Source organism: Protopterus annectens, chromosome 1.part0 (genome assembly GCF_019279795.1).
Source record: "Protopterus annectens isolate FY-2018-M chromosome 1.part0, PAN1.0, whole genome shotgun sequence".
Taxonomy (NCBI): Eukaryota; Metazoa; Chordata; order Ceratodontiformes; family Protopteridae; genus Protopterus; species Protopterus annectens.
In genome coordinates, this window is record NC_056725.1 from 421,329,194 (window position 1) to 421,401,282 (window position 72,089).

Genomic DNA, 72,089 nt, shown 5'->3' on the forward strand with positions numbered 1-72,089 from the left:
TGTAGCAAGTTTTGAGAGGGCAAGAAATGGGTAAACATGTAGTGTTACATACATAAAATAAAAGTAGTACCTTATTTACTCCAGTTACATAATAAGGATTTCTAAACAAGAAAAATCTGTCTGTCATAGAAGGAGGCAGTGATTAGTGTTATTCCTAAAGAGGGAAAGTATATAAGTTTGGCTTCCTCACAGAGGCCCAATTCAATGTAAAATCATGGTTATAGGTTCATAGGTTTATATAAAAGTACTAGATAATCAGTCTGCAGACCATTACAAGGCTATCCAACACCTATTTCAGATTCCCTCTAGGCTCAATGGAGAACAAGACAAGACAGACCGGGGGGGGGGGGTGGATCTAAGTTTACCTTGAAGGTGGCAAGAGTGTTACTCTGCTTGACATGTAGTAGTAGTTTGTTCTAGAACTGAGGGATGTGTTGGGGTATGAATCTATCATGTCAACATGTCTTATTTATCTGTTGATGAATGTTTAGTTCCTTTAACCTTCTATTTGAGGTATCATTTAATTTATTCTGTGAATGAATATGAGATCAAAGAGGTTTGGATCTTTCCTGTCCCTAAAAGCTAGACTCAGACCTTCATGGAGGAGTTTAAAAAATATTGAGCAGCGTGAGATGGCTGCCAGCTTGTCCTGATAGCTAAGGTTTTTGAGGACACCAATCTTTTTAGTTATGAATCATGTTTAGACAGGTACATGCCAAAAGTTACATTATAGTCAATAATGGATCTGATGAGATATGAGTAAAGGGAAAATAGGACTCTTTTGGATGTAATGGAGATAGCTTTAGAACTTTGATGAGCCAGAACTACTGTGGAGACATAATGGTCAAATGATAAGGAATTATAAACAAGAATGCTTAGATCCCTTATGACAGTGTCTAATTGGAAGGGTGTGTCATCTATATTATTTATTTATTGCCTTTTGTTTACCAGGATGATCTGACTGGGTACTCAGGTACATTTTCAGCACAGGCCCCGGTAGAAAAGCTCCATTAGAGTTTCAAAAAATTACAAAAATTATAATGAATTTAAGGAGAAAAAAATAATCAATTTCCTAACTGTAGAAATGGGGTTTTAGAATCATCCAATGAGTAATACAGTCAAGACAGAGGTTAATACAATTTTGATTTCTGTTTGGGTGTTATACAGTAATAAACATGTTGCATTTACAGTACATATACAGCAACATATAAATTTAATTTATAAAGGAGCGATGAAAAGCAGTGTACAATTATAAATATAGATAGGATTTATTTACATTTGCAAAACAAAGTAGAAAAGCTTGAACGTTAGTTATTGGTGATAGTCTAGAGATCGAGAGAGAGAGTTAGTCAGGGTGTGAATGAGAACAGAGCCAGGAGGAGTCTAGGTGCTATTTTAGATCATGCTTACAACTAGATGTACAGCTGTTCTGTTCTAATGGGGTAGGCAGGTACAGTAGTTCCACTGTCTGGTGACATAGGATGAGTATAGTGAGTCTCCAGCTGTATTATGGGATTTGGAAGTTATTAGTAGGCTCTGATACCTGAGCAAAGGCAACGCAGTAGGGAGTAGTGCTTGAGAATGTTTTGTACTGAAGGGCGTGTGAGTGGTTTGTGTATTATTTTGTGGGCAATTAGAAGATGAGCGAATGTAAAGTGATTAGGTAGTTCTAGCCAGTTGACTTTCTTTAGTGTTAAACAGTGGTGCATACAGTAGGATGCATTAGCTGTAACTTTGTCTGTTTTGTTAAAGTATACCTCTAGTTTATTCAGTAGGGTGGCCTGAATATTGATTAATATGGGTGATGCATAGAGAACAGAGTGGAGAAGGTAGGATTATGCTAAGGGCTTTTTTGATGAGTTTGTAAGGTAGGGTTTGTTTTAATAGAGGTAGCCCAGTTTTTGATGAGGTTTCTTGTTGGCCTGAGTAATATGCATGTCAAAAGTTAAATCACTGTCCATTATAACTCCTAGTAGTTTAGTATTTATTACAGTTTTTTATGGTGGTGTTGTTTGTTGAAGTAATATTAAAGGGTGTACAGGTTGTTGAAAGACATCTGGGTGTGAAAATCATTATTTTTTGTTGTTTTGCATTTAGGATTAGCTGATGAACCTTTAGCTAAAATTCTTTAAAAATGAAAGTGTCTTGAGCCATTTCTTGAAGTAGTGGAAGAGTTTAGGCTCAGTAGATGATGGTGACATTAACGACATATTGTACCAAGGTGTCAGGTTTGCTGGCTTTGTGCAGGTTGTTTGTGAAAATATTGAAAAATACTTGGTCTAGAAGTGACCCTTGGGGTACACCAACAGAAACAGGGAAGAAGGGGGATATGCCCTGATTCCATTTTATGTCCTATTGCCTGTTGGAGAGAGAGCTGCAGAACCAAGTAAGAGCAGAATGAGACAGTGATAAGGAAGATAGTTCATTGAATAGGAGCTGGTAGGATACTATGTCAAATGCTTCTGACAGTTCCTAGAAGAGGGAGGATATTAGGTTACCATTGTTTCTGTTAGTATTTATAGTTTCTGAGAAGCTAAGCAGAGCTGTAGCTGTACTGTGGTATGGTTGAAAGCCATGTTGTGTGGGGGAAAGTAGTTTGTTGTTTATGAGATGTGTTAGGAGTTGGGAGTGTATGCATCTAACATTTTGGACAGGGGGAGAGAATTGCAGTTGGGCAATAGTTGGAGAGGTCTGTGGCTGATCCACCATTTGTGAAGTGGTATAATATGTGATTTTTGCCAGATAGTGGGTACATAGTTTTCTGTTGATGAGTATTGAGATGGGGTATGCCAGGACATCAGCAGCTAACTTAGGGTACTTGGGTGGGATTTTGTAAGCTGCTGGTGCAATGATTTTCAGTTTGTGAGGGCAATTTTTGATGGCTGAGGTAGGTATTTGGTAGAAAGAAAAGAGAGGTATATTGTGAATATTGCTGGTGGGAATAGAGAGATGGGATGGTGGATATGATTCTAGTAGAGAGAAGACAGATTGAATGAAATGTGTTGAACTGGGTGGCTATGGGGTCTGTGTCATTGTTTGTGGTTGGAGATGGAGTGGTGGCTTGACCTGAGTATAGTATGGTTTTTATGTTTGTCCAGAATTACTTCAGATTGTGGTGATGTTTGCCATAAAGTGAGTGAAAGAATGCAATGTTGTTCTAGTTTGACCTGCTGTTTATATCAAGTTCTAAGTTGTCTAAAAATGTCCCACTTTTGTTGTGTTCTGTCTTTGTACCATGCAATAAATAAATATATAAATAACTGAAGATAAAAAACGTAAAACAACTCATGGATGTGGGAGAGAAAAGTACACATATATTGACCAAATGCAGATACATCAGCAGAATGTAATTACTTTACCTGCACTATAATACAAATATCCAGAAACAACCGGGTTCATATCATTATAATGAAAGTTTAATAGTTCGAATGCATAAACATTGAACTTTATGCATCGAACTATTAAAACATCAAATTACATTTAAAATAATTTTAAAACCAAAAACAAAAAAACTTGAAGAGTGTAAGCAGAGTGGCAAGCCACCCTGCACCCTCCACACCCCCCACTACTTAAATATACCAACTCCAAGATCGGACTTTAATGGAGTACGGTGCGGAAAGGGAAAATTTCCCTTTCCTACACTGTAGCGTGATCTCGGAATTGGTATATTTAAGTAGCAGGAGGTCTGGGGGTGCAGGGGGGCTTGCCCCCCTGCTTTAACCAGTCAGGGTAAGTTTTTGTTATTCAATTTTTTTTTTCGAAGTTTCGGAACTTCGATCATATGGTGTCTACCATATGGTATTCAGTGTTCCGTAACTTTGACATTGTAATATGAACCCGAACCAACCACAATACTTTAACAATGATGAGCCTGTATGCAATCCCTAAGGGACTTAAACCCACAACTTTTGGCATGTGTATTGTGCAAAGCACTTCATTTACAGGCAGAGCTCCAGAGACAGTGAGCCAAACAGGCTTCAGGGAAACACACAGTAGTTTGACATTCTTGAGGAATGAAAAAGACAAAAAGAACACAATCCAGATGGGACTTGACCTACAACTTTCATCACTTGTATTGTACAAAATATTTAATTTACAGGCAGAGCTACAGTAGCAGTGAGACAAAAAGATTTCAGGGAAAGACAGTATGTGGGTGTCATAGTCTTTCAGAACAATGACTCCTCAATACACTACCTTTGTAAATTAACCCATTATCTGCATGTCAACAGTGTAATAGTTTGTAAGGGAAAGTTGTATGTGCTAAGTGGTATGTAGTAACGCTCAACGGATGTGTATGGCCAGTATGCATACTGTATGACAGTGGCTGTTCTTAATAAATGGAGGTATGAAACACAACAGCCTGGCATCTTGCTGTACGAAGAGCAGTGCTAGAGATCAACAACTGCTGTACAAAAGTACCAGTATCAAAGATAACTGATTTAATAGCTATAGATGGGCATGTGTGACATGTATATTTTGACCAAATTAAAGCAGATTTTAGAACATAAGGTAAGCAGCCAAGAAATGAGCAGGATGGAAATAGGGAAGGTGGAGAATTTTTTTTTTTTTTTTTTCTGAGGACAGGTGCCCATTTTAAATGCAAGGAGAGAAAGTAAATTGGGGAGGAAAAAGGGATGTAAGAGGAAGGCAAGAGATTTAGATTAGTTATCAGGGTATGACAAATGAGACTGACAGGGTGTCTTGTAATATACTAAAGGAGGGGGAACACAATGGTGAAGGCGACAACAAACACTGGGAAGACACTACTGATGGGAGGACTTAACCAACAGTGATGGGCACATGATGGACACAAAAGAGAGGGAGACTGCCAGGATGGGGGATAGGATGGGGTGTCCAAAGCTGCAGTCTCTGCCATCTGTGTCACAGTGAAAGATTACTTACCACTGTGAGTGCCATCTCTGCTTGGCCCTGTTTCAGATAGTGGAGATAGTCTGGACACAGACACAACCCAGTGAGTCACATGGGGAGGTTCTCAGTCTGGCTTATTCAGACATCTAACCTCCTGTTGATAATCTCCTTCACAATGTCTGCCAGCTGCCAGTGGATGACAAAGGTGTCACCTTTACTGGCAGGTAAACAGTCCCAGCATCTGTTGCAGGGCATCCTGTGGCAGGGGGTGCAGGTAAGGTAGGAGATGATCAGGTGACTGGGGCAGGCTGAGACCCAGATGTACTGGCTGCTTCTGCTGATGATTGTGGCGGTGGCACTCCTGCCGCTGCCACCTGTGGGCTGCTGACAAGCCTTGACTGACAGATGTGTTCAGGTCTCAATGCTGCTGCCTTAATAATAAAATAAATGGAGTGAAAAAAATAATAAACAAAATAAATCCATTTAATTAGAAGGGATAGCGACAGAGAGTGTGGGAAGAGAGAAATTCAATGAAAGCATAGAGCTGATTATGAACTTGTATGATTAAGTCACACCTATGTGAACAAAAAACATACCTCCCACACTAACAACTTTATTAACATAGACAGATGGGAGGTGGACCTGAAACCATAGCCATCAACCTATATTCCAAAAGGTAAAGGATTAACTTTTTGACTCTTGCCCTGGGCATATCTCCTGTTTATATATTTGTTACTTTCTGTTTTACAAAGTTATCTATATTTTCTGCATTCTGTTTACTATTGTTTGAAACTTCATACTATATTATGTTTTCAAGTTAATGACCATTTTCTAGCATGTTGTTTCAACATACATCTCATACATATTATAATTACTGTAATTTTAGTTATAACTCTGTCATGTGATTACTTTTGTTACTTGTGCTTTTGGAGCTTTTCTCCTCGGGCCTCTGCTGAAAAAGGGCTGCTGCCAAGTTGGACTAACCTGGTCAACAAATGTCAAATAAATAAATAGACTACCTGGATTAAGTAATGGAGTAATGGGAGCTGTAATCTAAGATGCAGAAATGGGATGTCTGAAACAAATATACATATACAAAGAAAAACTGCTGCTCAGTCTTACCTCTCACTCACAGGTTATAAGTGAAGGAAAAAAGTATATTGACCAAGATTGTCCATGACACAGATGTCCACCCACACAAGAATGTTGCCCATACATATTTCCCATATCTAATGCTATACTTAGTATAATCAGACAGAAATCTCAGCTGTAGCATTATGAGAAGACAACTGGAGGATTGAACCCACAAGCATTTTTACAGGGGATTGAATCTACAAGCATTTTTACAATGTGAGAGCACAGCCATAACATCCTGACCCACATGTTCAGGAATATGGTGGGACGCATGTACAAATATGAGCTAATGTCATTCAAAAGTCATATTGCTACATTTGACTTATGGTAATTATCACAGAAGTGGCAGTGATTTATGAAAGATATACTGTTTGAGTATGAATTTTTTCTACTGTTAATATTAAAAGCTATATGGTCTAAAGCAAGTATACCCACCCCATCACTCTCTTAAGTATTCCATTCGCTTCAATGTCTTCAAAGACTATAGAGATAAGAGCACTGTGTAATATCCATGGAGATGTGTAGCTCAGGTAAGTTTTACTTAACAGTACATAGGTGGTGTCTGCTGTTTAACGTCATAGCTAAGTACTAGGCTAACAGCCCTTGTGGACCATTTTAAGCCTAGTTAGTTTCGCTTTCAAGTGTGAGAATCAAACCCTGTACCTTGTGTCTGTCAGGTAAACATCTTAACCATTATCTCAACCCCCAACTTCATCCTCTCATTGGTGTAGGAGGTCAGGATTGCCGAATCTCATGTTGCTGTAATGCTGACAGCACTGCTCCCCTGTGCATGATGCCAGTGGCATGACTGACAGCCTGGCCTAAACTATTTCAGGCTTCACTCTTAAACTGAATCCCTTGATAGCCCACATGCAGGTTGTAATTCTGATGGAGGAGATAGAGAAATATTTTTGTCTCCTTCACACACATCTGTGCTCTAAAAGAAGGACTATCCTCTCCTTTTCCAGCTATGATGTCCCATCTTGAAGAATCTCATAGGTTCATAGGTTCACATAAGATTAGTAGGCTAACGGTTTAAGAGCCCTTATAAGCCTAGCCAATATAACCCAAAAGATAAAACAGCAGCATCTCAGTGAAACAAGGCAGCAATCTAATCCCCAAAGCAGGTCTTGTGTTTGTCCATCTGCCACACAATGACAGGCATTGACGGGCACCTTATTAGTGTGATGGATGGCAGGATAGAGTCATGTAGGCACAGTATCATTATGGTTCACAATAGCACTTTAAGGTGTGAAATATGCAGTCCTGAATCCCTGTGAATACTGTTAAGATATGAGGCACTACAGTCACTTCACCTACATAAGGTTACATGTTAAATTAATTACAGATCCCCCTGGAGTCACCACCTTGATCTCATATGCACAGTACTGTCCACAGTGCTGCAGACATGTGTCCATGATTAGGAAGACTTGAGCACAGCGGTTAGCAGGAGTGCTTGTCATGCAAATTATGAGATTAAGAAATAAGAATGAGTTGAGCTCTAATTAGCATAATCATCATGACAAGCCAGGCAAATAGGTTATGATATAAGCATGATGGCAGGCAGATGTCATCACACTGCAGAATGAACAATAAGGCAGCCATTGTCAGAAAGTACAATACCGGAGATAGAGAAGAACTGGTGAAGGAAACCAGAAGCTCTGTTTGCTCAGGGAAAGTGCTATTTTTTATGTCCATATTTTAAGTACAGCTGCTTTTTACTGGTACTGAACCTGTTTATATAGCAAGAAGTAGGTTTGACAGTACTTCTAAGGCTATTAGGTAGGAGTATTGAAAGTGATTTGCAAGGATAAAGCAACTTGTTGGGCTGCAGGATTGTTGACCAGAATGGGAAACACACCCATTAACACATACTCTGAGCACAGTTTTACACATTGTTGCTGGGCTTCTGATACAACTTTCAGTAAATGAATTTCACTGTAGCATACATTACACATAAGTGATTTGTAAAGCTAGGTTTAATTCTCAGACAGTAATACCACATTTATCAGTTGTAGTGGTATGGGTATTGTTTTGTGGGAGACTCGCTCGGTAAAGTTATGTGCCTGCCATTAGTTAAAGAGTATGGATACAGATATATAACAGTCAGGCACACAAACTGCATGCTATATGGCCATGGGGGAGACTGACAGTGTAAGGATTTTTCAGTAAAGCTCATTAACAAGGCAAGATCAATGCTTAAAAACAGGGAAATCAGAAGAACACTGTGGACTCTGGGACTTCTGCTGAAAAATCTACTTACAAACTAAAGATGTTCTTCATGTTTCACTGTTGCAGTCATCACACTTGGGTTATCTGCCTGCAGGTAGCCCTCAGTCGGCCCGAATACCAGAGTCTTGGGATGCTGTTGCCTCTTCCAAGACATCAGGTCGTCAAGGGTATAAAACATGCAGCCGACACCATTACATCAACTTTTCTTGCTGAGCGGGAGCCCGAAGCAGAAACAGTTAGCAGGTGCCGCTCGGCTGCAACCTTAAATTTTCGTTATTCGAGTTTCAAACCTGAAACCTTCTAAAGCTAAGTACCCCATTGGGGATCCTTTTTTCTTGCTCTAACCAATGTCAGAGAAAGTTAACAATTCTCTTGCCTGTGGAAAGCAAATACTTCACAGATATTTTCATTCTTACTGCATCACCTGTTTAGGCCCAGACCACGATGTTCCTCACTGTCAGTTTTGTGCCTTGTTCAACACCCAAACTATTCGTCTTTGGGCTATCTTTCGCTCTCATTCTCTGTATTCCAAAATGGCTTCAATAAGCCATCCGACTACCAATCTTCCGAAAAAAATGTAAGGATAAAGACAGAGACAGACCACATAGGTCCAAAACTGCTGATGATGCTTCCGTTAAGCTAGTCACCAGTCTGCCGGTACTCAGTGATGCGCTTTCACAGCCCCTAATACCCACTTCTACAGATTCACAGGCCTCTACTGAGACCCATTCGGAGTCCGGTATGTCACGAGATGCTTCTTCGACTATGGAACCTGCGGATGTCTCTACCTTGGATGGGTCCAGAGCCGCTAAACAGGCACCAGCTTCTGAGGGTATTTTCAGATCTTCTGATGTTCATACTAAATTTCTCAGGCCCAGAGTTCGCACTACGCCTAGAAAACCGATGACCAAAGCACATTCTCAAGCTTCCAAGCCCCAGAAACAAATGCTTAGAATGGCTGAAGACCTTATTACTCTAATTAGAAGGCTAAAAGGCAAAGAATTGATTTTCCTTCTGTTTCTACAGACCATGAGTCTGATGACCCTGAGCCCTCTGATTACCAGGACATACTCTTATCTACCTATGAGGATTCAGATGCAGAGGATTCCATTCCATCTGCCCCCCCCTCCCAGAGGATTTTTCTTTCGGTGAAACCTTGCATACCTTAAGGGAGCATTTTTGCTGGGAATGCCAGGATTACTCACAGTCCAAAAAGAGACTTGGAAGTTTTAGACTTGCCTCAGCACAGGCCTCTAGCTATACCCCCTGTTCTGAAGATTGTAGATGATGTCTTCATGGAATCCAGTCTTACCCCTGATACTTTACCACCAGCTCCTAGAAAGCCTGACAGGTACTACACAGTACCTGACTCTCACAAATTTCTATTTAAAAATCCCACTGTGGATCCAGAGACCATTTCCCAGGGACCTAAAGGTATTAAGGCTACTACAGCCAAAAACCCTACCCCTTCGGACAGGGATTCTAGGGCTTTAGACAGATGGGGAAAGAAGGTATATACCTCCGCAACTCTTGCCATCAGGGCTTTAAATTGCCAGTTTCACATGTTGAAGTACCAGCACTATATTATGGAACTAATTAAACAAAAAATGTTGTTGATTCCTGATTGTGCAGAAAATAAAGATTTACAAGAATTAATGTATTCTGCAAACCAAGTTGGTAAACATACTTTGCAGTGTGGTTTTGATGCCTTAGAAGCACTTTGCAGGGCCGCTGTCACTGGGTCTGTTCTGAGAAGGTGTGCTTGATTGAAGGAACAAATCTTGCCAGACCATGTCAAAGCAAAATTACTAGATGCTCCATTAAACCAATTAGAATTATTGCTTGGCACAAAAGCAGAAGTTCTTAAAAAGATGGAGGAAAAAGCTAAATCTATGCAAACTGTTAAAGATTTCCTACAGGTGCAGCCACCTAGCTTCAGTAGGCATTGGCCTTCAAATAATTGGTCCTTTCCAGTCCCTCCCAGACCTTCTCAGCCCAAACCCAGGGGCAACAGACCACCAAGACTACAGTCTCAGGGTATGCACAGATCTAAACAATGGAGTGCTCTCTCCTCAAAAACAGGGACTGGTAAGTCACCCCCTTTATGGAAAACGTTCACAATGACTTGTTCTTCATCCTGCCCAGCCATGCCCAAATGTTGCACGCCTAGGAGGAAAACTCACCCTGCATGCAAAAAACTAGGAGCAGAGTACCCAGGACTGATGGGTCTTAAAAATTGTATCCCAGGGATACAGATTCTACTTCCACTCAATGCCAACCCCAAATGGGTTGCCAGACCTTCCTCCAATCCAGTGAGCAGAGGCCCAAAAGCAAGTACTTTATCTTCTCAGTATCAGGGCTATTCAACCTGTTCCAGCAGAGCAAAACGGACAGGGTTTCTACTCCAGACTGCTCCTGGTGCCCAGAAAAGAGAACTCTTGGTGCCCTATCCTGGATCTGTCAATTCTCAATACCTTCCTGGTGGTACCAAAATACAAAATGCTTGCACTCCAGCAGGTGCTTCCTATGCTAGCCAGGGACTCCTGGCTGGTCACCCTAGACTTAAAAGAAGCTTATCTGCACAACCCCATAAGGGGATCTTGCAGGAAATATCTATGTTTTAGGGCAGGCTCTATGCACTATCAGTTCTCTGCACTTCCCTTTGGCTTATCTACTTCGCCCAGAGTATTCACAAAGTGCCTGGCCCCAGCCATAACATACTGCAGGCAGAGAAATATTCAAATTTGCCCATACTTGGATGATTGCCTGATTCAGGTGGACAGTCAAGAATTGCTACTTCAGCATCTGATATTTGTAAAGAGACTCCTAACTTCTCTGGGGTATACCATCAAGGACAATAAATCACATCTGGTACCCAGCCAAAAGATTGTATTCCTGGGAGCAAGCTTGAACACATCTTCACAGATGGCATTCCTCACTCCAGAAAAGCAGGTTTACTTGACAAATTACTTCAAACTACTGGCCACCCAAACCCAGCTATCTGCAAGAAAAATACTGCAAGCACTAGGGTTCATGGCCTCATGCATCCTCCTAATTCCATATGCAAGACCGCATATGAGGAAACTTCAATGGTACTTAAAAAGTCTATGGTTTCAACATTCCCAGGACCAGGAAACAGTGATCCCTATCATTCCTTGCCTAAGGACAGAGTTCCTTTGGTGGCCAGAGGCTTGCAACCACAACAAGGGACTCTCTTTCACTCAACCCCCTGCTGCCCAAACCCTGACAACAGACGCATCAGACTATGCAGGGGGGGGGGGGCTCACATGGCAGGCAAATGCATTCAAGGCAAATGGAGCCCAAGACAAGTGCACCTGCATATCAATCAAAAAGAAATATTAGCTGTACAGAATGCACTGACAGCCTTCAAATACCTTATCCTTCCAGGAAAAATCTTGATAAAGACAGACAACACCACAGTTATGTGGTACATAAACAAGCAGGGGGGAACTCATTCCTACCCACTCTGCAGGTTAGCCATGGCTCTGTGGAACACAGCCTTGACCAAGCACCTGCAAGCTCAATTCTTGCCAGGCAAACAAAATTCACTGGCAGATGACTTAAGCAGAAAGCTAATGGACCCACATGAGTGGAAACTGAATCCCACCTCATTCAAGCTTCTAATCCACAGCTGGGGGACTCCAGAGGTGGACCTTTTTGCTTCCCCCCAAAACCATCAATTGAGCAAATTTTGCACCAGAACTCCCCACAACCAAGCATGGAAAGTGGATGCCCTATCCTTTACATGGGAAACCTCTCAATCTATGCCTTTCCCCCTCCTCTCGAAAGTACTACTCAAGATCAAACAGGACAGGCCAAGAACAATCCTTTTTGCACCAGAATGGCCACACCAGCACTGGTACCCACTTTTATGCAGACTGACAGCAGTGCCACCCTGGCACCTGCATCAGACCCCCTCTCTACTGTCCCAGCAGGGGGGCAGATTTTGCATCCTCACTGCAAACCCTGAACCTAGCAGCCTAGCTTATTCCCTGAATACATCACCAGCAGCCCTCAGCAAACAGGTGCTGGATGTCATCCTTGAGGCCAGGAGGCCTAGTACTAGGAAATCCTACACAGAAAAGTGGAAAAGATACTGTTCTTGGAGCCAGTCTCAGGGAAAGGACACCGCCGTGCCCACCTTACCTCAAATCATAGATTATCTAGCAGAGCTGCTCCACAAAGGCCTATCATTGTCATCAATTAAGAATCATGCCTCTGCCATCTCAGCTCATTACAATACTGAGCCACCCCTCTTCTCTCACCCTCTGGTCAAACAGTTCCTGAGAGGAGCTAACAATTTAAGACCCCCCCGAGGAGAGCTCCTACTCCTGCCTGGGACCTTAACTTTGTACTAAAGAAGCTCACGCTTCCCCCTTTTGAGTCTGCTGCTACAGCAGAATTAAAATTCCTCTCTTGGAAAACAGCCTTACTTCTAGCCATCACTTCAGCAAGAAGAGTGTCTGAGTTACAGGCCCTTATGGCTGTGGAACCCTTCATTATCTTCCATGCTGACAGGGTTTCCCTCAGGACTAAACCATCATTTATGCCCAAGGTGGTATCCAGTGTGGCTTTAAACCAATCCATCCATTTACCAACCTTTTTTCCTAATCCTCAGAATACAGGGGAAAGGATCCTGCACTCCTAAGATATGCACAGATAGCTCAGGTTCTACCTTGACAGGACTAAACCTTTCAGAAAATCTGATCAGCTGCTAGTTAGCTTTGCTACAGGAGCAGAGGGCAAGGCCATTTCAATGCAAACCATTTCCAAATGGATAGCACACTGCATCCATTTCTGCTACAAACACCATGGAAAATCTACCCCACAGGGAATTAGAACTCATTCCACTAGGGCTATCTCAACCTCTACAGCATTTCTCAGGGGGGTCCCTACCAGAGACATCCTGGAAGCTGTAACCTGGAGTTCTGTACACACCTTCACCAAGCATTACCACTTACCTTTTTTTTTTCTAAATCCAGAGTTGGATTTGCCACAGCAGTCTTGCAAGGCCTGCTAGCAAGTCCTAATACTTCTAGACTGCCTCCACCCTTTAACAGCTTTGGGAATCAACCCAACTGTGATGACTGCAACAGTGAAACACGAAGAACATAGTACAATTGTGTACACCTACCATAAATGTAGATGTTCGAGTGTACTCACTGTTGCAGTCCTGGTTCCCCTCCCTCCAGCCCCCTGACTTTTCTATACTTTCTGCCTAACTTCTTTTATGCCCATATTTTATGGCAATGGTATTTACTTTTTACTGGAGGTATTCCACACCATGTAATTGCTTCCTATTTTGGGGGCTCCTGACATCTGGGGCAAGAAAAACTGATGTAATGGTGTCGGCTGCACGTTTTATACCCCTGATGACCAGACGTTATGGAAAAGGTGACAGCATCTGAGGCAGAAATCCCAAGACTCTGGTATTCGGGCCGACTGAGGGCTACCTGCAGGCAGGTAACCCAAGTTTGATGACTGCAACAGTGAATACACTCGAACATCTACATTTATGGTACATGTACACAAGTATACTTTCTTAAATGTGTAGAATGAGGTGCTACTCCAGGTTCTCTATCTCCACAGATGACCGCTCTTTGGCCTGCATTCTGTTGACCTGGAAGAACAGGACTATAACAAGGAGGATGTTGTAATATATGTCCGTGTGGTTGGTGGCCAGAAGTGTAGTTACGACATTGTTTGCTACTGGGCCAGTAATTTCATATGTGCTGCCCAACAGAGCACTAATCTTAGCATGAGAGGTTAGGTCAATATTTAGGGGGGGTATTGAGTGTATCATCCCTCATGGAGATGGAGGAGTTCCTGGCTTTTCTTTGAGATAGTGGCATCTCAACAGTATCCCACATTACAGTGCTAGATGTCGGGGCAGAGCTGGATCGGCCTCAGACACTATTAACCGAAGATGCCCCAGGTACATAAACCTCTTTCTGGGTAAAGATACCTGAAAATCACCTGCACCCATTAGTCATTGCCCAGATTATTACAGCTGTCTGATTTATGATATAAAAGTACATCAGGGGTTCACCCTTTACAGCCATCTGCACAAGATATGCTGTTTATTTATTGCTGTCATGTTAATATTTGTAAAACTCCATTGCAGTTTTACTTCTGTTGCTGGGTGATACTTACAAAGGATATTTTGTACGTTGGTATATTCACAGGTGACTCTTTATCTGGTACCAAGACTGTGAAACCTGCCCACTGCCTGATGTTGGAGGATATGCAGCTTCTGATAATGATGGCAAGGATGAGGTAACATAGTCAGGTGGTACAGATTGTGTGTTAGACAGAAGGAATGTGACCACTGCATCCCTAACACAAACTATGACCGCATCTTCTATGCCTTTAGATACCTAGGGTAATCACACCTCACAAGGAAGGCAGTTTAATTGGAACATTATAAATCAGGCTGTGATGATAGGAGGTACTGCCAGCACAGTTAGCTGGAATTTTGTAAATAATTATTTGTCATTTGTGAATATCAAACTGATTTATACAAGATGCTTGTGTTACGAATGTATTAGAATTGTATATCAAACTGATTTGTACATATGTTTGTGTTGAAAGGGTATTTGTAAAGTGCTTGTGTTTGAAATGTATCCATGGTGTGCCCTACTAGAGAAAACATAAATGTGCATGCACTTTTGTAACTGTTTAAATGTATATGTTTTAACAGAGGAAACTAGACTGTTAACCTCAGTCCAGCAAACTTTAAAATATATCTGAAATTAAATCACTTTATGGGCTAGGCCATAAGGATGCTATCTTACAGGTTTCAATGCAGCCAGACACACAAAGACTGTACTAAGAAGCTTTCCATATTGTCTTTCGGGTGAATTAATTACTACTCTGGAAGTGTGGAAATATGAAATTGTTTTATGACTTCCAGCACCTGCCACAGATCTGAACAAAAGCCCTTGTGTGTGTGTGTGTATTTTTACAGGTCAGTGCTAAATCCTGCCAGCTTCAAGCAATGGGGGTTTGCATGGGAGCTGGAAGTCAGATGACCAGAAGTGATGTCATTCTGCAAGCTATCCCAGAAGTAATATTTTAGATATTATTTTGAGAAGTCTTTCAGTGAGACTGAGTATTCTGTATTCTGTCTTAGGCCTGACAACAAGAAGGACCATTCACCACATCATCTGCCTTGCTCTATTAAGTAAGTAAATAATAGTGATTCCCTTAGATTCAGTCAGGAATATAGTGAAGCTTAGTTTAGATGTTGTTTTTCTTTATTTGTCTGAGCATGTCCTTCAATGTTATTTTAAATATTTCCTGTGATTTTTGAACTCTGATGTCACTGTGACTAGATATTTAGTACTGACTTGTTTTTTTATTATTTATTATTAAATATATTTAAACCTTTCATCATGGCTGATCTTTGTAGAGATATTTAAGTGTTGAGAGTGTTGAGAGTATTTGCATATTTATTTGGTGACACTGTGTGAGCCACTCCTAATAACCATGCTCTTGGTCAAACTACCAGGTGTATTAATATTAATTTCACTCAATATATTAGGTACCTTTGGAAGAGCCTTCAAGTAGCTGTCAGGAGGGTCTGGTGGCAGTCCTAGCTACCTTATAGGGTGTGTGTGTGTGTGTGTGTGTGTGTGTGTGTGTGTGTGTGTGTGTGTGTGTGTGTGTGTGTGTGTGTGTGTGTGTGTGTGTGTGTGTGTGTGTGTGTGTGTGTGTGTGTGTGTGTGTGTGTGTGTGTGTGTGTGTGTGTGTGTGTGTGTGTGTGTGTGTGTGTGTGTGTGTGTGTGTGTGTGTGTGTGTGTGTGTGTGTGTGTGTGTGTGTGTGTGTGTGTCATCTACTTGGCCAGGGACACAAAGCACTGGTTGGACAGAGAAGGTGCTGGAGGTTTTGGCTTGGACACTCAGCTGAAATCTGTGCCAGTGGGGAGTCTTATTGGGGATCTGGAGAAAAAGGGAGAAACCAGCTCTGGACTGACTGCATTCCCCATGTGCTGTTAAGGGAAATTGTGCTTGGCTATGCTTGATGCAGAGAGCTGTATCTGGAGATCCTATGTGTGTACCTGTTATCCTCTCAGTGAACTTCCCCACTGGTGCCAGTAGTGAGGATTGAGGCTACTTGATTACTGGCCCAGAGGTGGTGGGGTGTCACACAGGGAAGTATGCTGGACCTTAGGAAACAAATGTCAGAAACTGCCTTTATCACTCATGGACAGAGAGGTACAGACAGAGGTGTGGGTAATGGTGATTGCTGTAGACATGGTTACCAGCCTTCCACTGAGGTTGGCAGGACTGTGGCTGCAATGCTGCATGTGTGCCATCATGGAGACATAAGCTATTACCACCATAGCCATGGCTGAGTTAGTGAGAGCAATGCAGGGTATCAGTTTGCTGGATAGTCTAGTAATCAATGCTATTATTTACTTATTTATTTACTCTTTGTAGACTGGGTAGGTGGGCTGGTCCTTGGACCCTTTTTAGCCATGTTCTATATGCATAAGGTTAAAAAATTACAAGCAAAAGATTCAGTATGCTATTGCAAAGGTTAGATAGGTGCACAAAATTAGATTATACAACTTTTGCATAATCTAATATCTCATATTGTCCAACAATTTAAAACAAAACCATTTAATGCAAACTGATTAATGTAAATGCACTAATACTTGGATAGAATAGGGTACTACAGGACAGAAATTGGAGCCAGAAGAACAAAGATGTGTGGCCTGAGAGCTGACAAGAGAGATGAAAGGTAACCATTTGAAATATCAGGACCAGCTAGAGTAAGTCCTGAAATATGGAGACTGAATGGCCAAAAGATCTGACTTGTATATACTAAGTCTGAGATGCCATTATGGTGATCTTGGAGTTGGTATATATAAGTTTGGGTGGTGCAGGGGGGCTTGACCCCCCCCCCGGCACAAAGAGTTTAAAGCAGAAGAGTGATTTTTAAGATTAGCTCTACTCTGGGTTTTCGGTCTTTCCTTTCAATGTGAGGGCACTTGGCATTTTGAGTGCCAACATTTCAATAGGGAGCCAAGTAGAAAGCTATGAAAGGAACAGATAAAGCAGAGGAAGAGTTATTGATTAGAAGAGTGGGCACAGTCAATTAATTACAACAGAAAGTATTAATGCATTACTACTGTAAGATGAAAAATTATAAGTTACATTTACATATTTACAATAGAATAAAATCCCTCTGTTACATGATAAGAATCTCTAGGAGAAGTAGCGCAGCTAGGGTGGGGTGAGAGGGTAAACTGTCCCAAGTGCACAGTGTTGGGGGTATGACCGGCTGATCCTGATCTTTTGTTAATGCAACACTGGCTTTTAAAAGCTGGTATTGCATTTGCAGTCAAACCTTGGAGCTGTAGCACTCCGTGCACTCAGGGTATAAACTGTAGCAACTGTTTGCTATATTTCTAGCAAGCAGGTTGCTACAATTTAAAAAGATTTTTTTAACTAAAACATGATCACCATAGTGCTCCATGCAGACAGGGTATAACCCCTCTGTTACCTTCTTGTCCTGTCCCACCTAAGGCTGCTGCCTTTGCTCGCTGACCGCTACTGATGCGTCTCTTCTATCCCAGGTGTCTCCCATTGCTCTACTTAATCACCCTGGCTTCCCTTGAAAAAACTGCCTAAGGGAATCCTACAGTGTTTTTGTAACCATTCAGCCCCCAGCCCCCCCCCCCCAAAGAACTTCAATAATGTGTATGTACTTTACCGGGAAACTTATCTTACTCCATTTTGCTGTTGTATAATTAACCCAGCGTGCTCTTGCTAGCAGCCTGCTATGGCCTCAGTCCCCCATTCTACTCCACTGGCCCCTTCCCACTCTCCCGACCTATCCTTGTAGTTACTCAATTTGGCCACTAGAGGGTAGGATTTGTCTACTGTCTACCCCTCTATTCAACATTAATATCTAAACAGATTAAAAAGCTTTTTCAGTCAAGTAACAGCTGCCCGTCTATAGCTCCAAACCCCAATAAATTTTCAGTTTATCTATACTATAGCTACACAGTGACCCAATGCCTTACCTTTGAGTTTGCTCCTTGTTTCACTGATTGTTTTCTACTGACTACTCCTCTTCCTTCTCCTTAGCTCTGTCTACCTCCATCTTATCTCCTGTCTCACAACCCCTCCCCCACCTAGCCTCTTCCCTCACAACCCCTCCCCCTTACTCAGACACTTCCCTAGCCTCTCACCTGCCTCCTTGCCTTGTCCCTCCCCCTTCTTCTTCTACACTACCCCTCCCCAAACTCTATATAGTGACGCCAGCATTTGTGGTGCCATTTTTAAAATCCCTCTGTTCCCTTCTTATCCTGTCCCACCTAAGGCTGCTGGCTTTGCTCACTGGTAAGTGCTTTCACAGGCTTAACTTATTATTTGCAATTCTTGTTTGCCTGTTCTGCTGGAACTTTATCTTTGTATATTTTTGTAGCTATCCTGAGTGTTACTAAACTCAGATCTTAGTCTGTTATGTCGGCTGCTTCTCCATATAACTCACGCTGTGTTGTTACCTGCCAGATATTTTTTGTTAGCCTGGAAGCTCTCTGCTGCCATTCATTTTATGTACTATCTGTAGTTCAGGGCCGCTTTTTAAAATCGTTCAACAGCAATAATGCAGGGCTTGTGTTTACCAGCTAGTTATTTTGTCAGCCTAGAAGCTCTCTGTTGCCATACATTTTATGTATTATCTGGTAGCTAAGGGTCGTTTTAGTAAAATATTTAAACAGTGAAAATCCAGGACTTGTCTGCACATGACAAGGTAATTCAAGGCGCACGTTATCTTGGTCATGAACTGGGCTTATGTTTATGCGTTGTGGTTAGTCTTCTGCTTGTACTGTTAAAAACTCTGCTTCCAATGTTTAAACCCCCTATTTCCTGCTGTACTTGTTGCACTCTATATGCCTTAATTCCCTAATATTCTAATTGCTAGTTGTTACAATCTGTCCCAAACAATTGAACTACAGTTGCTACCCTGAACTATATGTAAAGTTACAAAGTATCCCACATAAGCGAACTGTAACTATAGCCCTACTCTACATTTTAAAAGTTACAAAGCGTCCCATCAAACAAATTGTAACTGCTGCCCTACTCCAAATTTAAAGCTATAAAGGGTACTTTTAAAGTGAATTGTAATTGCTGCCCTACGCATTGTTTTTAGCAGTAACCACTGGTATCTCTGTAGGCTCTAACCGTTAAAAGCTCATTGTCGAGCGTTACTTAATTGAACAGTATCTTTTTGTTATCTCTGAAAGACTCCAACTATTAAAAGCTCGTTGCCAAGCATTACTTATCAGAACAGTAACTACAGCCATATCCTAGCCTTAAAATAGTAACTGCCGGTACATGTTGCAATATTCTACTGCTGTTTTTGCTGTTTGCTGATATATGCTTTTAATATTCTTTGTATCTGATTTTGCTGATATGTTTCTAATATTCTTTGTAATATTTGTAATATTCTACTGCTACATTAAGTATTCTGCATTTTATATTACTGAATTGTGATCACTACCTGTGTTCAGAGTATAATCTGGTGTTGTACTGTTCCATTTAGCTGTGTTCAATGTACCTAATTGATTTTAGTGCCTATCCTCTCTTAGTCTCCCCCTGACTTTTTTATTCTTGAATGTACATACCCCCACTGCAAACCCACCTCTAGGCTTTTCACTACCACTCATATTGAACTACCTAACCATGTCTTTCTCCTCCTAATAGCATAGGTTTATAGGTAAGTACTAGGCTATTGGCCCAATGGCCTAAGTAAGTGTAGCCAACAAGATTTGCTGGGTTACTCCACCCAAGAAAGTTATTTTCCTGTGCCCCTGTCAAGCAGAGACACAGAAGTGATCCCCGGGGTGAATTTCCTATTTCCTATGCACTCATCAAGACTTTTCTTGAAGAGTGCTAATGAGGAACTTTGATATAGATGGGTAGCTTATTCTAGAGTATGGGAAGCCTCTGGGACAGCAATCTATCCCTCCAGCATGTTCTTTTTATTGTGGAGACAAGGTTCAGATCCCTAGAGCATGTAGCTCGGAGGGACTGGGATTTCTTTAGTTGGAGCATATCCAACAGCTCTGGGTTTGACATAGCTTTGTATGTTAGGCAGAGATCACCTCGGAGTAGGCGATATGCTACGGAGTAAAGTTGGAATTTTTTTGAGCTGGTCAGCATAGGGCATCTGTTTTAGGCCAGTAGTCCTCTTTGTGAGGTACATCTGTGGCCTTTCCAGCTGTTGTAGATGTCTTGTGAGGTACATTCCAAAAGGTGGTGTTGTACTCTATAATGGGTCTAATGAGTGACGTGTAGAGAACAATGACCTCTTTTTTCCTGGATGAGAACCCTTTTGTGATGAGGTGTGCCATTTAGAAGGATTTCCTGACCACTGTGGTGATGTGATTATCAAAGGAGAGACTACTGTCCACTTGGGTCCCAAGGTCTCTTATCACACATTCGGTGTTAAGTAGACTGCCGCCTATGTGGTAGTTCATAGGTACAGAGTTTTTACCAAAGGGGATAACAATGCACTTTTTGGCAATGAGCTTGAGGCCATGGCTCTGACACCAGGAATCTCTCAGTGAGGCCCTTCTGTAGGATGTCCACATCATTTGGGGACTTGACTATGGCTCCTAGTTTGCAGCCATCTGCAAACTTCATTAGCCAGAGACCTTCTGTGTTAGCCTGTACTTCAGAGAAGTAGATACTAAACAGGAGAGGACCCAGAACTGAACCCGTAGTACTCCACTTGTCACTGGTTTGAAGTCTCATTTGGAGTCTGCAACTTTTACAGTGTGGATTCTGTTAGTGAGCCAGTTGGCAACCCATCTTGTGATGTAGGGATTTATACCTAGTTTAGAAAGTTTATATATAATTCCAGAATGGGGGATGGTGTCAAAAGCCTCGGCTAGGTCAAGATAGGCTGTGTGAACCACCTTGTCCTCATTTATGGCATTGGTGACTGCTTCAAAGAAGTCAATCAGATTTAGGAGACATGATCTGCCTTTCACAAACCCGAACTGGGTGGGGTCCAGAGTTTGGAGGTTACCAGTGTCTTTATTTATAAGTTCCAGGATGATACATTCCATGGCCTTGCAGACCAGGCTCGTTAGGCTAATGGGGCAGTAGTTCCCGGGGTCCGTGGTGGCTCTCCCTTTGTGGAGTGGAATAACTGTTGCTGTGCACCATTCAGTGGGCACAGAGCCTGATGTGAGGCTATGCTTGAACATGGTACTTAGGTTGGGAGCCAGTTCGTTCTGAAGTTCATGTAAGACACAGCCTGGGATGTTAAAACAAACAAAGAAATGGCTGCGGGTAAGACCAAGGTGCAAAAAATGGGAATAAATACAAAAAAACAGTGCACCAGGGTGACACAATAGCGTTTAATAGTACAAAAATAAAAAAACTGAACAGAGGTAAGCACTTTCACAACAGTAGTTGCTTCATCAGACAAAGTTAAAATGCACTTCAGCTCTTAAATAACAGCTTAGTCATCAATTAAGCAGAATCAGTGATGTCACAATTAGCTACTATTTAAAGAGACAGCAAAAAATATATATTAAGAGACAGCAAAAAAATATATATACATCTCTATTTTAAAACATATTATCTTAAAACAGTGACTATAAAATATATAAATGTAGATATTTCTAGTAGACCACTAAAAACCTTTTATAAACATAAGAAGTATATGTATACTGTCTAACAGATTTACTTGTGCCTTTATATGTATCTCTATTGCACAAGTGCTGCTTCAGTGACTTGTTGTTTCTAAACCTAAAATGAGGGGTACTTCCAATTATACCAACCAGATTAGGAACATCTTGTAGTAAATGCCAGTGTCTCCTAATAATGTCGGTATATTGATTAATGTTACTAGCAAATTGAAAAACAATTCTAAAAACATTAATCAAATCCAAAAAGAAACGATGGCAGAATAGCACAAAAACTAAGTTTAATTCACGAAGTAAAATCCACAAGATAAAATCCAATAAAACACACGAAAACACGCTGTAATTACGCTGTTATAGAACCACAAGTGAGCGCTTTCATCTCCAAAGGGAGATTTCTTCAGACTAATGGTTACAACACACGGCTTCATTTAAATACTCTTAGCAATTAATAAGCTGCTTCAATTAAGCAATCCAATTAAAAGTTATCAGTATAAAATGTGTTTGAACTACAATATTCTTAAACTATTCTGTATACCTGAAAACTAACCTAATGTTTAAAACCTTTCCTTTTTAAATACATAATGAATTCCTCTCTATTATTTAACCCTGGCGGAAAACACGCATTTAATCTCACTTGCCAGCAGTATTCAAGCCACCCCAATTCTTCTTCAGTATTTATCTTTGTAGCATTGGGATGGATAAAATCTATAACTAAACATTTGAAATTAGTCTTACATTTACTTTCTAAATAATTCTAAAAACATTATTGCCAGAAGATTCAGTGTCTATATTACCACTATTAGTACTAGAATGAAAGTAGAATGAAAGTACGGTCTACATCTAGTGTGTCTCTGTTGCCAAGCATCAGAAATAGTTTGATCAATATCCCCTGCTTGATATCCCCTTTCCAAAAATTCTGTTTTTAGTTTTTTGAGAGCAGTAACTGCATCTTTGTCATTGTCATGTAATCTTAAAGTTCTAAAAACTTGGCCCTTAAGTACATTCCTGGGTATATGCCTAGGATGCATACTGGATTTATGTAATACTGTATTTTTTCTGGTGGGTTTAAAATAGATATTGCTGCTTAAATGATTAGAGCAGAACTTAGTGATATGTACGTCAAGAAAATTAATCTACTTTTCCCTGTAGAACTTGTAGCGCCTGTCCCCATATTTTTAACAAAATTACATATACACATCCAACTAGGCATTTTACTTTACATTCTAAACAGTATTCAGACTGCAAAACCACAGATGTTGTTTATTTTAGTTTGTCAACAATGCCCAGCATTTTATGTGGGCAAAACTAACAGGCCATTAAAAGACAGAATTCTAGAACACATTCATGATATTAGAAATAATAAACAATCTAATGCCCTTGCTAATCATGTTATGCGTACAGATGCTTCCCATTCTTTTAAATTCTTTGTTTTACAACATTTTCATAGAAATTTGAGAGGAGGAGACATTGAAAATGTTACAGAAAGCCATGAGCAAAGATGGATTTTAAAACTTGATGCTGAACGCTATCCAGGGCTTAATGGGACTTCTTCTTTAATCCTTTTTTAAAAGCAAGACGTCTTAAGCATTGATTTATTTTAACATGTTTTATTTTATTCTTAACATTTTTTATGGTGATATATATAAATAATATATATATATATATATATATATATATATATATATATATATATATATATATATATATATACTTATGTTTATAAAAGGTTTTTAGTGGTCTACTAGAAATATCTACATTTATATATTTTATATTCACTGTTTTAAGATATGTTTTAAAATAGAGATTATATATATTTTTTTGCTGTCTCTTAATATATATTTTTTGCTGTCTCTTTAAATAGTAGCTAATTGTGACATCACTGATTCTGCTTAATTGATGACTAAGCTGTTATTTAAGAGCTGAAGTGCATTTTAACTTTGTCTGATGAAGCAACTACTGTTGTGAAAGCGCTTACCTCTGTTCAGTTTTTTATTTTTGTACTATTAAACGCTATTGTGTGTCACCCTGGTGCACTGTTTTTTTGTATTTACAGCCTGGGATGTTGTCTGGACCCATGGATACTGTGTTCTTGGCTTTAGAAAGTGCAGTTTTTACCTGCATAGTTGTGATTACAGGGACTCTGCATTCTCCCGGTCTGGATATGGGTCCTTTAGGGGGTGAGAGATCACTGAATCTATTTGCCAGGATGTTGGCAATATCAGTTGGTTCTGTAATTTTCATGCCATTGTGCTGTAACTCAGAGCAGATCTGGGTGTTGCCATTGAGATTCGTGACATAGCTATAGAATGCTTTGTGGTTGTCCTTAGAATCAGTGGTGATTTTGTTTTCATAACTAACTTTGGAGGATTTTATGAGGGATCTCAGCTTCTTACTGAGGCTGACCAGGGAGCTCCTCCACTCATGGGATTTTACTCTTTTGCAACAGTTTCTTTCTTTTGTTGTAGAGTTTGTTTATGGCAGGGAACCACCAGATTGGCTTCCTTTTTTTTGGAGGATAGCATCTTGGTTCTGTTAGGGATAGCATGATCCATGCACTCATGTAAGTGCTTATAGAGTGCATTTGTGTAGGATTCAGCAGTCGTAACTGTATTGTCTATCTGTATGGGTGTCATGAAGTTCACCACTTCTGTCTGAAGAAGCATGAAGTTGGCTTTGGAGAAATTTTTTACCATGGTTTCCTTAATGGGGGGTGGGGGAGGGATGTGGATATCTAGGGTGATTAGCATATGGTCGGATCTGACCAACGAGGAGTTGACCTCAGGTGTGGAACACTGGTCACTCATGTTGGTAATGACTTAGTCTTGGATATTGTTGCCCCTGGTGGGGGTGTGGATGTTGATCCAGGGCATTGGAATTTATGAATTCTAGAAAGAGTTGAATGAAGGAGTTGGTGCTCGAGTAGTTTTCCCAGTTAATGGTGGGGTAGTTGAAATTGCCCATTATTAGGGTGTTTGGTTGAACCCTAATATTTTCCAGGATATCAAGAAAAGAAGAGTGGAAATCCTGGGGCATGGTGGGGGATCTGTAGCAAGCTACAATTTGGATTGCAGTTTTGCCCAGAGTTAGTTGCACTTGGATAATCTCTGATGCATTATGCTGAGCAACTAGCCTGGAGGTGTGGATATTCTTAATGAATATGGACACACCTCTACCTTTAGTGTTCTGGTTCAGGTTAGATGGCCAAAGGTGTGGTATGACTTTTAGCCTGATAATGCAGGGGTGCTCTCTGGAGCCTTGAACCAGGTCTCAGTCACTGCACAGATATCGATGTTCTCCATTTAAGGAGTGCCGTGAGTGAGTGCATTTTGAAGTTTCGACTTCTAGCATTGAGTAGCATTACCCTCAGTTTTTGCTTGCCTGTACCTGTTATGGTGGTGAATTTGTCATTTGAGCCTTGCCTAAAAAAGGCACTATAGGGGCGGCAAGAGCCTTAGCCAGTATCCACAATCCCAGGGGTGACAGGTTCAGGCCATCTCTGGCAAAGCATCATGGTTTGTCAACCATGTCGTCCTAGGCAGACAGATACTGGATCCCCTTAGAATAACACCAGAAGCTTAGCCAATTGTTGAAGTCAATCATTTTTGTCCTTGTACTGCAGTATCATTCTGGGCAATGGCAGGATGCTACTCAGAGCTAGGGTCATACCTGCCTGGGCTACAAGATCGGAGAGCTCTTCCATGTCTCTTTTCATGTAGTCCAGGGAGTTACATCTTTCAGGCTGTTCACTCTGACATGGACAATGACAGTCATATTTGTACTTGTTGTGGAATGACATGAGTGCATGGGTTATGTGGCAGATCCTGGCACCTGACAGCCAGCTGACAGTAACCTTCTCCTTGTTTAGGCTTGAGTGGGACATCAGTGTGCCTGACTATAGAGTCACCTATGACTAGTGTGTTGGGTGCATTGTTTTGCCTTATGGGCTGTGGTTGGGTAGCACACTGAGTTTGTGGGCTATGTGTCATTTGGGCTGTGTTGGGGGGTGGAGGTTGCTTGCGTTTCTGCTTTGGAGGTCTCTGTTGCTTGGGTAGATTTTGTGTTTCTATGTGTGGATTTTGGTGGTGTAGGTTTAGTGGGACTATGTGATGAGTGTGGTGTGGTGCATGTGTTTATCTTCTCCTCTTGACTGTCAAGTTCAGTTTTGGTTGGAGAGAGCTTTGCCTCCAGTTTGGCTAGATAAGTGCATCTCTCACAGGTTGTAGTGTTGGGTGGTAGGAGGAAATGGTTGTCTGTGTACATGAGGCAGTTGGTACATTGCCCCAAGATGCCCAGATTCATCAGGTAGACAGGAGAAAACACCGGGAGCTGACCGTTGAACATGCCTGGATAAAAAATTATTTTCCACAAGACAAGTGAGGAAAGTAAATAAAGTAAATACAAAAACTGTTTTCCTCTAGGCAAAATGAGGAAGGTTGACTGTTGTAGTAATTTGTAGCTTATTTAGTGCTTACAACAAGTTCTGAACAAGTGCTGAGCTTGAAGAAGCAGATTCAAGTGCTAAAACTAAGAAACTGGCTCGTTCTAAGGGAAAACTTGAAGAGCAGACTTTATGGCGTTGGGAATAGTTTAACCCTAGCTAAGCAGTTTTAACTCAAAGTTGAAAGGGATAGAAATCAGCCCAAAATGGCCAATAAGGTTAAATTTCAGAGCTGGGAACCACTCCTCCTGTGACAGGCTGCTCAATGCTTACCACTCTCACTGATAAGCAGAAAGACTTCCCTCTATCACAACAAGGTCTGGACCACTCATAAACACAAAATATAGTCCTGAAACTAGCAAATCTGGGATATGGACTATTCTAGTATAGGAAAAGGTGGGAAACGAGCAAAACAGATAATATTTTTTGTTTTGTGCATATATTAACACCTTGCTAATATTTCTCCATTTTGTTCCTTCCCTTAAATCTCACTACTGCTGCGTCTCTTCTATCCCAGGTGTCTCCCATTGCTCTACTTAATCACCCTGGCTTCCCTTGAAAGAACTACCTATGGGGATCCTACAGTGTATTTGTAACCATTCAGCCTCCCCCCAAAGAACTTCAATAATGTGTATGTACTTTACTGGCAAACTTATCTTACTGTTGTATACTTAACCCAGCATGTGCTTGCTAGTAGCCTGCTTTGGCCTCAGTCCCCCCTTCTACTCCCCTGCCCCCTTCCCACTCTCCTGGCCTATTCTTGTAGTTACTCAATTTGGCCACTAGGTGACAGAATTTACCTGCTGTCTATCCCTCTATTCAACTTTAATATCTAAACAGACTTAACACTTAAAAAGCTTTTTCAGTCAAGTTACAGCTGCTCATCTATAGCTCCAAACCCCAGTAAATTTTCAGTTTATCTATACTATAGCTACACAGTGATCCAGTGCCTTAACGTTGAGTTTGTTCCTTGTTTCACTGTTTTCTGCTGACTTCTCCTCTTCCTTCTCCTTTGCTCTGCCAGCTCCATTCACCTTGCGGGCTCACTCCACTCCCATACCCTGCCCCCAATTCCCACCCACCCCAGTGATTCTACACTTATAGCCTGAAAACCACACCTTCTCCCTCACTACCCAATAGAATTATCCCCTCTACCACCCACAATAATTCCTTACAACCCACCCCTACCAACTACTCCCCTCCTCCCCCATTCTTTCCTACAATATCTTACAACATTCAGGACAGCCCACTCCACTACCTAATCTATATAATATCTTAGCTCAACAAATTTCTAAACCTACTATGCTTTCAAAACCAGCTTTCTTCACAACTCATTTACTACTTCTTCTCACCTTATCCTTCAACTATCTTACCCAGCCTCATACTTCCAATCATTCTCCACTCTTTCATACAACTTACTCACTTCCCATACAACCCACACATTCATCAGTCCTAAAATCCCCCTATCTATATCCTACCAACCAGTATCTACTTTTTCCCTACAAACTTATTTCTTCCTTCAAGCACTGTACTCCCACTTTAATCAGTCCTACCCCCACAAAACTTAAGACACTCAAATCTGATACTAAGTAGTGCAAATACCTCTTCCTCCATATTCACCAACTTATTACCATCCTCCTCTCTGGTGACACACACCCTAACCCTGGCCCTTCTACTCCCCTCAACAGCAAAATCCTTTCTATTCACTTCACTAAATGCTCAAAGTATAGCTAACAAAATCCGAAATCTCCATGCATGGCTTCTCCATAATCAGCCAGATATCCTGTCGATCTCTGAAACTTGGTTAAAACCCCATACAAAGGACTCCAAAATAATACCCCCAACTATTCTATCATAAGAAAAGATAGAGCCCATAAAAAAGGTGGAGGAGTAGCTCTTGTCTACTCATCTCCCTCTCAATTCCTCCTTACACTAAACCTATTCCCCAATTCGCTAACACTGAATTAATTCTAGCGCTACTTCAAATAAATAGACACAAGCATATATGTATAGCCTCCCTCTACATCCCTCCTGGAGACAATATCCAAATATGCGAAGATATTCTCTCTTGGTTTTCCACCAACATTTGCAATGAAACCATAATCCTGGGTGACGTGAACATTAACTGGTCCTCCATACAATCCCCAACAAACTCCCTAAATATAAACCTCTATAATTTCTCCCAGCTAATCAATTCTACAACTAGACCTTCCAAAGACTACTCTTCAGGTAGCACCCTAGACTGCATCTTAGTCTCCCACCCTCATTATATCTCTGATAGTGGCACCCTTCCCGACTCTCTTATTGATCACTTCCCCAGTTTTGCTCACTGCCTTCCCTCCCCCTTACAACTATCGCATAACTATATCCCCACACGCTCCCTTAGAAACTTCATTCCCAACACCTTTTCTAACTCATTCAAATCCACAATCTAGAGCCCTCTAAAAAGCTTCCCCTTGGAGAATGCCATTACCTACTTTAATACAATATTCTTAAACCTCTTAGATACCTTTGTCCCATTATTTTTATTTTTTTTTTTATTTTACATTTGTTTACCGGGCTAGTCTAACTGGATACATGTCCATTTTCAGTAGAGGCCCAGGGAGATAAGCTCCGAGGTAATACAATGAATTTAACACAATTCTATCTACGGATATAGGAGACAAATGCATCTATTTACAGTGCCAATTACAGGTTATCATAGTAAAAAAAAAAATAACAGTGTAGAATACAGGCATAACAAAGGATGCAGTTAGAATCCCAAAATTTACAGTATAGAATACAGTCATAGCAAATGAAAGTAATATAGATTAGGTGTTCTAGAGATAGTTAGTAGAACTAGTTTTATAAGGAAGAAGTTTCTTTAGAAGAGTAGATGGGAAGATCAGAGTATTTAGTGACTCTTGAGCTAGTCAGGTTTAGAGCATGGGCATAGCCAGTGAGTTTTGAGATGCACTTTCAGATTGTTTTTGAAACAGGAAAGTGAGGGAAGTGTGGAGACTGTAAAAACAAAAAAAAAATAAATAAAAAGTAAAACTGCCCCTTTGCTAACCAAAGAAACACTAGCTGCCATGTGCCTTAGAGACAAAGCTTGGAAACGTCACCAGAAAAATAAAACTCCCATCACCCTCAACAAATACAAAACACTTCGCATCAAAGTCAAAAAGCTTATTATAGCAGACCGAAAAGCTTACTTCTCCTTGCTCCAAACCAGCCACAAGACAAATCCTAAAAATTTCTGGAATGGTATCACCACCCTCCTCAACCAAGGAAAAAAAGAAAACCCTTGCCCCAATCCAAATGCCTCAGACATGGATTTGGCCACCCAATTTAACTCTTTCTTCATTGACTCCATTACCAAACTAACATCACCCTTCGCTAGTAACTCTATATCCTCTCCTCTCCTCTTCCTTCCCATACCTCCTCATCCACTAATACCTCCACCTCCCAATCTCCTCCTTTCTCTATAAGACCCATTACTATATCCACAATAAAAAAACAACTTCTCCAAAAATTGAAACCATGCTTCAACGCCCCTGATAACATTCCCTCCTACTTTTTAAAGATAGCAGCTGACATCATTGCCGTCCCCATCTGAATCCTAATAAATCATTCAATCTTAGAAGGCTACATACCGCAAATTTTAAAAAAGGCCTTTATTATCCCCCTACATAAAGGGGGGGGGGCAACAATAACAATATTCCAAACTTCCGACTTATCGCCATCCTATCCCCATCTCTAAACTTCTTAAAAAATTTATTCACCTGCAGCTTCTACCCTGTCTTATAGACAATCACCTACTCACTACCACAAAACATGGACTCAGACCTGGCCACAGCACTACCACTGCTCTCCTCTACTCTCCTTTCTCGAAACTATTAACATCGCCGGCAAATCTGGCTATGTCATATCTACCCTCCTCCTAGACCTCTCAAAAGCCTTTGATACCATCTCTCACAATCTTCTCCTAACTAAACTCTCCAATCTAAATCTATTCCCCTTCTCTCTCAACTGGTTCACCAGTTACCTTTCTAATAGACAACAAGCAGTAAAATGGAAAAAAAGCCACCTCCGCATTCCTCAACACCACCACAGGTGTACCACAGGGTTCCATACTAGGTCCCCTTCTGTTCAATACTTTTATAAATGATTTCCATCATTCAGTCCCCAATGCAAAACTCATCCAATATGCAGATGATTCCACTATCATCTGTTCTGTCTCCTCCACCCCTACCCTCATAAAGCTAACCCAAGATGCTTTCTCTACCACTGAACAGTGGATGTTAGATAACCACCTAGCACTCAATGCCTCAAAAACTAAACTAATCATATTTACCCCTTCTAAAACAACCACCATAGATAAAAACTCATTCTCCATCACTAGCCAGAACAATACATCTCTTAAATAAGTACCCGACGCTAAACTATTAGGTGTCCTCATTGATGACCAGCTTAAGTTTGACACCCATCTACAAATATAAAAACCCCTCACCAACAACTTGGTATGCTCTACTGCCACAATTGCTACCTTATTCCATCTACCAAGCACACTCTTTCCACCATAGACCTCATTCCCTCTCTCCTATTTGGTGCCCCTCTCCTCACTAACCTACAATCCTCTGTTAAGACACAACTCTCTTCCTGTTATTATAAAATTGCCAAATTTGCCTCAAGCCTCAAATCTTCTACCCATCACTGTATCCCCCTCCACAAACTAAACTGGTTAGAGCAGCCCAATTATCTTACCTACATTCAACTCATTCAAGCTCACATACTCCTCTTCAGTCCCTCCCTCTGTCCCTCCCTTTCTTCTACCTTTAAAATACACCTTCTTGAAAGACTATGATCCAACAACCAGAATCTGATTGAACTGCACAAACCTACCTGTTCTCCAGGTAAAAATCTCCTGTCCTTTGCCTTAGCATGCCACTGGAACTCCCTACCACAATTCATCCGTACCACCGCTCACCACTCTACCTTCAAAACCTCACTTCACTCACACCTAATATCTCTCTGGGAATGCTCCTGCTCCCACCCTGCATAACTTTTTCTCCCAACTCTTTCCCTCTCTGCTCTTCCTCCCTCCCTTTCTCCTCTTCCACCTCATACTCAGCCATCCACCTCCCCCCTCTTTCTTCTCTTCTTCTCCTAACTCTTCTCCCTTGTTCATTTCTCCCCTATCTCTCATCCCTGCTAACACCCTCAGGCATCCCAGGTACTTTGTGCCCAGCTGTTATATTTCTACAGTAGGAACAAGTATATTTGTAAATATTTACTTATGTTTATAACTTCTATTTGTTGATTTTTATAAATTGTATATTTAAATGCTATGTTCTTATCTGTACTTCTGTTTTACTATGTAAACTATGAATTTGATCATGAGTATTGTCTTTATGGAGCTTTTCTCCCCAGGACTCTGTTGAAAATGGGTTGTTCTTGGCCCACTGGACCATCCTGATAAACCAACTCCAAATAAATAAATAATAAAAATAAACTATAGCAACTGTTTGCTAAAACTGTAGCAAGCAGTTTGCTACTGTTTAAAAAGGAGATTTTTGTTTATCTAAAGCAGAAGTGCTGTAGCACTATGTGCATACAGGGTATAAACTGTAGCCACTGTTTGCAACATTTTAACACATATGTTGAGGGAGAGTTGGGGGGCAGTGCACAAAAATGAGACCTGAATGGCTGGGGCAGGAAGGAGGGGTGTGTGTATATATGTGTTATGCATCTGGCCACCTGGTTGGTGTGCCAGTAGAAGGAATATATATATATATATATATATATATATATATATATATATATATATATATATATATATATATATATTTATTTATTTTTGTGCTCTTCAGCTGAAGAGCTGGGGGGTTGTAGATCTAACTAATATATAAAATGCATGGATCAGCTTATTGCAGTGAAATGCTTTTTTGAACAGTGGAGGGTATGGGACACTTGTTCCCAGTACTGGCCTGGGGCGCTGGTTCAACCAGATACACCTCTGTTTAGGAGTTATAGATTGAGTGAATATATAAACAAGATGGAGGCATATAGCTGGTTAGTGGAGATTATCCTTTATCTATAAAGCAGGTACACTTTTATGTGCCTTTTAGATGTACTCTTAGTTTTTTCCTGAACTGAAAGTGCTTTGTAAGTTGACAGAGTGGTACTGGGAGATGATTCCAATCATGAGGGACAGTTTTACTGAAAGACCTTTCTACTCTTACAAAGCCAAAAGGGGTATGTTCTAGAGTTAGGGTGTTGTTGCCTTGGAGTAAGGGGACTATTTTCCTTAGAGTTTACTTCTTAGGGATGGGCAGAAAGAACTGTTTAGTATTTTAAAAGTAAGGGTGGACAGAAGGAGAATGAGACTGGCTGTGACTGGAAGCCAATTTACCTGTTGCAGGGTTAGACAATGATGTTTGAGCCTTTAAAATACAACTTAATCTAGATATGGCATTAATTGCTGCTTGTATTTTAGAACTGTTATGCGATGAGTGTACAGTAATAATTGGTAGGGCATATTCCTGACCTGGGATAAATGTGTTCTTTGCCAGGGCATTTCTGGCTTCTTTGGTGATGTGGTTTCAATTGTGAACAAGAACAGAAGCTACTTAAATTCCTTCACTAGAGGCTTTTGCTCCCTGCCACCTATAAAAACATGGAACAAACATTAGGATTGTATTAAAAAAGAATTGTGTAAAAAGTCATAGTAGCTAGTATTTCAAAAGATCCTAAAGCTAGATTTTTCAAACCTAGGTCTGATCCGTATGTTATGTATACCAAGGCAGATGAAGAAGAAATAAATAGGCTATTGAAACAGAAAAAAAAAATCTCCTGTAATATATTCCATATGGTCTGATCTTGTGGGACATGCACTGAAATCTAATGGAACTATTAGACAGTGTGGTTAATATAAACTACATGATAGCCAAACAATTTTTGAAAGTGTACTTCAAACATAGAGTATAAGAAATTTTCCATATTGCTTGGAGTCAAACAGTTTCTAAATCAAATATTTATTCTGTTTTTTATATTAGTCTGAGCAGCACTTAGCCATAAATATTCACTTAGAATAGCATGCATATAATTATTTATTTTGTACTGAATGTTATCTGCAGTTTCAGTATGTCAGAGAACTATAGAAGGTTTACTGTAAGGTGTGCCACATGTTACTCTTTATTTGGATAATATCTTTATTCACCTTAGTTTATGCAGTTTCAGTATGTCAGAGAACTATAGAAGGTTTACTGTAAGGTGTGCCACATGTTACTCTTTATTTGGATAATATCTTTATTCACCTTAGTTTATGAAACAACTGTGTATGTGCTTCTTTCAGATCACTGTAATATAGCCAAAAGAAATATCAGTCTACAGTTTATCTTTTCTCTTCTGTAGTTCCCCATTACTGAGTCAAGTTTGTCTTTTTTTCAAAGGTGGTATGCTGTGTTTCTACACTAAGGTGCATCAGTCAATGTTTATCACTATGCGCACAGCTGCAGCAGCCTGAGCTGTGGGGATTATACCCTGCCAAGGTATAATAGCTGGACAGCTTCCAAAGCTTCAGGGCACCTTCCACATGCCCAAACCATTAGTCAGCTTGAGATGAGCTTACTTAAAAGCCAGGTTTGGGTGTCAAACCCTTCAGAGCTTTCCTGCTGCTGAAAAAGGTGCTCCTCTGCAGGCTTTTGTAGATTGACAGTTGGCTAATACCTTTGGGCATTTAATTTCCCTTTGAAGGGGAAAATCTTTCACTTTACTTTTTTCTTAATAAAAAATAACTTTTTTGAAATCCAAGTAGTTTTAAGCTAGACCAGTTGATTTGTGTTAACCGTTTCATTATTTTTATGTACTTTTAAATGGGAATGCACTTTTTTATTTTTTGTGGTAAAAAGTTGTAAACATTGTTTAATACTATGTTTTTTTGTGGAGAAACTATCGTTATTTTACATTTTGAGGCTGGGGATAGCATTCAAAGTTCTTTTTAGTTTGTTTTTTTCTGGGAAGAAAGTTATTTTTTGCTACTTTCCGGTTTTACCACCTGCTGTTGCTAAGCTTCCCCAGGAAAGAAACAACACTTTAATGGAACAACATACCAGTTCCTTGGCTGGACCTACTTCCAGTCACAAAAAAAAAGATTTTTCAGCAACCTCTGCTACCACGGCAGGCTGTTTATTTTTTTTCCCCTCCACTGCAGATGGGTGACTCTGATGTGGCCAAAGCTGGATTCTGAGACCACTCATCTTTTTTTTTTAATCCCTCTGGTGTTTCCATACAGGCAGGATGGGACAGGGGTTAGACACGTCCTCTGTGGCTGTTGGGTCCCCTTAGTGAGCGAAGGATACTCACTCTTATTGGTCCTGGTAGAAGGGTGGGGAATGTGCCCTTGCTTAGCCAAATGTTGTGCTTATCACTGGAGGAAGTTGTTGTTGGTAATGCTGGTCTGTTTCTTCAGAAATTCCTGTCAAAAAGAAACATACAACTAAACATTTATTTTCGCTTGTATCATTTACTCTGGACAGGAGCAATTTATTGGAGTTGGTTCAGGGTCTTGTACAGACTCTTGAGGCTTCTTAGAAGGCTGTTTTTGGTAAAAGAAAAATATATTCCTTTTTCTCTGCAGAGGTTGTAGAAACTGAACCTGTAGGGGAATGTGAATGGACAGATGCAGATTCTTCTCAGGTTTTTGATTTAGATTCTGAGGAGAACATGATTCTCTCTTTGAATGATTTTCTTTCTTTGAATCTATTCCCAGGATGAGTCACTGTTTTCAGTGGGATGATACTGGGGTTTTTCAGTCCCTCAGAAAATATCATGATTTGTTACAAGTGGATTTTCCAGTACCTTCACCTATTCCTGTAGTTTTGTTAGCTTTGTAAGATGTTTTAGTCACAACCTGCAATTTCTCTGACAGTCATCCTGCCGTCTCCTAAAAAGCAAATAGATGGTATGAAATTCCTCAGTCTTTCAAGTTTTTTTATTCTGATTCCCAGACCCAGCAGCATACCTTTCAACCTCTCAACACAAGAAGTATGAATAAAGCCATAAATAATGGGGACAGAGTCCCAAAAATATGGACAAATTTTAAATATTACTCATAAACTTAGAAATTTAATAGAATAATAGGTTTCAAATTAGTATGAATTTCCTGTAGGGTATGAAGTCTGGAATTCAAATGGCTGTCATTATTTTTTTTTACTTCTATCCTCAATGATTATTCAGAAAACCAAAAGATTTATGAGGAGCAGACAAAAAATATGAGGCAAAAGTTAGACATCCTGCGAAAATCTGGACAGTTGAGAGGTATGCCCAACAGTTATAGCTTTAATGAATCCAGCTGCTGCTAAACACTTTGTGTGTTCTAATCCATCTCCTTCTGATAGAGGGGAAGGCTTTTTATAAGTTTGGGAAAAGTGTATGCTTCTGCAACTTTAATTTTTAGAATTCTAAACTGCCAGGCTCATATGTTGAAGTTTATCCTGGCTAACTGTGAAAGTATGAGGAATATTTTGGCTTTGGTTTCCTCTTGTGAGGAAAACTATGCATTGCGTAGTTTAGTTTCTTCTGATTCTCAAGTCAATACTCATTGTTTAAAATGTGTTTATGACGCTGTAGATAGTATTTCCAGGGTGCTGCCACACAAAAAGTGTTTTCTGAGAGGAAAGCGGATTTAGGGAATATCTCAAAATTTTCAGCCCTCCTTCTCTAAGATTTCCAAGGGATTCTCTGCTCCCTCATTTAACTTTGGCAAAAGACAAAATAAACAGTCCCAGCAGAATGCTGGTAAGCAGACATTTAAAAACAATGGCAGGGAGGTTCCAAAAGGAAAACAGAACTCCCACAGAACAAAGGTCAGTCTAAGTCAGAATGACTATATGAGGGACCTTGTTTCACCCCCAGCAGTCCCTTAAATGTCCTAAACAGAACTCCCACAGAACAAAGGTCAGTCTAAGTCAGAATGACTATATGAGGGACCTTGTTTCACCCCCAGCAGTCCCTTAAATGTCCTAAAAAGTCTGAATCTCTGAACTTGCTCCTTTACAAGGGATTACTCCTCATCATCTACAAGATCAAAGTCTTCTCTTTCCTCCTGTCTTGCAACATATGCAATCTTGGGGGGGGTTCACAGAAACAGAACTAATTTCTGCAGTGGAAGGAAATAACACGATGTTCAGTGCATTGATTACTGTTGCAGTAGCCTAAGCTACATGAGTCCTACCTCTTCCTTCTCTGTTAGGGGAAGGATTTTATTTAAGAATGTTTCTGCTGCCAAAGAAAGAAGATTCTTGTAGACCAGTCTTGGATCTTTGTTTTCCGAGCCAGTTTGTGATAGTATTCTCATTCAAAATGCTTTCACTTTGCAACCTGTTAGCCCGTCTTCCCCATTTGAATTTCTTAGAAACCTTAGATTTAAAAGATGCACACCATCACATTCCTATTCATCCAAATTTCAGACGTTTCTTAAGATTTTCTGTGTCTGGATCACATTATCAGTTCTCTGCCTTGCACTTTGGACAGTCTACTGCTCAAAAAGTGTTCACAAAGTGTCTAGCTCCTGCAATAGGCCAGTGCAGGCTGCAGAGTATCCATATTTTTTCATATTTAGATAACCTACTTATCTTTGCAGAGTCTTTTCCAAAGTGTCAGGAACTCTCCCTTTCTCTCTCTATCTCTTGGTTCAAGGATCTACACAGGCTGGTAGTCCAATAGAACATTCAAAAGTATTTTTTGACTCTTTCTCTTAGGATTATATTTTTGGCGGGCCTATTCGGTACCACAGTTCAAACAGCTTTTCTTTCACAGGAAAAAATAGATCTATAGTAACATCTATTCCTGGGGGTTTTAACTTAGACTTCTGTCTCAGTGAGAGAATTCCTCCGGATTCTTGAGCTCGTGACATCTGTGAGTCTCTTGATACCTTTTGCAAGACTACACATGAAAAAGACACAGTGACATCTGAAAGCTCTATGGGCCCAGCATCAGCACCCACAGACTTTTCAAATTCCAATCTTGGGATTTGTAAAAAGAGAGCCCATTTGGTGGAGACTTCAAATTTCTCAGAATCCAGGTCTCCCACTCTCCCCTCCTACTCTAAAGCAGATGCTCCAGTCTTTGCTTTGGGAGCAGTGTCAGTGGGAATAAAAGTGCATGTTCTTTGGCGCAAGCTAAAAAATACTGAGCAAACATACAAACATAGAAGCTATGCTAGCTCTAATAAATATGTTTCACTCTCTGCATCATCTGTGGTCTTCAGGACCTCTTCAGGTATTTACAGACAACACCACAGTAATGTGGTACATAAGCAAGCTGGGAGAACCAGATCATACTCTATACTGACTAGCCTTGGTAGCATGGCATATAGCTTTACAGCACAGTCTCACACTACAGGCATCTAACTTTCTGTCAGAGGAAAATCCGTGTGGCAGACAAGCTGAACAGGACTATGGCAAACCCTCATGAGTGGAAAATGGCTCAATTGGTCTTCTAAGATTTGATCCATCTGTAGGGAACACCTCAGGTAGACCTTTTGCCTTCTGTCTTAACAATCATTTGGCAAAATTCTATTCCAGGACTTCATGCAAGAAGGCTTATAAGATAGATACATTTTATTATCCTGGACAGGAATGTCTCTGTATGCTTTTTCACCCTTTCCACTGATTTCCAGGGTACTTTTCCTGAAAATTTAGAAGATCTCCCCAAAGATCATTGTGGTGACTCTCTTCTTGACCAGGCAAATGTGGGTGGTTCTCCCTTCTTTTGGATGTGTCCAGGGGCAGTTACCATAAGCTACCTCACAGATTGGATTTACTCACACAAGATCAGGGGTGTTTGATACATCCTGACCCTAAACTACTTCCACTGACTGCCTGGATGATACGGTCTTAACATCTTGTAGACATCTGTTTTCTGAGGACATGCAGCATATATTAATGGAGGCAAGAAAGCCTCCTACTAGAAAATGATATATTAGGAAATGGAAAAAAGTTTTCTAGTTGGTGCCAACAAAGAACCATCACCCATTCGGGGTGTTTCTCTGGTGTTAGTCTTTATGTATGTTCCTATCCTATAGCCTATCTTACTCCTCAATCAAGGATCATTTGTCATGAGAAGATGTTTTTGAAAGGGATTCTGCATAAGAAACCTCTCAGAAAACCAGTGGCACCTCATTGGGATCTTAATGGGATGTTAATTTTGTAACAGAGAAGCTTGCTCTATTTGAATCTGCTTATCTGTTTGACTTGACATTCTTAACATGGAAAACAGTTGTATTCATTGCTCTGACTTCTGCAGAAAGAGTGTCTGAGCTTTAAGCTCTCATGGTGGGACAGTCCTATCTTATGTTATACAAAGATAGGGTTCCTTTGAGAACTAATCCTTCCTTTATGCCTAAAGTGACATCCAGGTTTACTTTAAGCAATCTAACTATCTCCTTGTCTTCTTTCCAAAGCCAAAAAATGATGGAGAGAGGATACTTCATATCATGGGTGTCTACAGACATTTCAGGTACAATCATGATGGAGCAAAAGCTTTCAGAATATTTGAGTTCATTTTTTATGATTGTAAGAATAAAGGACAACCGATGTCAATATTTCCAAATGGTTGTCTTGGACAATTACCTTTTGTTACTACCACCACAAAAAAAAAAAAAAAAAAAACTATTCCAGGCAGGGTCAAGGCTCATTCTACCAGTCCTTGACTACAACTATGGCTGTTGGGAAAGCATTGAATTATGGAAGCATTGTAGAAGTAGCAACTTGGTTCTCTGTGCATACTTTTACAAAGCACTATAAACTAGAAGCCTTCTCCGGGTCTATGACAGACTTTGCTAGGCGGATTCTCCAGGGCTCCTGGACCCTTCTTCCTCCTTCCAGTTCTTTTAAGCTGTGATAATTTATCCATATAGAGTAGGCTATTGCAACAGTAATTGCAATGATGAACAGTACAGTTGTGTAAGTAAAATTACCATAACAGTAGATGTTCGAATGATCGCTGTTGTAGTAGCTACTCCCTCCCTCCTTAACTCTTATTTTTGTATGTTTTTTGTTGCCAGGGTCCGGACATGTTTTCTTTTTCTTTTCCTAGCAATGTTGTCTCGGGGTTTAGCATCCCACTCTCTTTTGGCATGATAGCTCTGAAAAGCTCAGTGCTCAAGCTTGACATTTATTCAGCTCAGCTCAAGCTTACCAATGGTTTGGGTGTGTGGAAGGTGTCCTTGAAGCTTTTGAAGCTGTTTGGTTGCTATATCCTATGCAGCATATAACCCAAGCAGCTTAGGATACTGCAGCAGTGCTCATCTGAGAATCTACTGTTATGGTACATTTACTTACACATTTGTGCTTTTCACATTTCCACTGCATGTCCCATTAATAAGAACTCTCTCACACCCAGTACCTTTGAGGCATAAGTCATTCCCTGCTCCAACCCCCCCTAAAAATCTAAAGTACCATTCATACTGGTGGCAAACTTCCATGTACTTACCTGCTTTTTGATTCTGTATTCTCCACCTTTCTTTCCCACTGCCACTTTTATGTACATTTTGTAGTCCACCTTCTTTTCTTATGAATTCATCCTGAAAATGTACTAGTCACTGTCATCTTTTGCTATTATTTCCTCCTCTTTTTCCATCATACCTAGATCACCAGTTCTAGCCAACTGTTTAGTCTCTTTTTCTGTTGTCACTTCTTTAACTACACATATTAACTTGGACTGCTGTGACTCTGTCGTCACTTGTGAGTTTGATATCTCCAGAAATGATAATAGTCACTGCATCATCCTCTTTACCTTCATTCCCTGCCTACATCATTGCAATATCTGAATCCTCCATATTGATTTTTGCCTCCTTCACAAAAATAGCAATGAATACTCCTCAAGTGTCATGTCCAGAGTTCCCTTTCCTATGTAAAAGGGTCACAAGACTTGTAGGACTAGCCCAAATAACAAAATAAGTAAATAAATAAGCAGATACTTCTGTAAATTGGTACTGTAGTGAGACCTACTATGATAAACACTTTAGGCCTACATCATCACACAGACATACCTCATTTCCCATGTTTCTGGAATACCGTGCTCCTCATGTGTGGGGGGGTGCAAGCCCCCCACCCTTAAACTTCTATATAAACTCTGAGGTCGTCATACCTTGGAGAAAAGGGAATATTTTGAGAAACAGAATCTTGGACTTGGTATATGTAAGTCCAATCTTTTGCCATTCACTCTCCATATTTCTGGACTCGCTCTAGTGGGTCCTGACATTTCTAATGATCACCAATATATTACAGCTGCTATCCCCATTCCCCTTGACTAGGATGGATAAGTTAGAGAAGAAAATGTATTCCTCTAGTACTTTGACTTTTGGGATATTAAACTGTCAAGCTCATAAGTTTTTACTTTTATCTTTTAAAAAGATGCAAGAAGTCAATATCTAAGCTTCCTTCTGAGGTTAAAAAGCAAACAAAAAATTATTGAATGCCTATGTTACATCAGCTTTTCAAGTTAATAAGCACATTTAGACTTGCTGCTTCTGGGTCAGTATTTAGAAGACTGGCTTGACATCTTTCCCAAAGTCTTTATGAATATGTTGAAACTGAAATTTTAAATTCATCTTTAGATAAGGAGATTCTCTTTGGCCCTTATGCAGCTGATGTGTTAAAGTGTGATGAAAGAGGAAAGTTAATACAAGGAGTGACTCAGATTTTCCAACCCTCCTCTTTCAAAGGAAATAAAAATTTCTCCTTCACCTTAACTTCTTTATTCAGTAAGCCATTTAAGCAGAAATGCACCAGGAAACAGGATTTTAAAATGCAATGGCAAGGAGGCTCCAAAAAGTAAGGAATAGCTTCAAAGAATCAAGGAGAGTCCTCTCAATCAGTAGAACTATTGGCCCACCCAGGCCTGAACCCCCCTCTTTCCAACCATGACAACCTCTCCATCTTTCTGAAGCTTCCTTTGTAGCACCAGATTGTTACAGATAGATGGATTCTGAATGTAATTCAGCATGGTTGCACTTGGCAATGGGAATTCCCTCTGTCCTTCTCGGGGGATTCTTCCTTGCCAAGTAAACAAAGGTTCTGTATTTCCTCCCATTCTGCATCAGATGCTGTTGCAGAGAGTGATATAACCTGCACCTCTCCACCAATAGTGGAAATGCTGTTATTCAAGGATTTTCTGGTACCAAATAGGAAAGGCCCCTGGAGGCCTGTAGTGGACCTTTTAAAATCTTTTTGTCAAGTTTAAGAAGTTCAGATTGTTATCCCTTGAATCCCTTATTCCTCTTATCCCCAACCCGGATTTAAAAAGCGTCTATCATCACATTACCATTAGCAAGCAGTTCAGGCATTTTTTAAGGTTTGTTGTGACAGGGTTACCTTATCAGTTCTCTTTCATACCCTTTAGACTTCTGCAGCGCCAAGAGTATCCACAAAGAATCTTGCTTCAGTCATTGCATATTTCAGGATTCAAGGCATATTCAACAGTTTTTCATATGTGCATGATTGTCTTATCTTTGCAAACTTTTTTTTCACTTTTCAAGACTCTTTATAAATTATCCCGAGTTTTTTTTTTTACTCAGTCTGGTTTCAAATCGGCCTTTAGAAATCTTCTCTCATCCCTTCCCACAGAATTGTGTTTTTGGGATGTTTGCTAGATTTTGCCCTGGGAAGAGTCATTCTTCCTCCAGACAAAGTAGAGAGGCTACTATGTCTAGTGTCACTAATAAACCGTTATTGCCCTTAATGACTAGACATAGCAGCCTTGTATACTAGTATTCTGCATGATGAAGGACTTATATAAAACACTTTTTGTACAACTTTGTTAAATTTCCCAAAAATAAAATTGATGCTTTGTACAAGCTAATGGATTTGGTACTAGTTAATAACTTTTTTCATTTTAATAAACGTGTTTATAAACAGGTAAGAGGAGTTGCCATGGGCATGAAAATGACACTAGCATTCGCCAACATTGTTTTAAGTGAACGGGAGTTGGACACGTTGGCACATTTATCTGGGTTTGAACTCAAAGAGCACTATTGTCGGTTTATTGATATTTATTTTGTCTGGAGAGGTACTGAACACCAATTACACATTTGTTGATTCTTTGTCAGTCAGCATTGGTTTTCTAAAATTTGTTATTGCTGGTAAAGGCTTAACTGTCTCATTTTTAGACACCACTCTTTCCATCAACAAATCCGCTGGTGAACTTTCCTCAAATATTTTTAGGAGAGAAATGTACAGAAACAACTACCCAGACTTTGGAAGTCAGCACCCATTCTTTATGAAAAGAAATGTGGTAAAAGGTCAATTTGTAAGACTATCCAGGCTGATCAGCAATGATGACATCTTTGAAAACGAGTGTGTTTTTTAACTAGGTTGTTTGTACAAAGAAACTATCCTTTGAATTTGGTTCTTTCCATTAAAATCTGTGAGACAAACTAAGTTCAAACCTATTTTAAAATGTGTTTTCACCACTCCTCCCAAACAGCCAACTGACACAAATAGGTCTTTAAGCTTTTCTCTCCCTATAAGCAGGGACATGAAGTACATTTGGGAAATAATAAACAAAAACTGGAGAATTATTTCAAGTGATGGTTCTTTAAAAAAAAAAATAGTTGGGTCTGTTCCTAAGTTCACTTTTAAAAAGACCAAGACTTTTAAAGTCATTTTTTAAAAAACGGGACAAAGCATTTCTTTTGTCTGAATCTGTTGAACTGGGTAATGCTACTGGAATGATGAAATGTGGTAAATGTGTCTGCTGTAAATACATTTTAACAGGGGACTACTATATGTTCACACATTGTAGTGTTTCTATTAATTTCAGAAAAAGTTGCAACAGCTCTATAGTAGTTTATGCAGCAGTGTGTTATTGTCAGAATTTTTACATTGGTAAAACAACATGAAATCTGAGTGACAGGATAAAGGAACACAACACAGCCATTTCTAAAGATCGGACAAATGCTTTAGGTAAACACATCATTACTTGTATTAATTTTGAAGGTTTCAATTCTTTGTATTGAAGCAAATTCCTGATTTGTTTAGGGATTTAGATAATCTCCTGCAAGTTTTGGAATTAAAATGGCAGTTACATTTGAAGGCAGACTGTCACCCTGGGTTAAATGAATCTATGAACATGAAATGTGCCCTAAAGTGGTTGCAATGACATTTTTACTGTAGTTGTATTCTCTGGCACAAATTACTGGAGTGTGTTTAATATTAAGCAGTCATGTAGGATTATTCACTAGTCATTGGTTGATTACTAATTATTTATAGTGTGGGGTATTATTAATATTGACATGCATGTTTGTATTCATTCTGATGAAGTTCCTACACAATAAAGGGATGAAAGCTTAAGTTAGGGTTACTGTTTTTATTCATTTATTACTTTTTAGCTTTTATTTACCATTTAGTTTTATTTTTTTTTTTAGTGGTTTACAAATATATTTTTTATTTATCTTCATTAAGTCGACAGTTTGATGTTTATATATATGTATGTGTGTGTGTGTGTGTGTGTGTGTGTGTGTGTGTGTGTGTGTGTGTGTGTGTAGATATATATATATATATATATATATATATATATATATATATATATATATATATATATATATATATATATATATATATATATATATATATATATATATATATATATATAGGTCCCTATCAGAAGGATGAAAGCTCTTAAGAGAAAACTTTAAAAGAGCGAAAAGTGAACCGAGAACATTGAAAGCCCGGAGGGGTGAAAAACAAACAAAAAAAAATATATATACACTATCTCCAAAATTGCACTACAGTGGGGTAAGGAACACAACACCAATCCCCACTGTACTGTGATCCTGCACATTTAAGGTCTTTGTTGTTTTGACCTTCTGGGTTTTCAATGTTCCAGGTTTGGTCTTTTGACATTTGCTCTTGTGAGCTTTCATCCTAATGACAAGGAAACACACACACACACACACACACACACACACACACACACACACACACACACACACACACACACACACACACACACACATATATATATATATATATATATATATATATATATATATATATAGATATTATAGATTGTGGCTCAAGAATGTTACACTTTTGTAAAAAGTGTAGCTCAAAGAGCTTTAAAAAAAAAACATAACTTTTTTTTTTGCCTGGGGCAATATTCCACTCACATCCTCTCTTGGGGGAGGGGGGGCTTGGCCTCCCTACACCCCTGACTTACATATAGCAACTCCACGATTATACAGCAGTGGAGAAAAAGGAAAAGAAAACACAAGGTGCACTGCCAGCTCACACACTGTGATAAAATAAACTTTGATATTCAAAAATTTTTTATTTAACATTTTGTTTACTGGGAAAATCTGACTTACTGGGAAAGTCTGACTTATGCTGCAGTGATGAACAGGTAAGCCACACACACACACACACACACATACATACATACATATATATATATATATATATATATATATGGGTCTACTACTTTACAACAAAAAGTAGAACCCCAGTTTAGCGAAAGTGCACTTTCATTGAAGTCTAGGCACCTGATCGCCTCACAAATAAAACATGGTTTTGCAGGGGGGCAAGCCCCACTGTACCCTCCATGTGGGGGGCTGTGCCCCACACACCCCTACGTAAATATACTAACTCTGAGATTGCACTACAGCGAGAAAAAGGAAATATTTCCATTCCACACTGTACTGTGATCTCCGTAGTCAGTTTTCAAAGTTTCAGTACTTCAAACAAGTGGGTTTGTACAAGTGAAGTTCAAAGTACTGAAACTTTGGCCAAAAACAGTAGACCCATATATATATATATATATATATATATATATATATATGTGTGTGTGTGTGTGTGTGTGTGTGTGTGTGTGTGTGTGTGTGTGTGTGTGGTTAGCTGCCTTTGTGAGCCATTTTAAGTCTAAGCAGTTTCCGTTTTTGTGCTTGAATTAACCTTCCCCTGGTCAATAATTATATATTACTCCTAATGAAATAACTGAGATCATACCAGAGTTAATTTTTGGGGACTCATGTATGGGATAAAGCATATGAGCTATCTCTGTCCATTAGTAGTACAGGGGGCAATCCTGGGATAAATTTTCTATTTCCTGTCCATAGATCCAAGTTGCACTTGAATATGGACAAGGATGAACTTTGCTTTATGTGAATGGGGCGTCTGTTCCAGAGTAACTGTATCCTCTGCAAGATATATCTTTCCCTCCAAACCATTCCAGTGATGTTTCAGAAGAAGTTTAGATCCATAGACCGAGCATTTCTGATGCCATTCGACTTGCTGGTATGTAGTAAATCCATCTGTACTGGGTCAGAGAATGCCTTGTATGTCAGTCACAGGTCACTTCTTGGCAGTCTATGGGATACTGAGTATAGTGACAGGGCTTTGAGTCGGTCCGTATAGGACATATCATTTAGGTCTTGTATCCATTAAGCAAGGTACCTTTGTGGCCTTTCCACTTGTTGCAAGTGTCAAGGCAGATACATGTCAAAGGGGGCATTATATTTAATGACTGTCCTAATGAGGGCTAAATATAGGGGGACAATGACATTCCTAGATCTAGACACAATCACTTTATTTCAAAGCTGTTCAATATGGAAAGAATTTCTTACAACAATGGGCACACATTGTTCAAAAGATAGGTCACGGTCCACATAAATTCTCAAATCCAGAACAACTGGAACACCCCTAACAGCTGATCTGAACAACCAAATCACCTCTTAGGGGTGTATTGTTACTGTGCTATTGTTAATGTGTATATTGTTTTATCTATCTGTCTGTCTGTCTGTCTATCTAATCCATGTATAATAAAATAGCAACTGGAATATTCTTGAGTTTAGTTCAAGTGCAGTTTGTTTACAGTGAAGAATCTAAAATGACATTCATCTTTAACTTCTATGGAAAAACAGCATACTTCTGCTTTAATCAGTTTCTGGTTCCTACAGTCCAAGTCCATTTAAAGTCTCCCAAAAGAACAAAACAATTTCTTATGGCAGACTGTCTTCACATCAAATTGCCTAGGATCTCAGGCGCGTCCATAAGCAGGACTCTGATTTCCTTTCAGCAGCTTCATCTAAGCTTCTATTATTTCTTGAGTAAATCCACAGATAGGTTCCTTCTACTCCACGGCTTTGTTTGGTAACCAGCGTGTTCATTGTAAATCCCACGATATACCAATGGAAAAAGGTCTGGTTGCCCGGACTTTTTTCCGTTGGTATAAATTGCCCCTAATCCTTTTGTTTACAATTTAAAAAAAAAAAAAAAAAAAGCAAAAACGTAGCAACGGAGACTTTCTTTTCTCCATTGCTTCCATTTCAAAGCATTGATGTACTGGGTATGCATGGGAACGCAAGTCCCATATGCATGTGCAGTACATCAAAATGAACAAGCAGTATACCAGAAGTGGCGGAAGAACAATAATCCGCTGTTATATAGACATTATTTAAGAAAAGTATTTTTTTCTTAATGTCATTGTATAATAGCAATAACCGACTCCGTGGTTGTAGTATATGGAAGATTTACCCACAGTTGCCTTTATTTAATCACTCTCACTTCGCCCTTGTGATTAAACAACACCAACCGTGGGTAAATCTTCAGTATACCACACCACATCATTAGTTATTGCTTTATTAAACCAGGCCAGTAAAACTTCGGTAAAATTCTAGCTTTGATTTTGCCCATCCCTAGGTGTCCTCCCAGAAAATGGCAATGTGCCAGTTGCCAGTTTCAGCACACGTGTAAACACTATTTGAAGTAATAGTTGGTGCAGTACTTATTTTTTTACTTTATTTACACTGTATAGCAAGTCATTCTTCAACTCAAAATATGAATTTGGGATGGGGTCAATTTTCTTATCTGTTTTTTTTCTAACTATATTTTCTCTGGCCCTGATTAATGTACCTTCCTGCTATTATACCTTAAAGTTCTAATTGCTTATCAGCAAATCTGCCAATTCACGATCCCTTTCATCAGTACAATGATATGAAGTGGAGGCCATAGTCTCCACCTATAAATACAGATATGTATTCCTTCTTCTGATTCTTCATCTTCAAAAAATAAAACTCATTCCCTTGGTAACCTTTATGTTTTTAAAGGCCTGCCACTGAAACTCTTGTTTCTGACTATCTCTCAGTTCTGGCATGTCTCTCAGAAGCAAAAAAAAAAAAAGATATGCTACAATGTCATCATCCTTGCTCAATATCTTTACTGGTGAGGCATTTTTTGGAGTGGACACAGTACAGTGGCTATCTGATCCTGGGATAATGACAGTCTGTCAGTGGCCTCAGACCTCTCCTGAAGAGCCATGACATGCTGAGTTATATATGTGCTGCACCAGAGTCTTTATGAATGTCTTCATTTTGCAAAGTTTAACGGTACAATTACAGAACAAAAAACATTTTCTCTTCTGAGGTTGAATAAATATAAAAATGGAAACCATTTTCTCTACTACCCAGGTGCAGTAATTGACTCAGAAATGTTTTGCACTTGCAGGCTGCAAGGCAGGAATGAAAAAAAGTGCAGTTTGGTATATATTGACCAAACAGCATTTAAGTATACACTGTCTTGGGTCCTAAAGGAAAAACCCACAAGCACATGCAGAATCAAAACATAATTTAATAGCAAATTTTTTTTTCAGAAACACATACCCTGTCAAAATAATAAAAGCAGCAAGATTCACTTAGCAATAGTACAATTTCTGATTTGATTTCCTCCACAACCAGCGATGGACTTCATCAGACTGCCCTCTACAGTGTGTGCTTAAATGCTGTTTCTCAGTGTTTATTTTCTGTTGCAAGTTTTGATAGTGCAAGCAAGCCTTATTTGATTTGATATATTGACCAAATTATAGTCACTAAAACCACCGGTGTACAAGTAAAAGTTATTTAATTCGAGTGAAGTTTATTTACTGTTAAGAATCCAAAATAAATTCATATTTAATTTGGGGGAAAACAACCATTTTTCTGCTTTAATCTGTTTTTGGTTAACAGCCAAATCCATCTAAAGTGTCTCAAACAAACCTAGCCTTCTAACATTGGTCAATCTGCCTTGGGAACTCTTGACATATTCACAACCAGATCTTTGGTCTTGTGTGTGGCCACATCTGGGCTCCTGATATTCCTTTAGTAAATCCACAGGCAAGTCCCTGGTATTTCATGGCTTCTTCTGGTAAAGTTTCTCCAAGATTTCCACTCTTGGTCACAAAATCCCTTACTGTGAGAGGCAAATGTCACGTTATGGTTCTTTAATGTTGTGCTCTATCAGCCCTGCTTTTAACCACTTCTTTTCAGGTATTTCACAGTATTTATGTTTTTACATGATTTTACTACAACTGCACGCTACACAGCCCACAGCTTATCATGATAATTCTGACCCATTGAATAGCCACTGTCACATTATATATGTATCTTATATAAGACAATGAAAATGGTGAACCTTGAAAAAATAAAAAATGTCAAAAATGTTATGATTTTGTCATGTTTGTGAAAAACATGTCAGTGCATATTTCTTTAAATGCTGGGCAATATGAAGGCTGGAGTTGTTTTTACAGTAGTCCTCACAGGCAATTAGCTAATTAGAGGGACTGTAGATTATTAAGAGAAGCCTAGAAGACTGAGTTCACTGAATTAGTGGACTGTATTTAATTTCTGATGCTGACAGTTAAACCTATGAGAAAGGCCTAAAGATTTTTGGAGCTGAGACTGAGATCTAGGAGAAACACCTAAAGCTTGACACTAATATATTGGAAGTGCCTGATTTCTGGAGTTGAGAGGGAAGCCTAACAGGAAGGCTTAGACTACGTCTTGGAGCATATTGTGAGTACCTGAGCTTTGAGTGGGGCCTACAGAGAGGACCAAATGTGTCCTGACTGAGATTTTGTGGACTTAAGTTTATGAACTGAAATATATTAAAGGTAATGTTTATTTTTCTGCTCTTTGAAAGCAAGGCCATATCAGCAAGCCCTAAAGAATAATCTTTTTTCCATACATTAAAACATGGGAATACCTTTTAATATAACATATGACCATACAGTTTTGTGAGCATGGATGTTGATCAATATATAATTATCAATCAGCCTTTTCTTTAAATTGACCCAAACATCTATTCAGGGGTTACTTAGGTAAGCTACAACTGCTTACTCATAATCACCACTATCACATAAGGTATGACACTTTTGCAAGCACTGCTTAGAAAATATGATGCTTAATCTTCAGCAAGGCTAAACTAACAGGGAGAAGAGAAAATAGGGGTATACACCACACAAATATCTCAAGTATTAAAACATTGAAGACAACTACAAAAAAATATCTAACATCACTTACTGTTATACTTAAAGCCATGGTCCCCTTTAAAGTTTGGGAGTTCATTAAAAAGGAGACATCCCCCTTTCCAAAACCCATACTGGAAAATGTAATTACCTGCTTCCATACATTTTCATGTTTTGGAGCTTCTGTGCATAAATAAAGATCTGGATGACTGTAGCAAAATAAGCTGCATTCTGGTCAATCATCAAAATTGGACAAAACCGCCAGTTTGAGGGCATACAAATTCAGGTGAGGCTTGCTAGACACGTATTTCAGAAGGGTTTTGAAGGACATCTACCTGGCAGGCTTCACCAGAAGGTAAGTTTAGACTACAGGGGACCAGGCTTGTCAATGCTAAAATGGAGAATGACATTGGTCTTGCTCATCCGTGCTTTCTGCAGGAATTTGAAAATCAGTGGGAAAGAAGAAAGGACACAGAGGAGACATGGTGGCCTCTCTTGGACTAGAGTGTCCTTGTGACACATTCTTGGAAGGAGAATCAGGAAAAATGAGTTGCTGCGCTTGGCTTTGGTCTAAGAGACAAGCAGGTCACAGTGAGGCTTTCCTCATCAGCATAAAAGAATCACACCACTATCCAACTAAGGGACTACTTGTGCACTATCAAGAAATGTCAACTGAGCCTATCTGCAAGATAGTTGTCTTTTCCACAAATGTAGGCAGCAACCAAAAAGCTGTTCAAGGTCATGGCCCATTCCCATAGTGTCATAATTTATTGTCATAGGTGATAGGATTGAGTTCTGCCTTGCTTCTTGATGTACCATACCACTGCCATGTTGTCAGAATCTGTGTCAGTAACAGCTTAATGGAGGGAAGGAGTCTTGTAACACCTGTAAAGTAAGAACTACCCTTACTTCAGGAGACTGATGTACAGACTAGCCTAATTTTGTGACTGTATAGCTTGCACTGTCTGCCTTTGACAAATACTTCCTCCCACTCTAGAACTGAGGCATCTGTTCCCACACTTGAGCTGATGGAAAGAGGCAGTCAGTAAATCACCTCCCTATAAATCAAATTTGTGGGTCACAGTTAGGTTGCACGGCTAGGCTTAAAGAACTCTTGTGGTTGTTAGCCTCATATACACCTATAAACATTTGAACCTATAAATCTGTGGTAGCAGGCACATAAGAGTTTGATAATTCGAAAAGGTCTTCTCGGGGAAGGTTGGAGTTGAAAAGTCACCAGGTCAGATACTGCCAACATGCCTCAGAAATCCTGATCTGACCCATCATCAAGTCCAAATACTTACTCCACTGAGTTCTTAAAGTCTACCAGAAATCTAGCATATTATATGTTATAAAGGGAACTATATAAAGAGCGGCTACCATGGGTTCCAACCTCTTGAGGCACGTAGCTGATGCAACAGTGTTGTCTTTTCAGTAATGGGAAACCTTACTCTGAATTGTAGGAATCGTCTCCAGAGGCAGGCTGGCTTTACAAAGAAGAGTGTCTAATGAACAGCCTATAAAGGTAAGGGTCTATTATAACTGCATTTGAGACTTTGCAGTGGTCATCATGTTTCCTAAGTATTCAGCTAGTTCCAGTAGCATAGAGGGATAAAGCCCTGATTATGGCAAAAATTACCTGAGTTTGATCAGCAAGTTGGGCTTCTGTTGATGTTGGCATGGGAAGAGGGGAGTGGTGTGGCTAAGGCAGCTTACCTAACTTCTGGGTGAGGGTGTGGATGCATATCCTTGATGCATGGCCCCATGTCAGAGTGTTGCTGGAGACTGGAGACCACACAGGAGGGATAAATTCAAGGAGGTAAGGCAGTCTTGAGGTGTTACATCACTTATGAAAGTCAGTGATGCAGTCTCACTGACATCCATCATATGCCCAAAGCAAAGTATTTTTCTTCTGCATGGATGATAGCCCTGATTTCAGCCCACTTAAACCAAGGAATGGATGAGCCATAAGGCTTTCACCAACGGGGACAAATGAGTCACTAGCGTAGCAGGGAGGGACAGCTAGATAGTCAGAAGAGTAGAGCAAAATAGACCAAAAATTATCCATAAAGACTGTAAGAGATGCAGTAGAGAATTAAGAGGAAAAAATCCATCCCTTTAGTTTCAAACCAGTGAGAAGATGGTCATCCAGGCACAGGAAAACCTTGATACAGTACAGGTTCTGGTTCAATCAGTTATGGTCATGACATTTCCCAAAACACTGGGTGCTGAAGTGAGTCTAAAAGTGTCCAGAAGTGAAAATGATTGGTTTCCTGTCAGGAGACTCCTTGGTGATCTTTTCTTGAAGGTATGCATCTTGGTGGATTAAAAAGCACATCAGTTAGGGCAGGGGGAATGAACGGGTCTATATTACATTCTTGAAAGCCAACAATGTTGAATCTGACATTGTCGACACGAGAATAGCGAAACTGCAGAACATGGAACAAGTAAACGGAAATCTCCGTAAGGGGAGATTTACATTGACTTCAATGTAGTGCGGCCTCGGAGTTGGTATATTTAAGTAGCAGGGTGTGTGGGGGGCGCAGCCCCCCTGTCTACGCCGTTTAGTTTTTTTTTTGTTATTTTTATTTTGTTTTCTGAACATTCGATGTTTTAACAATTCGGTCACTAAAGGCTGACCTTTAGTGTTTCAAACTGTTAAATATTTGATGTTCTAATATAGACCCGAATGAACTACATCATGGCCATCTGGAACTTTTGATCTGGAGTGAATATGTTGTAGTCTGTTAAATTCATTATCAGCCTAAGATCCTTTATCTTTTTTGTGCTAAAAAGAACCTGGAGTAACCTCCTGGATGGCTCTTTTCTGAGAAGGCTTGAAGCATCTGCTATATCCACCCTCTTCAGATAAGGTGAAATGTAAGAAAGAGGAAGGGAGTGGATGAAGGGGATTTGTAGCCTCTATATTATGCCTAAAACCCACTTGTCATGAGAGATGGCCTCCCATGACAGCAGGTGAAGGGACAAATGACCCCTGACAGTTTCCAGACTGGAGCAGTCAGGTAAATTTTCAGGGATTCTACTGCTCACTCCTGGATTGAAGACAATTGTTTTCTTGGTTGGGCCTATAATTTCTCCCATTTGTCTTCCTTAGAATGCACCACCACTTCCTGTTTGGGTTTTCCTTGGCTGCTGAAAATTGTACTGCTGTTGGCTTATTTGCACAAAAGTTGGTGCAGGCTTTTGTGCATCCTAGAAAAGGAGTGCTGGGCTCTCATATACTTGATGCCATAAGGGTTTTACTTACCCTTTCATTATCCTGTAGTTTTTCCTTATCATGCAGACTAAAGTGATTGGTACCATGAAAGCGGTTGTTAAGGAATGATATCTTGAAATTCATGATTAAGTGTCTAAGAGGAAGCTAGGCATGCAGTGAATCATAACTCCAGTACCTGTTGTCCTCACTGCACCATTGACAGCATTATGAAATAAACTCGTGGTGAGATTAGACAGCATAAAGACAGTGGCTGCCTGGGCAGAAGGTTTAATAGATAATCCAGTATCAAACACCTTTTCCAGCAATTTTATTACATCCACAAGTTCAGCATATGAGCCTGGCGAATAAGTTGTCTAAGAAAAAAAGGTGAAGCAATCCACTGTGGGATCCTTCTGTAGGAGATGGTTCACTGGGTCTGAGAAGTCAGATCATTTTAAGGGCCACATCAATCATATTATCTAATACAGGATTCATTACTTAGCAACTTCAATCTTTAGGAGATTACCATATCTTGTCCTATCTCCTACATACAAGGGCTATGATAATGAGTTCCTTCCATAGCTCCCTGGAGACAGATGCCACCATTTTTACACAGGTGAACCACTCAGGAAGGTTCTTCCTGCAAAATCTTTTTTAGAGGTTAGGGGGGATGATGGTCCAAACTCCATTAGCCTGCTTCATCTGTAATGTTTCCCATTGGAGTCATCCATGGGGTAACTGGAGAATCAGCCTTGCTCCACTATCCAAATCCCATACAGGAGACTCCAGTCAGGAGGAAACAAACTTTATCTTGTATGATCTCTTGCCATGAGCCTGAGGTAGAGAACATTCTAGGGGTGACTAGGAAGAGGCAGAATTTTACTTTGAATCCTGATGAGAACTGTGCTGGTGACTTTCAAACCCTCATTCTGAATGGTGAAAAACTATTCAAGGTTCAAACATAGGCCTATATTTGTCCCTGAATAAGATTGTCACTGAGTCAGGTAACAAGGGCAGCATATGCAGTGATGGCTACAGCTTTGGGTATGAGGACAACAATGACATTCCTACAGACACTGAAGATATTGATACTGAGGATTCAGTACTGCCCCACTGTGAAAAAACTGAAAACACTGCCATCTGTGTTAGCATGTCTGAAGATTTGTGCATATTCTCTGATTAACTTGTATTGTATGTCAGCATGCCTAATTGTGAAAATGTAAATACGTTTTAAAATAAGTATTTCCCTGTTTAAACAGAATTTTTAAAGAATCTGTTACTGCTTTAATACATTTATAAGTGAGCATGTTAGAGAGGGAAATTCTAAAGTACAAACGGTGGAGAATCAGCTGAAGAGTGAGTGATGTCATTAGAATGTTCCTGGTTGTTAAGAGATTAAATAGCTCATTGACAGAAAAAAAGATTTTTTTTGAAACAGCTGACTGTTATATTTTGAAATTAGACAGTTGAGACTGCAGTTTGTCAACTGCTGGGCAGTCAGTGGACACCAAGAGAACTCACCAAAAAATGTAAGCTTGCCTTGGCCTTGCTATTATATGTTAGAGTAGATCAGGGACAGTATTCTTTAGTTAGATCAGGAAAGCTTAGTTATTAAGATAGAGGTTTTCTTCAATAATGGACTCCTATCCTGCAGCTCGATTTTACATTTCTGGTTATTAAATTCTGGTATTTATTGAGAGTTACTGATTTTCAATTTTGTAATCATTTTTTACTTATTAAATGTTTTTCATTACTTTAGATTTGGCATGAAGACCCTCTGATTGGTGACAGTGTTACTGTATTATTTTGGGAAAGAGACACAGCTAGAAATCTGTGTCAGGGTTTCCCAGAAGTGTTTGGATGTGTGAAATTTAAATTTACTTTGAATGTGAGTGTATCAGAGGTCTGAAACTGGGACACTTTGCTCTGAAGTGTGTAATAAGAAAATACATTTGGGAGGACAGAGGTATATTGTTCAGTCCCAGGAAACGTGAGTGTGTTCCTTTTGTGCTCTTAGGGAAAAATTGTGAAACATTACTTTTTTTAAGTGACAGTCTCATATTGGAGTCAGTAGTGAGGATTGAAGCTCCTTAGTTACTGACCCAGGATAATAAGGGACATCATTTAATTCTTGGCAGTCTGGTGGGATATAGCCAGACATCACACCCCCATTGATGCAAAGGCCAAAATAGACAATGATGGCAGGAGACAGTCACTGAATCCATGACACTGGGAGTTACCCTTCTGGTGATGTTGATGCCTCAGCTCTTGGGTGTGTGGGTTCAAATGCTGAATGTTCTGATCAATGGATCAGTGCCAAAGACGAGTCCAGTACTGATGTCAGAGTCAAAACCTCAGCTTTGAAACCCAGGAATAAGGAGACAGCAGAAATTATACCAGTGCAAAATCAATGAGTGCCAGTAATAGCACTAAACCTGTTGGTGTAAGAATCTGTAGGGCACTAGATTGCTTTGACAGTACTGGCATAAGAACAGTGGCTGATGAAAAAACTGAAATGAAAGTGGAAAGGGTAGCATTTTCCCTACCCATGCTGAAACTGGAATGGGACAAGATGACTCATCTGAATATGCACTTACTGCATGGCCTTCGATAGTCACACATAATCATAAATGTGTAGGACAAAACAGAATGGAGAGACCTTGCAAAAGGGGACTAAAGGGAATGTCTAGGAAGGTCCACCTCAGAGAGGGATGAACAATGCTCCTTCTAACAGCTTCTTTCCTAGAAGGCGGGGAGGCCTAGTTTTACACAATGCTAACTACTTGATTGGCTACAAAAGGATCAAAAGTTGCTTCTCCTCATCCATCAATTATATCTAGGGAGAGACACCTTAATTGAAAAAGAGGCCTCATACCTCTTATCAGGCCTATCCTTATCCCATGACTTTGAATGAAGAGTCTCTTTAGCAGGCTCCTTAGAGCAATGGGGTGGATTGCTGTAGGGTATCATGGCTAGGCAGTAAGCATTTTAAAATCATCTTTTTCATGTGATTAATTAGAGTTTTCTTGTTACATTTTTTTTTAATTTTACAATACACCTTAAGATTTTAAGCACCCAAGCATGTCCCACATAAAAAATGATTATCCTGTGGAGGAATTTTATGTGCACATGATTTTCATTTTAAAAAGCAGTACCTTTGTGCATTGTAACATCCAACCCATAGCAATACCAACCAACACCGACAATCCAAACCCAACCAAAATAACAAACATTAAAGCATAAAAGTTGCTGTAAGCTGCCTAAACTAAAATTAAGTGGTAACAAAACACAACTGGAAGGGTGATAACATGTGAAGAGATGGTGGACCAGTGCAAAGGAAACGGCAACAGCAATGGCAATAAAAATGATTAAATCATTAAAAAAATGATAAAACCTGAATATATTAATGCAAAGAAACAGAGATAAAGTAACATAAAAGTCTGCTGCCTTCTAAAGAACCAGTTGGTTCTTCAAAGGAGGGATTTCCAAAGTAAAAGCGGGTGGTGTTGGGTGATGGTGGGAGACAGGTAAAAAAGTAGGCAACAACTAGTAATGTGAGAACAAGCAAGAGAAGCAATAAAGAGAACAGATGGTGATACAGGGGAGGAGAAAAGAAAAAGGGATATAAGACACATCTGTCCCATTCTTTTTTGCAGAAGGAAACAAATCCTGGTTAAATAGCAAATGGTTTTCAAAATCTGGAGGTTAGTTAGGAAAAGGAGCATAAAATATTTCAGAGTACTTTCTAGTATGGAAAGTATGTTGGCAAGGGTATTTCAACTCAAGCTGAAACTAATAATTGGTCTTGTGATAAAGGAGCCTGACTGTAGACTGTGGGTGCAAGCACATGCCCGCTATAAATAACTTGCATGTTAATGGACAGGACTGAGACAGGGATTCATGGCTGATACGTGTAAGGCTGATTTTTATAGATTAAGACACACTGAGATGCACGGTGTAATGTCTGCTAAGGAAATTAAAAATGTATTCATGCACAGTGAAAGAATGCCAAAATGTAATTGTGAAAGTAGGATAATGCAGCAAAAACACACTCCAGACCTCATCTGTAAGGAAGTTATGAAGTAGTACTTTTGATGCTTAGCTGTTAAGCATCCATATCTCAGATGTGGAACAGTGCCTTTAAAAACGTGGAACAGACAATCTGAGAATGTCATTAACATTATCTAGGAAGTCAATAGTATGGCTTAAGTGTATTGATTTACACACACAAAATGTGCATCAGTGTTATTCTGCATCCATGTTTGCCCTCCAAGCCACACTGAAAGAGTGACAAATCTTTATCATAGTGGAGTAAAGTTTTTTTTTCTGAAGCCTAATGACTAACTATTCATTTGTCTAACAGATCTTAAAAGAAACAGATGTGACGTCCATGAGTACTAGTGGAAAGCTGAATTCTGCTTAGAGGACGGCATGTTTATAATCCTGCACCTGCTTTGCTAACATTTAATTATCTGCTTGGCTATGTGATTTCTTTTTCTGTATACTTCTGAAGTACTCTTTCAATCACTTTTACCTTCATGTAATACCCCACACTGACAGACTCAGTAAGAGTGAAATCTAATAAGACTTCTACTGTTAAAATATGATCCAATACATTTCCCAGAAATAGATTTTTGGATGCATTTTACTTTAAAATTGAGGGGCAAGTTTTCCAGTTATCACAAGTATGCCTTGTGGAAATAGTATTTTTTCTGGACATTGTAATATTAATTGTTTGTAAATTGTGTGAGACCACAACAGTTAGACTACAGAGAGTAAGTCTCTAGTGCCCCTTATTGACTATGCTTTTCTTATTATCTGGTGAACATACTTCTCAAGCTTATTGTGTGGACAACATGGGAGATATCTCACAACTGTCCATATTTTTAGAACATCCCTGATTTTGCCTTGACCCTTGTAAATTTTTGATTTTTTGATAAATTACAGAGGATGACAGTAAATCAATAATGTTAGGCATTACAATTGCATCAATTGCATTCTTATTATTCAGAAAATGCAAGTTAATGCAGAACGTGTTGTTCTAGTAGCTTTTTAAGTGAATTAGAGTATTATATAACATATTGTCTCTGATTTTGGACCTTTGTGTCCCCATTATTTTTGCCTTTGTCCAATATTCTTGAATAAAGAAGTTGAGAGATATGTGTGGGACAAAGTGACATGAAATCAGACACAAAACTTGAAAATTGTTTCAGAGCTATCAGAAAGCCATTGTTTACCAAATGGGCACATTATCAGTTGGATACATAACAAGATAAATTGTCAATTAGCTTCAAAATTAGCTTGCTGCTCAAAAAGAAACACTCCCAGCCATACCCACAGCTGCATAAAGCAAAATGGTGTGACTTAATCTGAACAATCACCCCTGTTAGGGAGACAGGTGCAAGGTAAGTGCTCAGTCTGTCATGGGTAAAATTATATGCTACATCACAAAAGAGTTAGGTAACTAGAAGGCTGGTGTTCAGGCTGTAAGCAGAAAGATATAAAGAGAAAACATGAATTAGAATAAAAAGTAATGAAAATCATAGCTATGTTGTAGAGTGCACAAGAATCAATGATGTAGCATAAAGCATATGAAAATACTTAGAATAATTAAGCATGTTGAGATTTTATTTTTAAGCATAGCAGGTTAAATTAATTAAAATACAAGGAATATATTATTTAAGCTGAAATTTAATAATGCTCACTGCAGTGTTGCTGGAAACTTTAATAAAGTGCAGTTATGGTGATATGTATCCATGGAAGAAGTATAGATCTGAATATTTAAGAAGCTATCATTGGTTAATTAAAAGCTGTAATTGAGTCCCAATGCATTTGTGCTGCATCAGTCTATGAATCTCATTAATTCTATCTTTTAGTAGTTCATTATTAACATCTTTTACCCGTTCCCTTACATGGGTTAATAAACATTTGGTTTGTCCATATGTATGTGCTTTGCTATCCATTTTCTTTTATCTATATAATTCTGATGCACTTATTGACCTAGTTTTACCTGGATATAGTACCCCTACATTGTCAGACTCAGGAAGAATGATATCTAATAATACTACACTTAAACAAAATGTTTATTTTATTTTTCCTTTGTTAATTGGGATAGTCTCAATAGGACAGTGTTTTTTTTCTGGGAGACCTGAGGTAGTATTCATACAGAATAGGGAAAATTTGGCCAGGGAAACTTCCACTATTCTTTTTTTGAGAACTATTGAGGGATCTTCTACATTCACCTGAGCTACTATCAACTCAGGCAGATGTGGTCTTGGTTTAACATCCCACCTGAAGGTTGGCACATTCAGGAGTGCAGCCCCCCAGATATACTGCACTGTAGCCTTAGTATTGGAAGATCCAAGAACTTGCTGTCAGACCACTCAATCAATCGGGGACAAATTTCAACAAAATCAGGGACAAGTCAAGAAAAAAATCAGGGAGAATCAGGGACACTTTTAAAATATTAGTGCTATTAACTTGAAACATTGACAGAATCAAAACATATGAATTAGTACACATTTTCTGAAGTAAAGTCTATAACTCTTAATTATTGTCATTATTCATTAAGTGTAATTCATCACCTTTCCCCCAAAAGTCACTAGTTTTAGGAGGGATTAAGAGGGACAGAGCTAAAATTTGAGTCAATATCAGGGACAGTTGAGAGGTATGCTTGCTGTGGGAATAGAACTCATAGCCTTTTGATCTTCTAGCATCAAAGGTGAGTGTGCTAGCTGTTGAGCCACTGATGCTATATTTCCATACATGGATTTCTGAATGCATTTAGCTTTAAAATTGAGGGACAAGGTTTATAGTTATCACCTTTTCATGGTAATATTATTCTGGACATTGTAATATTATTTGTAAATTGTGTGAGATTGCAACACTTGGACTACAGAAAATGAACCTCTAGCTCCTTCTACTGACTTTGGCTTTCTGAATATTTTGTGAGCATATGTTCTTCTGAACATATCATTGTGTTGAGAATATAGGACCATCTTTCAACTGTCCAGATGTTTGCCTAACATCTCTGATTATGACTCATATTTTGCCCTGTCCCTTGTACAATTTTGATTTTCCTGTAAATCACTGTGAATTACAGTAAGTCAATAAATTCAGACATTAGAACTGCATATTCTTATTCTTCATAAAATTAATATTGACATAAAACGTGTCATTCTATTAACTTTCTATGTGATTTAGATGTATTATGTAACAAACTGTCACTGAATTGTGACCTTTGTCCAACCAGTATTTATCAGTTTGTCCAGAATTCTTGAGCAAAGAAGTTGAGAGATATGTGTGAGGCAAGGTGATATGAAATTAGGCATGAAACTTAACTATCTCAGCGACATCAGAAAGTCATTGGTTAGAAATGGGGAACAGTAGCAAATGGTATATAAAAGGTTAAACTGTGTTTTCTTGGCAGTATCTTCAAAATTAGCTTGCCACATAAAAAATACACATCCAGCCACAGCTGCACAAATTAAAATAGTTGATCTTTAATCTGAGCAATCTCCCCTGTTAGGTACTTACACAACCAACAGAGATGCAAGATAAGTGCCCAGTCCATCAAGGGTAAAAGTACATGCTACACCACAAATGGGTTAGGTAAGTACAAGGCTGGTACTTAGGCTGTAAACAGAAAGATATAAAGAGAAAGGGGGAATCAGAATAAAAATTAATGAATCTCATATCTATGTTGTACAGCACACAAGAATTAATGATGTAGCATAACGTATATGAAGATACTGTACTTAGAAGAATTATGCATGTTAAGATTTTATTTTTAAATATAGCAGGTTAAATTAATTAAGATACAAGGAAGATATTATTTAAATTGAAATGTAATAATGTTCACTGAAGTGTTGCTGAAAAGTTTCATAACGTACTGTTATGGTGACATGTATTCATGGAAGAAGTACATATCTGAATTTTAAGACGCTATCCATGGTTAATTAAAAGTTATAATTCAGTGCAGATGCATTTTTGCTGCGTCTGTTTTATGAATCTCATTACTGTTTTCTTTAAGTAGTTCATTATTAACATCTTTTACCTGCTCCCTTACATAAATTAGTATAAATTTGGTTTGTCCACATTTAATTACATACTTGGTTCTGCATTCTCTTTTTTTCTGTGTATTTCTGATGTACTCCTTGAAACAGTTTTAACTTGCTACAGTACCTTACACTGTCAGACTCAGTAAAAGTGAAACCTATTAATATTACAGATAAAAAATATGCTCTTTCCTTATATATTTTTTAACACATTTTACTTTAAAACTGAGAGACAAAGTTTAAAACTGAGGAACATTAGTATTTCTGGGCATTGTAATATTAATTGCTTGTAAACTGTGCGACATGATGTAGAATGATTAATGCATCTGCTTCATAGCCAAAGGTCTAGGGTTTCAATCTGGGTTCTTGATATTACATAGGCAGAATTTGCAAGCTCTCCTCATGACTCCATGTTTTTCATCAGATTCTCCAATTGTCTCTTACCTTCCCAAGATATGTTGCTTAGGATGACAGATTGTTCTTAAAAAATACCCTTACGTTTATATTGTTGAGATTACCTCCTGTAAAGGTATCTGACTCAGAGAGATTAATCAGGCTAATAAAATAAATATGCCTTCGTATTCTGTGTCATGCTGAGGATTTTCTAGAAGAGTTTAAAATCATGTTCCAGCTTCATAAATGGAAAAACTGCATTTTTAATCAACTGTAAAGGAACATGTTTTGACATTTTAAATACATCCAGATAAACAACCTTTAAAATTTAGGGCTATAATGTGCTGAGATAAAACAGTCTTAATATAAGCAGCTACATGTAAGTATATTGCAGTGTGTTAAGCTTGTGACATGTTACTGGAATATAATCTGTGGAATTGAGTTTGTTTCAATTGATCATTGTTTGCTTGCTTTATGACATTAAGCTTGCCTCTTAACTTGAGCAACATTCCTAGCTAAATGTGGAAATGTGATTTATTCTAATAGGACTCATTTGATACAATAAAAAAGATAGACTGTAGGCAATACCTTAATACAAGTAAATTAATTTTATATAGTGCCTAATGGAAGAAATATTCTGTTGAAAATTTTGTTAGGAAAGGGAATACAAAAGGTGGGAATTTGAAAAATAATTAGAAACTTAAAATGATGATAAATATCCATCTCTGTGTGTAGACAATATTTCATGTGTATATTAGACATGTAGTTGAGAAGGTCATTGAGAAAACTAGATGGCTAAGCCCAATATACTAGGAATAATTTAGGCTGTCCAGTCGAGTGCCATGAAGTTAATTTATGATTACCCATCCAACTGTCTAGATTATTTTTAAAGGAAGCCAATGTGTTACTTTGTTTGAGGGCAAGTTTATTCCATAAACTTGGGATGCATTGGGTTAGAAGTCTATCAGTGCAGCAAGTTCTATTTACATGTTAATGAAGGTTAAGGTCCTTGGTGCTGGTATTCATAATGCTGCTAGCTGTACCGAGATGCAGGAGATAAAGGACTATGGTGGTCTTGCATTCTGCAGAAGGCTAGGCACAGACCACCATGAGGGAGCCTGTATAAGGCAGAGTATAGTCATGCAGCTTTTGAAATATCAGCAAACCTTATGGAGTTTAGTCCAGTAATTTCCTTTGTTAGGAATCTTTGGGCCTTTCTGTTTGTGCAAGATGTTTAGAGAGGTACATGCTGAGGAGAGTGTTGTATTCTAAAATCTGACAATTCCTTGTTCTTAGAGGATATGGCAGTGGAAGTTAGTTGTGATAGGTAGAGTAATTTCCTCAGTTTGATTGACACATGGGGTTTAAAGTACAGTTTGTCACTGAAAATACACAGATCCCTGATGACCGAGTTAACTTTAAAGGAGTTGTCTTTAATATATGATCTATGTCATTCTTGCTTACTAAACAAAACTTACATTACAGTTTTTGGCACTCAGCTTTAACCCCTGGTTAGTATACCAGGCATGTGTCTGATCGAGCCTGCAATGATGTGAGTGACTGAAAGGGAATGTATGAGGGCATCATGTCTGTAGTCATCAAAAAAGTAGATGACTAAGGGGGGAGTGCCCAACACAGATACCTGTGGAGCTTCAATTGTGATGTTCTTTTGTGTGGAACAGGTGTCTCCAGTACTGTGTGTGTCTTGTGGGCTGTCCATCAGACAGCATGGGGTGATGTTAAGTTGTGTAAGCATGCCAATAATACCTGCATGGAGAATTGTACTGAAGGTGTCAGCCAGGTTCAAATAGAGTGTGGATGGAGTGGCCCATATCTTTGGATTCTATGTCTTCCATAACCCATTTCGGGAAATCATTAAGACTGAGTAGGCAGGATCTGACTTTACTAAATAGATACAGATCAAGGGAGTGTAGATTTCCTGTATCAATGTTTGAGAGAGCTGTTATGATATGTTATATGACCTTACAGATGATACTGTTGAGACTTATGGGTCTGTAATTATTAGGATTTCTGGTCGGGTCTTCTTTTTGTAGATTAATCAGTATGGCTGCCCTCTAACCAACTAATTAAATAGGATAAAAAGGGGGTGGGTAAAGTTGTACTTTGGACTTGCTAGGAGACAGCCAACCATACCTCTCAGCTGTCCCTAATTTTGCAGAACATCCTGATTTTGGCTCATATTTTTGCTCTCGGGCTCAAAAAATGTTTGATTTTTTCTGGTACATCATTGAGTGTTATAGTTAGACCGTCAGTAATGCCAGACATTAACTTCTTGTTCTATTAAATTTTTAGCTGAGTTAAGAGTAATATTTAAAATATGCCCCTGATTTTGGATCTGTGTCACTGCCCCCATTATTGCTGGCTTTGTCTAGAATTCTAGAGCAGAGTAATTGAGAGCTAAGAGCCAGAGACTTTTTCCAGACTCATGGAAACAATGTTCTTTGTCTTTGACAGTGAAATTAGGACTTGAACAAGAGACGTTATAAGGGAAGGTGTGATCAGTTTGATAATTGGAGAACTGAAGGTTGTGAAGGTGGGTTGAAATTAGAGCTGATTTTATTGACAAGGATGTGAGTATTATCTCAGTATCAGAATAAGTGGAATGATTAAATATGTGCCTGAGGTTCTTGATACAGTTAAAGAAGGTTTTGTAGTTATGTTTGCTGGAGGTGGTGATTTTTAATTTATAGGTAACATTATATTTTCTAACACAGTGCTTTTTTGCTCACCTTGTTTATGTCCTTTTGTGATGAGGATAGGTTTTCCTGTATATGACAAGTAACATTTTCCTTCTAGTACATACTCTATGTGGGAATTCCACTATAAGGATTGTCTTGAATCACCACTTTTTATTGAGAGGCATAATGGAGCAGATGCCTTCATGCAGTTTGAGTAATTCAGATGAGTGTAGAAATCTGAGGTAAATACATCAGCATTGGCATGGGACCACTTTGAATTTTATCTACATTATCCAAGAACAATATAAGGTTTGCTTGTCTTTGAAGGTAGTAGGGTTCAGGGAGGAGAGATGTTAGTCTGAGACAGAAGATAACAGTCTGGAAATTAGACTTAACCCAAGAGGTTGAGGCACATAGTTGGGTGTAGGCACGGGTGATATTGATGGAAAGGACAAAGAAGATTTGTGACCCTAGTGGTGTACAATTTCACCTAGGAAATTGTCCTTCACAAAATCTAATAAATGCTGAACATAAATATTATTTGTAGATAACTATGCCATTTTATGAAAATGTAGTTAAAGCCACCAAGAAGTGGTGAATCTGGTTTGATAGATACCTTTTTGAAGTAATTTAGGTATAAAATGTGATCAGTTGGAGACATAGAGGGGGACTTATAATTAGGAAGGATACACTAGTTGTTTTTTTTTTTTTTTTTTTTTTTTTTTTTTTAGAGTGACCAGGATTCTGAGAATCAGGAGGCTGGTATAATGGGTATGTAGCATGAGATGACTGGATCATGTACAGATATGGAGATGCCCCTCCAACTTCAAGTGAGTCTGAATGAATGGTAAACTCAGAAACCAGATGCAGGGGACTGTTATCAGTACACTAAAATCAAGTTTCTATAACAATAGAAATGTGGATGTGCTTGAGGGTATAGAAGGCATATATTTATTTTTTTTTAAGTTCGTATATTTTCTTATTGAAACTGCTTCCATTAAGTAGTGCTATCCTGATGTAGGCCAAACTAGAATTTACTATGTTGGTATTTCCAGGAGATAGACTTTATCAAAAAAGAGACTGTAGGGGCTGTAGAAGTTTTAACCAGAATGCAGAAGCCATGATGGAGGAAAAGCAGTTCATCTCTGGCAAAGCAAGCTGGCTTGGCAACTATATCCTCCCATGCTGACACACAGCATCTCCCTACAATACCAATTACTTAGCCAGTCACTAAGGAAAATTCGTTTTGTTCCTGTATATTGGCATTATACTTGGAGATGGCAGAATGCTGTTTTAAGATCATAGTTTTTCTTGCCTTAGATACATGCGCAGGGTTTCACTGGGTCTGTCTGCATCTCCCCTAAGCAAGAGCAATGAAAGTTATTCAGCCCTTACTGAGAATCACATGGTCATATTAGTACATAAGGAACAGAGGTCTAAGCTCTAGTCACCTCACAAATTCTGCCACCTGACTGGCAGCTGTCACACTGTCCTTACCCAGCCTGGAGAGGATAGAATCTGCGTGTCTAATTGTAGAGTTCAAAAACTATGACTTTGCCATAGGAGGCTGTGGATTTTGGGGGACTTATGTGTACAAATTTGCAGTGCTGGCAAAACTAACCAACAACTCAATACAGTTACTTTAGTTAAAGATAACCAGTAACTTGGTTGGTAGAACAATATGAAGAATCAAGACAGTAAACTAATTCAGAAAAAAAATCATGTTGTTGTTGTCTTTCGGCTTTTTCCCAGTTAGGGGTCGCCACAGCGGAACTCCGGTCCGCTAATGATTGGCAGTAGATTTTTACATGCCGAGTTGCCGGCCCTGATGCACAACCTTCAATGAAGGTACGCCCATTCACGCATGTCTCCACACAGAAGACGCTCTAGCTGAGAATCGAACAGGACAATGTCTTACTGTGAGGCAACAGCGCTAAAGCTTTAAAAAAGATTGTTACTGTACTGGCTGAAAAGGGCAACTCTCAAGATATCACTGAAGCATGAAGATGCGGATAGAAACTCAGCAACAGGAACTAGACAAGCATGGTTACAGAAAATTTAACAGCAGCAAGAATTTAAACGTAGTTAAAAATTTAAGAAAGCACATAGGAAGTAAGTATTGAACCCACTGAAACAATTTAAGCATAACGAGGAATTTATGCACAGTAAGAAATATAACAATGTAATCTTTAGAACAAATTTAGCACAGTTAGCAAGGAAAAGGAAAAAAAAAACACAACAGAATAATATGTTCTGTAAATAGCATAACAAATTAAGCACATTAGAATTTAAATCAGTACTAATTTAAACATTGTACAATTTAGGATCATTGACCATGTGGTGGCTGGAAACTGTGTTCAATAATCAGCCGCATGCAGGGTGTCTGGAATTCATAAATGCACTGAGGACAAGCAGGGGAGCCCAGGCAACGCAACTGGTAACACTGTATGCTAATGTCACTATAATGATATGGTAATGAGCAATATTATTGCAATGAGGGGATTGACATATGTAAATGAGGGAAAACAATATGGGCGAGTGACGCAGAAATGTATAAAATCAATGACCAGGAGCACCATCATCAGTGAATCTGACTGCCATAAATCCTTGTGTTATAGCAGGGGAATAGTAAATTGATTTTAGGGTTAGCAGCAGCTTTAGCAAATGTGTATCTACAACAGCATGCAGTTGACAGTAGTAGCTACGATGCTGCTCATCATTGCCCTTGGAGGTACTACGTCATCCGTCTGAGCTTAACATTTCATGGTCTTCATAACACTGACATTATAGACTGCTACCGTTTGGATAGAGTCACCATACAGAAGCTGGTCAACATATGCCACCCTTATCTGCAGGCCCATAGGAGTTGACAATTATCTATCCTTGTGGACACTAGGGTATGTTGTGGCTTTGAGAATACTAGCTACAAGGACCTTTCAGTGACTAAAGAGGGACACAGTAAGAGTATCCCAGGCATCCACCTCAGGATACTCCACCAGTTTCTTTGTCATGTTACAGTATGTGGGAGGTCATACATAGTTTCATTGTACTACAGAGAAGAGAGCCACCACCATGCAAGATGTTTTTTATACAGTCCATTTGCCAGATGTAATTGGGGACACAGACTGCACTCAACTGATGTGAAGGGCCTACTTGGAGAGCTGGGAAGAAGGTACGTAAGCTGTAAAAGTTACTACTCCATCAAATTCTAGCTGGGCTATAATACACAGGGTGCAATCTATAATGTATCTGCAGGCCACAAAGGGAGTACCCATGATTCCCACATATGGCACACAAGACTTTTATCAGCAGTTTGTGTGGGGCAAAGTTTACCATGAGCATCTTATTGGTGCTGCAGAACATTCTTGAGCCATGTTTGACACCAATCAAAAATCCACAGACCTTGAGAGAAGATGCCTACAACTATCATCATCATCATCTTCAACCCCCTTTTTTCCCAATTTTCTATACGAGGTCAGGGTATTGTATCAACTGTCACTATCTCTTTCTATTCAATGCCACTCTCCAACCTCCTTTAACACTCATGCCTGACTGTCACAGGTCTTCTCTCACACAATCCATTCACCTTTTTGCTGGATTTCATTTCCTCTTGCCTTTTTCATGTTTGTCCCAAATCTTCTTCATTAAGCAGTCTTCTTTTCTACACATGTCCAATACTGTAATCTGTTCTCTTTGACCTTTTCTGCAATCGGAGCTACTTTGGCTTCTGCTCTGATGTCCTAGCTTCTTCATCTGTCCCATAGTGTGATCCTGCCACCCATCCCAGGCAGTTCATCACCATCACCTCTAGTTTCCTCAGCTGTTTTGCCTTTACTGCCCAGGTTTCTGTACTATACAGTAGTACTGGTCACACCATTGTTTTGTACACCTTACTATTTAGCTTCTTTGGCATTCTTGTATCATATACTAACCCTGATACTCAGTGCCAGTCGGCTGCAGCTCCTCTTATTCTAGCTTTAACCTCCTCAGACTTCCCTTCTACTCAACTATGCCTCCCGGATACTTGAAGTTGTTAACCTGTCTGACTATTTTCCCTTCTGTATCTCATTTCTCATCTTCTTCTGATTTTCTCCATTTGTTGCAATTATAACCATATTCTCTGTACTCAGTTTTATCTCATGTGCTTTTAGTTTTACATTCCATTCCCTTATTTTTTTCTGAAATGATTGATCAGAGTCTGCCTGTAATGCCACATCATCTTCATACACCAACTTTGTTGAGCTGTCCTCTCTGAACCTCTTTGCCACTGTAGTCCATCAGTATGAACATCAGTGGGCTCAGAGCTGAACTCTGATGCACATTCACTCCCACTGGGAACCCTTCTGTGTGACTAAACACTGCACCTGAGTCAGTTAATCCTTGTACATAGCCTGCACTAATTCTACCAATTTTTCTGGGACTACGAACCATCATAGGACTGCCCAAATTAGCTTACTTGGGACCTTGTCAAATGGTTTCTCCAAGCCTATGAATGCCCAGTTACTCTTTGCTTATTTCTAACTTCTTCACAAGTATACATTTCACAGAAAATGCTGGGTCATTTGTGCTGCAGCCTGATCTGAATACAGGCTGCTCATCTCCCATCTTACTTTCTACTACTCTGTGTATTGGTTTATCAGTCACCCTCTCCAGAACTTTCATGCAGTGTGACAGGAGTTTGATACCTCTATACTATCCACAATTCTGAATGTCTTCTTTGTTCTTGAACACAGTATGCTTATTGTCCAGTCATCTGGCGTACACCTTTCTCTCCATATTTCTATGAGTACCCTCAGGAGCCATTTCACCCCTCTCACCTAACATCTTGTTATGTCTGCTCTGATCTCATAAGCCTGCTGGGTTCCATGACGTCATTTTCCTTAGTGCTGTTCTTACTTCTGGTAGGCTCCTCCTATTCTTTTACTGTAGGCTGTGTCTGTGTCAGTGCAGCTTCTGTGGGGTTTTCTTCATTCAGAAGTTGTTGGAAGTACTCCTTCCATCTGCTTTTGATGTCCTGTGGACTGCTGACCAGGTTGTTGCTGGCATCTCTTACAAAGGGTGTCTGACTGTCTTCTTTATCTTTCTGTCTTTGCCTTGCAACCTGATATAGTTTCTTTATGCCACCTACTGAGTCACTTTCCAGAAGTTGGTAGAGTGGCTCCAATGCCCTATTCTTTGCTATTGCAACAGTCTCTTAGCCTCTTTGTTAGTTAACCAGTACTCCTTCCTAGCCTGGTCCATCTTTTCTATCCCCTACTTTTTTCCGCACTCCTCCTTTCTTTTGATAACTTCCTGGACTTCTGCATTCCACCACCAGCTGTCCTTTTGTACCTTATTTCCATACCTGGCTTGGCTGCATGTCTGTTCTCCAGCTCATGCACATGCTGTTTGAGGTGCTGCCATTCTTCTTCAGCTACACCTGTCTCTTCTTCTTGAGGTGCTAGAGCCCTGAGTAATTCCTTGAATTGTTATGTTTTCTCTCCAGTCAACTTCCAGGTCTACAGCCTTGTCTCTGTTGACCTTAGAGCCTTCTCTGACCACTGCTTGCAACTGATTGTGGCAGCCAGTGGTTTAAGCTGTGGGTTGATTGTGGGCTCAAAAGAGCTATCCAAGGTAGCCCATGTTGGGCAACTGGACATAGGCCAACCAGTAACTTATTGACCCAGGACTGCTGAGCTTTATGGCAGGCACATACTGGCCAGTTGGGGAACATACAGCCCTCCCACCATTAGCATGGGTCCCTGGCTTGTCCCCGGCAAATACCCATGCCCATCTAGCAACATTGGTCAACACAACCAAATCATCTAGAACTAAATTGTACGCTGTCGAGTGACTAGCTTTGCCTTGGCATGCAGTCTGTGATCATGTCCTCCTAACGGAGGATACTGTGCAGCAGAGTAGATGCCCAAAATATTAGTCTATACAACTCATCCCCCTAAAGTGCGCCATCCAGAGTCTGTGCTGCTGCCCACAACTCCATTTTTGGGTGTGTTTGACATAGGGAGAACATGCAAGCTATATACAGGCATTGACCAGAGGTCAGGATCAAATCTTGTACCTTGTGAATTGGAGGCAATGAACTTAACCATTATACCAATCAGGTACCATGTCCTATCATAAATCCATTAACCATTTTTGGGGTGCTGAAGGCAAGCTTTCATTAACTGGATGTATCTGAAAGTGCCATTAATATGACCTAGGCACAAATGCAAAGATAGTCTCAGTCTGTCCAGTGTTACACAACATAATATTGATGAAACATCTGCAGCAGGGAGGAATGCAGTAGGAACACTTTCCAGCAAACCAGGCAGATGAGTCTAAACTAGATGAAGAGTCGGTGGAGGATTGAGCAGAAAGGTGATTACCATGTTAGATGAAAAGATGTGCAGTATGGTATGGCACTGGCCAAGAGGCAGAAGCTGGTCAATATCTTTTGGCTAGATTAAAGGATACACAGTACAGTAAGTGATGCATGCAAACCTACATACACCCAAAGGGTAAAAAAATGCATTTTGACAGTGCAGTGGCCCCTTTTAAGTAGCAGGCCACTTTACTAGAGTTATTGCTTCTTAACACATGTGAAGATTTGGCTTTCTCGCTCTCACTACAGTCTTACTCTGAATGAAAGTGAGATTAATAACTGGCTGCCATTTGTTGTCTGGTTTTCATGTTGTTAATTGATAATGAGCTCTGAGCCACATTGTTTCCAGAAGACACAGTAGGAGGCTAAACACCATTGTGGTCAGCATGCTTCTGTATACCAGGGACAGAGTTTAAGCGCAGTAAAAAATATGTACTATTATGGGAACTTGAGGGCAGACTGCTACAGACAGCAACAACAACGTTTCAAGTGAGTACCATCAGAAAAAAGAGAGTATATTTACATGGCTATAGGGAGATATGAAGAAAAGGCATAACCTTACCAAATGATCAGAAGTCTAGACAGTGGATTTCTATGCCAAGGGTAGTTTAATGATACAATACTGACTCAGCACCTCTGTGCCTAGAGCATCTCCAGTCCAAGACTTAAAAAAAGGATTCATTGCACTTCGTCTTTCTCCTTTCCTTTTTTCATTCAGCATAGCAGAAGATAGGGCAGCATTCAGCAGGTGAGTTCTCAGTACATAGCAGAAGATAGGGAGCATTCAGCAGCCAGCAGGTGAGTTCTCAGTACATAGCAGAAGATAGGGCAGCAGCCCAGCAGGTGAGTTCTCAGTACATAGCAGAAGATTAGGGCAGCATTCAGCAGCCCAGCAAGTGAGTTCTCAGTACATAGCAGAAGATAGGGCAGCATTCAGCAGCCCAGCAGGTGAGTTCTCAGTACATAGCAGAAGATAGGGAGCATTCAGCAGCCAGCAGGTGAGTTCTCAGTACATAGCAGAAGATAGGGAGCATTCAGCAGCCAGCAGGTGAGTTCTCAGTACATAGTAGAAGATAGGGCAGCATTCAGCAGCCCAGCAGGTGAGTTCTCAGTACATAGCAGAAGATAGGGAGCATTCAGCAGCCCAGCAGGTGAGTTCTCAGTACATAGCAGAAGATAGGGAGCATTCAGCAGCCAGCAGGTGAGTTCTCAGTACATAGTAGAAGATAGGGAGCATTCAGCAGCCCAGCAGGTGAGTTCTCAGTACATAGCAGAAGATAGGGAGCATTCAGCAGCCCAGCAGGTGAGTTCTCAGTACATAGCAGAAGATAGGGAGCATTCAGCAGCCCAGCAGGTGAGTTCTCAGTACATAGCAGAAGATAGGGCAGCATTCAGCAGCCCAGCAGGTGAGTTCTCAGTACATAGCAGAAGATAGGGAGCATTCAGCAGCCCAGCAGGTGAGTTCTCAGTACATAGCAGAAGATAGGGAGCATTCAGCAGCCCAGCAGATGAGTTCTTAGTACATAGCAGAAGATAGGGAGCATTCAGCAGCCCAGCAGGTGAGTTCTCAGTACATAGCAGAAGATAGGGAGCATTCAGCAGCCCAGCAGGTGAGTTCTCAGTACATAGCAGACGATAGGGCAGCATTCAGCAGCCCAGCAGGTGAGTTCTCAGTACATAGCAGAAGATAGGGAGCATTCAGCAGCCCAGCAGGTGAGTTCTCAGTACATAGCAGA